Consider the following 71,479-nt stretch of genomic DNA (forward strand, 5'->3'; position numbering starts at 1 on the left):
CGTTGACCATTAAGGAGAATGTCAATGACGATCAATTTTGTCTCTTATTATTTTCGAACTCCAATAGTGATAGCGTTAACTTTTCAAATTTTTCTTATCTTAGAATGCGGTTTAAAAAAGCAGAAATATATGAATCTCTTTTCCTTCTCTATTTCAGCCTAAATTATTCACATGATTGTTACGAGTGTGGCGTTACATTTCTGATATAAATAAAATTCTCATTACTGCCTGTCAAAACTGCCATCAGCGTTCAAATTGACCGAAGAAGTCAAATTCTGATGAGTGGAAAGAAGGAAGAGGTTGTTTGACTGGTTTTCAGGAAGATATCGACCTTTTTCGTCAGGAATCATCTCGCTTATAAATGCCACTATAAAAATCAGCTTGGAATTTAGAAAACGGGCAAATGAGGCTTTTAAAATAGCCGATTAGGATGAAAATGTGGCACAATCGACGACGCTTCCTTTCGAATTCCAAACAGCTGTGTACGAATTTTGGGACTTCGAAGTTCGTCGTTTCTTGTTTATTTGCTGTTTTTGCTGTTCAAATTGTTTCATGTCAGGATGCATGCAGTAGTGGGCCTTGCTATCCGAGTCCTATAGACATTGCTGGAAAGTTTAACGTAACGGCGAACTCAACTTGCGGTGATCCGCCAGAGACATTCTGCGTCAACTTGAATTGCAGTAACGTTTGCAACGCAAATTCTGATGGACTTAAGCATCCACCTAGCTTTGTGAACGATGACATTAAAGCTAATACCTTCTGGAAGTCAAAAAACTACGAATACCCTGTAGTTTTGCAGCTAGATATTGGAAGAACATTCATGCTTTATCAATCTACTGTGACTTTTTACCACGAACTGCCGGCTGCGATGTACTTTTTGAAGTCAAACGACTCTGGTTTAACCTACCGGCCGATAACTTACTTTGCGACTAATTGTACGAAATATTTTAACTTGCCAGAAAGCGCTGAAAATGAAAGAGATGGACTAAAAGTCCAGTGTTTCAAGATCGACACGTCGGAAAACCCTCGGCGTCAGGTAAAGTTTGTAGCTTGCTTAATTTTTATTTGGGAAAATGTGCACATCTTCATATGTATCGCACACATTTAGCTGAGTGACCAAGAATCTTTCTCTGGATTGTTCTACAAGCCTTCATATGCTAGCTTCCCACCTGCTAAACGAGTAGAATGCCTGATGTTTTAGGTTAGTGGTTCTTGCGTTTATCTTGTCCTTGAAAATGTGGTTATGGAGGTTTTTACAACCAGCCGAAATCACGGCTCGTTATGTAAGCTCAATTAAGCCTATCGATCGTTAGGGCTGCAAAATGTTCCCGTGCAAAGTATGAGATTTATTTCTTTGAAATTCCACATCGGGATAGCTGAAAAATTCTTCAAGAGGCAATCCTTTGGCTTGCTTCCTTGTAAACGTAAAATCTTGGAAACGGTGTGTTTACGAAACGTTTCCTCATTTCCAAGGGATCGTATTACCAGTTTATTTTGTGCTCCATTTTTTGCAAATGGCAATGCAATAAATTTCACAATGGTTTAACTTAAGTATGCTTTAGTTGTTAGATACTAAATTTCCCCGGATTTTTGTCAATAGCTTGCGTGTGATGATTTTAATTTGTATCATTTCGCTCTGACCTGTAAAATCGTCCCGTTTTTGTACATGAAGTATCTCACCTTCTACTGTTCTAGACGTGTCACGTTGGGTATCTCTTCAAACATCGTCATTGCTTTGAAATTATCTGTATTGTTGCCAATACATGTAACCGCTTGTGGCCTTGCATTATTTTAGCCTGCTGGGCGATAAAGTACATGTATAAGCTTAATTTTATTTTCAATCATATAAACTTAAACGCGCGGTACTTTGTCAAAGTGTGCCAATTTTTATCCGCTTGAATTCCATCGCGATAACATCACAATAAATTGTTCTGATGTTGTATTGAGGGTATCACAAAGGAATTTTACACTGTCTAACTGTGTTAATTTATATTTTGCTGGCTTATTTATTTGTTATTTTTATCGCACGTTTCTTCACAAATCGCGCAAACCGTGTTGCTTCAAGCCAAAGAAATAACGTCGAGTTTATTAGTCATATCTAAATAGATGCAAAAAAGTACATGTTGATTGCTTTGTTTGTAAACTGGCATTTATTTTCAAGATCCTTAATTGCTAATATTTTTATGAGGCACACATATTATGACAGATCAGAAAAGTTATTAAGGGTTTTTTTGATACAATGACTGTATGAAGCTGTTATCTGAACAGGACTTATCCTAGAAAATTACAGCTACACCAAGTTAATTTAAAAGCAAGCATTATTTATAGGACTGGCAGCGGATGTAAACTGTCATTAGTGTTTTAAATATTGGACCAACTCCAACAGAAATCGCTGAAAAAAGCCTAATGTCCAATTCTTTTTGGTTTCTCAAACAATATTTTCCAGCAAGTGATTCACTCAGTTTAACATTCAATATTGTTGGAATATGCAGAATGGAGGATAATGATCATTTAATTTAATCATTTTTATCAAATTTTCATTTTGTTGATTGTGCAGTGTACTTGTGTAATGAATGTTCGTAATTGGCATTCATAACAAATTACTTTGTGATCAGAATTTTAGCCAGTGCCATGTATGGAAACCAACATGTATGCAAAGAACAGTGCAGTCTTCTTCTGATAAAATAATTTATCCTGTAGTCAGTCATCTACAACTGCAGTTCAAAAATGAATTATTTCATATATACTTCACAGTCAAAATAATGTTGACACCAAATCAACGGTTTATTGATTCAATGTTAAATAAATGAAGCTGACAAAGGTTGATAGCTTTAATGTGCACAATAATATACTTCCTCATTTTACTGTAACCTAGTAACAAGGAAGTGTATTGTATCGTAGGTCTCTTAGTGACATGGACTTAGCTTTTGTGATGCAGACTGAAAAGGGGGTAAATTTTAATAAGTGCGTGTATGATCCCTTTCAGAAAATTGAACTTTTTTTATCATGTTTGATTAAAAGTATAATATTGTTGCAAATGTTCTTGTCAGACACCTTTCTTTAATGTTCATCAGATTATAAATTCTGATATACATGTACATGTATGAACATCGATTTTGGTTGTTGAAGACAGCCTTCGATATGAGAAAATCCACAGTGGACTGTTAAATAAATTGTTTGATATTTGCACTACTTAAAAGCAAATTGCTGTAAAGTTATATTTAGTGTTTTTTTTTCTGATTACAAGACAAGAAGAGCTTATAGGATGGCATCCATAATGTGCAGCAAGATCCAGAATTTGGGTTATTGGGGGTAAATTTTGTATCCTATTTTGAGGGGTTCTAATGTAGTTGACCACCTCCGACAAGTGATAACCAAAGAGTGGCATGTCAGGTGGTCGATTATCCTGAAATATCGACATTGCTAGGTATCCTAACAGTTTCTTGTCCTTTATATGTCAGCTCTACTACAGACCGCTCCTTGATCGAGATGCAGCGGAAAATCTTCTGTCAGATCCTGATAAACAGGCCTTCTTTCTAATGACCAACCTCAGAATGGTGCTAGTGAATTTTATAACAGGAAGTAACTTTGATCCAAGTTCTGTTCCTGATTCCCTTAAGCAGAGTTTTTACTTTGCTGTGTCTGACTGGGATGTGGTGGCTTCATGTTTTTGTAATGGACAAGCATCTCAATGTGATGCAAATGTAAGTGGCCGAGTTGTTACAGACTAATACTTACTGGGACTTGTATTTTCAATACATCCGTGCGTCTTGGAATAAAGTACATGTAAATGTACTTGAAGCAGCAGTAAAAGAAAGAAGCAACAATGACAACGGTAGTGAATTTAATTTTCATCGCAAACATAGGCATGTCTCCTGGCATTGAATTCTAAAGGAAAAGAAATGTACTTAAAAGTGTGGTATACATGTGTAGAGCTAATGTTTTGCTCATCAAACCATTTGTTTTTTAATGTTGTTGTTGTCGTCATTGTTATCATGATTGCTTAAGCTCCCTAATGAGTACCTGATTGCTGTTTGTTTTGCCATCTGTCAGGATACCTCAAGATGTGTATGTCAGAGAAACACTGATGGTCCTAACTGTGAGAAGTGCTTACCTCTTTTCAACAACAGACCTTATCGCACCCGAGAGGCTTGTGAAGGTAATGACTCTTGTTGCTTGTCTTGTTTACATATACTTGTAAATTCATAAATTTGCTAAAAACTGAGTTTACTTACATTGTGCAGTGTACATGTACACGCTTGCAACCAAAAACATCAAATCAGGTGTCCGCTATCTAGAGCAAGTGCACTTTTCAAATACACATGAACTCTGAAGTTCAAAAGCCAACTGATGTTTGCGTTTTTTGCTGCTGTCAATCATGTTAGTGGACCTCTTAGGAAAGAGAACTTTACATAAACAGGTTCAAAAGGTCATGGTTTGTGATCTGTGATTGGTGGATTTCAATCCGTTTTGTAGGTTTCTGTGTTGCAAGATTTGTTGCTTGTGATCATTATTATGATTGCCGGCAGCAAAAAATGCAATCGTGAAGGTGTGGCCTTTGAACTTTAGAGTTTGCGTGTTTGTGAAAAGCGCAGTAAATTGGGCCCATGCTACGGTGCAAGCCTACAGTGTATGACTGTATGTCATAGTGCAGGGTGCGCCAAAACCTATGTCTGATTGTCCGGGACAGGTAGAGATACAGTTCGGACAAGTAAACCTTTGACATAACTTGTCCATGGGACAAGCACATTTTTAATTAGAAAAAATATGGAAACAGATGAAAGTTGACTTCAAATTACAGTAGAATTAAAATTTATCTTATAGTCATTAAAGCAAACCTCATGCTTGTCAAAATAAGGTTAAATATTCCTTTAAAACTTCGTCATTCCACAGCCATTTCAATCATTTGTTTTTTTACGAGCTCCCTTTGGCTTAGGAACCTTGCTTTAGAACTTACCTGCAAAAAGGCTGATTATGTGATAATAAGCGGTAAAATATATGCCTGATTGTTTTTGAATTTTGAGCAAAACTTGTTGGACAAGAACCCTTGGGTTTCGGACAACCAAATTTAATGTAGTACTTGTCCAAAGGACAAGTGGATAAGAAAATTTTTGGCGCACCCTGATAGTGTTTTAATAGGCAATTTTAATTTTCTTCCACAGTGTTCTTATACATGTAGTACTATTATATCCAGTATTTTCATAAATTAAAGTGGAAGCTCTTTACAATAAACATGTTCTTGTAGCATAACTCATGTATGAAAAAAAAGTCAGTGATTAGAATAATACATGTACATATGTAGTCAAAATATATGTACCCTTTTCCTGCTCTGTGTTAGTTTTTGAAAGAACATGTGTGTCGTGGTAGCAAAATATAAATTGTACATTTGCCCAACCAGTCATCCAAACCACAGCAAACAAGACTATAGTACAATTTACAATAAAACATGTTTAATAATGTAATAATAATTATTACTTTGTTGAACTTCTTACATATGTCCATTCTTGAATTCTGTTCTAGGTAAAATATATTTTTCATTTCCTAGCCCTAATCATTCATGGGAGACATTTATGTTTAATTAGCCTGTTATTAGATTTAAAATACAACAGATATTTCTGTTCACGAGGTAATTTTTGCTTTCTGTTCTTTCATAATGTAGCGTGTGAATGTCACAATCATTCTGCTAGCTGCACTTACAACGAGACCAAAGGATATGGAGTTTGTGATAACTGCATGGACAATACCTTTGGGGATTTCTGTGAATTTTGCAAGTCATCATTCTATAGAAACTCTGAAGTGCCACGGAATCATTCTAACACTTGTCTGGGTAAGTAAATGTCAGGGCTGCAGGTGATGTAGCAGAGACATGTAGTAAGGTCTCAAAACATGTGATGTACCTTATTATGGGAAATAAATGCTTCATGAAATTAATGCAACTTATGTTAATGCAAATTTAGTGGAAAATGGCTCTTGAATAAAGGAAATTAGTGCAAAAGAGAAGGTAACATTTCAAAATGAAGGAAATTAATGTGTTGTTTACAAAGAAACAAAACTTGTTGAGATAGTTAAGGAACAAATTCAAACATATAATCTGAAGTAGATACTTTGTTCATGTTACTTTTCCTAAAAGTATGAAGGGAGTCAAGCAAAGAATTCTGGCCACTTTGAGGGTTCTTCACAGTCCCACTAGTGGTGGGTCTCCAGCGTGATGAAATACAGGTACTCTGCTTTCTTAGGAGTCAAGAATGTCAGAGGTGTACCAAAAGACAGTATCATGGAAATTGAGGTCATGTAAATGAACACTCTACTTGATTAACACTGCAGAAATCTGTGTTAATCTTATGGAGTGTTAATTTGTGAAAGCTTGGAAACTGTGCAGCACATGAGGACAAATAATGATAAAGTTACATGTTAAAACCTGTTTTAAAGCACTTTGTCCTGTTAAGTGCCAGGAAGTGCTAAACATGTCCGAGTGATCCTGGTAGATGCTGCTGACTGACATTGTCTAGAATCAGAGATGTAGTTAAGGAAAAGCTAAGCAGTCTTTTTGTTTGTTAAGCTGGCTGTTTTTGCTCAATTGCACCTTCAAAATTACCCCTGCCAAGATGTAGTTTCCCAGATCTATATTTGAGCCGACGGCAAGGTCTTTCACAGCTGGTGAAATTAGCCGGCAGCTGGCTCTTAAAGATGTCCTTGTAGAATAATAATAATTATTAGCCCATGGCCCATAGTCGTGTTGAAAAGTCTTTTGGATTTGGTGACTCTATTAGGTCTTGAAAAGTGCTTGAAATTCAACACCTTGTCTATGCCCGACACAGTTTTCTGTAAAATTAGATTTTTTGCCGAGGAAAAATTGGCTCATCATCGGTGTCAGAACCTGCAAAACTCACCGGTAACATGAGAACATTTTTGTGCATGAGCAATATGTATTTTATTTTAATTTATGCCTTGACTTTATTTCGAGATGCTATTTCTGTACCTCAGATGCACTTGCAAGTCATTTTCCAAAGTGTTGTTGCAGAAAGTATGAAATAACATTATCAACCATGGCTGAAAAAGTAAAAATCATAAATGACTCCAGCCATGCCTGAGGTGTTCAAAAGGGGTAAAGGATGCCGATTTATTGGATAAATCTTAGTCCTTGAAAACTGTAATTTTTCCTTGAAAAACTTAGAAATTTGTTTGTCTAAAGTTGTACGAACCATGTTAGCCAAATTAACGTACAAGTACAAGTACGTGCTGTAAAAAATCCTAGATTGTACATTTTCCTTTTTATCTGGTGATGTCACTCAAGCATACTGCCAATGTTTACATTTATTTATCATTTTTCTACTTATTGTTCTCTTTCAGCCTGTGCCTGTCATGTCCCTGGGGTTAACAACTCTGCTAACAGCTCTCAGTGTGATGGTGTAACTGGACAGTGTGCCTGCAAGAGTCATGTGACAGGAAGGGCATGTGATACATGCCATGATAACTACTGGAATCTGAGCAGAAGCAATGAGGAAGGATGTGAAGGTTAGTTTGCTTAAATGGAGACTTCTATCTGCATATAAGGTGCCTATGCATGCTCATTGTAATCTCTTTCATTCTGGGATCAATTCAATAAAATGTTTACAAGTAGTGTTATTTACAGTTGTACACAGGGCTGTGCTGTAGCAGAGCCTGGTGGCCCCTGGCGCCTAACTTTTGCCCCCGGGCAACTAGAAAATCTCAGACTTTTCATACAAATCATATGCTGGGCACCCTAGATTTTACAGTTTCAGAGCACTGGGCTCCCTTCAATTTTCCTTAGAGCACAGCCTTGGTACAAGTGTGGCCATTGTTTTACAGTCTACAATTATATAATAATAATAATAATAATATTAATCAATTTTATTTTTCGAGGGTGGTACTACACAGTATAAGATACTGTCGCTTAAACTTGAATGAGTTTTATTCAATTGACTCTGTATATTATGGCCTAATGTGAAGCTACAGTCAACCATTGCAAGCTCAAACCACTGCTTTTTGTTTAGATTGCAGATGTAATTTAACTGGAACTGTAAATGCATCAAACGTGTGTGACAAGGTCAGTGGTCAGTGTCCATGCAAGCCACTGCTGACTGGAAGGACCTGCAACAAATGCCAGGTAGGAAATAAATGTTGCTAATTAAAAAATGGACAACTAACTCACAGTGTACGATAGATAGACACCTTTGTTTAAAATATTAAAAATTTAACTTTTACTTAATATAGGGCAGTCCCTTCAGGGAGCTTCCATTTATCCCTGCTATTAACAGGAGTCCTAAGGTCACTGTATACTGTAAACTATAAAATATGCAATGAAATATATACAAAAGTAAAAACATAAAATGAAAAAGTACATACTGTACATTTACAATTATTATAATGATTAACTGTATGGTAATAAACAATCTTCCAAATTTATGTACATGTTGTAGTTAATTTTTTATCTCAGGTAATTTTTCAAAATTTCAAAATTAAAAAATTAAAATTAAAAAAATAATTAAAAACTGTGAAGTTTAGTGATTAGGGTTGGGAAACTGAGTGAATTAAGTTTCAGGTCAGTTTGCCCAATTTAATGACCCTATAAAATGGAACCTGATTCACTCAGTTTCCTAACCCTAATCACAAAACTTCAGAGTCATTTGCTGTTTGGCGTGGGTTTTCCGGATTTGGATTCCGGATTAAGAATGTTACAGTTAAAGTTAAAAAAATTGTGATGTACATCTGCAGTGCATTGTAATGAAATAATTATTCTTGTGTTAAATTAATAGCTATTGTTTATGCTGGTATATTTTTAACTTTCTTTGGTCAGGATGGTTACTTTGGGTTAACATCTCAACACCCAGGCTGTACTGCATGTAGTTGTGACATGGCAGGGTCAGTGAACAAGTCTTGCTCTTCAACTGGGCAATGCTTTTGCCGTCCAAGATTCTCAGGGCTAAAGTGTGACGTAATTGAACAAAATTTTTTTCTGCCAAGTGTTGATTTTATGACATTTCAAGCCGAAGATGCTTTTGCTGTCTCTGTAAGTACTAATGTATATTCAGTATCTTCTTGGTGTAAATGTGTGAACTTCTCTTAAATCTTTGTCTCTTTTCCTAAGGAATTTAGTGTCATCTTCTTAGCATTGATTTCTCTTCATTTTCACATGTCGTCCAGTAAAGTGATGTACTGTGAACATCCTACTAATACTCAACATTATTTTAATATTGATTTCTAACCTGAGACCCAAATACATTTTTATTTTGAGTACATGTTTACACTGTAGTCTTGGTCTACCGTGGTCTCAGCTAACTCCTTTTCTACTCAGAACCTCATGCTTCCCTTGGAAAGCTTTGTTCTCCGAATGCAACATTCTTTCCCAATGATCATTGGATAATAATTGGATAATAACTTAATTACCATGTAATGAAACACAATGACATGATTATGTGATTGGTCAAGTTGATATTCGATTCTACAGTAAACAGTGCACTGAGGTGATGCGCACTATCAACTGAAAGAAAAAAAATGGAATCAAGGCCATTTATAACTCCTCTGTGCTGGAAACAAAAACTTCTAGTCAGTTTCAAGAAAATGCTTGAGTGTTTGCAGGCTCCTTTTTGATGGTGACCTGACACATGCAGGGCTCTTACAAGTACTAAAGGGTGGGCTTTCCCCTGACTACAGCCCTGCAGCCCCACTTTTATGACAGCAATGATTTTTAATATTCTTTCCCTCCTGTATTATTTTTGTTCCTCTGCAGCCTCCAACAAAGAGAATTAACCATACAACAATCATCAATACTGCTGGTCAGAGAGTCCTTGTAGTGGGCGTGGTTCTAGCTGAAGGGACCAGTGGTCCTTCACCAACTGTGCTTCAGTTTACAGTAAACATCCCCAAGACTGGTTTCTTTAATTTCATTCTCAGATACAAGGTAAGATGTCAATTCAGGTTAGTTTGTGTTTTTGCCACAACTGCCCATAAATGCACACTGTCAAGTCAGTGGCGGATCGAGGCCCTCAGATAAGGGGGGGCTTGGTCATCCAGATCGTGACATAAAAGGGGGCGCGGGGGCAGTCTCCAAAAACATTTTTTTTCGGCCCTTTGGGCCTCAGTTTGGTCTAAACATAAGGGGTGGGGGTTGGGCCTCCTGGGCCCCTCCCCTAGATCTGCCACTGCAAGTGATCACATGATTGACTTAACCTTTTACGTACAGTCAAACCTTCCTTGATTAAGCAACCATCCCAAATGGGAAGATTTAATGGTTGCCTGCAAGAATTCATCAACAGGGGGTCTCTGCCTCGAAAATATGTTTTAAATTAAACACATTAATTTTACATTTTGGAAGAGACTCATTGCATGCAATTTCTAATTTACAATATGTGCATTTTCATGTTGTCACTAAGCAATCTTTGCATATTCTGGATAGTGTAGTACATTCAGCGGACAGAGATCAAACCATGGTATCAAATAGTCACTTACAAGAGGGTAAAAACAATGGAAAATTATAAACCATCATCCAAACAAGTGGTTTCTGTTGCTTACAACAGGTGGTCATTTACAAGAGGTTCTAATATTAATTGTAGTATAAATTTGACTGGGAAAATTTTGGCGTTAAGATAGGTGGTTGCTTACAATAGGTGGCTGCACGCTGAGGTTTGACTGTATCAGAATTCTCCAATGACTGTGACCTGGCAACTGGAAAAAGAAAAGAACTGTTTCTCCAAAAATTGAATATTCTCCTCTTGTTTCATAAGTTAAAATGGTGTGATTTGGAAAAAGTAAATTCCTGTAAATCAAAAGTGCGATTTCAGGGCAGTCATTAAGTTTTGAAGGAGCCATAGCAAATGAAGATTCACGCGTAACATCTCAAAAAAATTTATTGTGCTGCCTTCAGCTTTCCGTTTTCATCACCTGTAACATCAAGTGAGCTCAGCCGTAACAGGTGTTACAGGTTACGGTCCTTTTGTTGATAACATAATATGCCACCTCTACATTTTAATCATGTCTTAAATTTATTTCCAGACAAATAGTGACTGGTCCATGATTACTATCAATGCTTTGCTGCGGACAACTTTTATCCCGTTTTCCTGTAACAATGAAACTCAAGTCAACAGCAATGAACCTTACATCCTTCGTGGATCTTTGGCAGCAGCACTCGAAGCTTATGATTTTGGAAAGCAGTGTTTGCTGGCTGGGCAATACACAGTGAATCTGACCATTCCACAACAACAAGTAATCGCTTTAAGAAGGCGGAGGGCAGTAGTGTTGGACTCAGAAATTGTTGTGGACTCTGTAAGAATAACTTTCTTCTCCTTGATAGCACTGCTCTAAGCTGTAACTTTTTTGGTCGCCATGGTATTTAGAAAAAAATTTCTGCAATTGAAGTTGCAGTAACAGTTTGATTCGATGACAATTTTTAAGATGTAAAATATATAGTTCTTATTATTTGCCTTTTAAAACAAAACATGTGGTTTCTTTTATTACCTACAACTTCATCTATTGTCTCATCATTTCCCTGGCAGTGGCATACTGTAGATGATTGTTGTTGACTAAATTAAATAATAATAATCTTGTTTGTTTGTTTGTTTTTTTTATTTTACTTGGCTTGTTTTGGTCTTTATGAATTTTGCATACAAATTGTAGCTATATTTATTTTTTGGAAAACTCTTTTGTTCCCCAGCTTGTGATTATGCCAACTGTATCAGAATATGATGTCTTTAAGTCAGCTTCCCCAGCAGTGCAGGAAAATATGACATATTATTTTAACCAGTCAGCCTCTTTGCGAAGCTGGTCAGCAGTTTCTGTTGAAGGAAGTGCTTCCCTCTCCCCAGTGTTTGGTGAGATCTTTGGAGAAGGACAAGGTAAAAACTTTACTTATTTAACTTACTTGTATATGTTTAAAAAACAATACCCTGCAAGCAGAGGTGTCTTTCTGGCATGGCAACATTTGCAATTGTCATTCGCATGGCTTGTCAATCACTTAGATGGTTTGTTTATATCCCTGACAGAGTTGGGCCTAAAAAATGCTAAAAGCCATGCCAGAAAGAAACCTCTGCTCACAGATGAAATAGAAATAAGTTTTTTTCAAGACAAGACAAAATTTTAAAATAACTAATTGTAAAGACAAAAGTTACATGTTCCATAGAGTATTGTCTCGCAACTATCAAATAATATTTCTGCGGACAATTACAGTCAAACTGACAAAACCGTGAACACTTGAAATATTTCAGAAAATGTTTGTTGAGTTATAACCAGTGACAGAAAAAAAACAGGATCTGCAAGCCAGCCACAAAACCACAAACTGACGTTGTACACGTAGCTTGGGGTTTAGACTCCTCATGCCTGATTGGCTTTTTTGTTGCAAAAGAGTAACATTGATTCTAGAAATATTTTTGGTGTTCATGGTTTTGTTTGATTGACTGTAAATGAAAATCGGAGTTGAATTTTATAATATTGTAATCTCTTTATATGATTGCCATGTATTTGATAAAGATTTTGATGTTTTTTAGTTATTTCTTTTGTCATTTATAATTCATGAATGCTATTTTTTCCTTTGCAGGTTGCAACTGCAGTGAAGTTGGTTCAAATAACCCCCAGCAGTGTGCCAGAAATGGAGGCCAATGTGACTGTAAAACAAATGTGATCGGTCGCACTTGTGATGCGTGCAGGCCTGATTATTTTAACTTCACTTCTGGTTATGGCTGTTCAGGTTAGATATTATCACCATTCAAGGGAGTCTAGCACAGGGCTCAGTGTGCAAAGAAAGTAGTGTCCGATAGCACGGGGCTAGTGGGTTTTGCTCTAGGGCTAGTGAATTTTGTTCTTAACTTGCCCGACAGGCAAGTACTGTTTTGGGGGGAAATTCAAATTACAGAAGGATTGTAATCAATCCTGCTAATCAAAAACGGTTTTGGGGCTATTTTGGGGCTAGTTGAAATGACTTGTGGGCTTGTACATATTAGTTACAGCTTGCCCGAATGACAGGCTGTAAAACTGACTTTCTTTGCACCCTGGGGCTATAAGTAAGATTTCAGGTTGTTGGGTATATGCAGTTTATAGTAAGGAGAGAACCGAACAGCTAGGGATCAACTGTTCTTTTGGCCCTATTTTCCTTTAGTTTTATTATGATAGTACATGTAGCTGGAGGTCTGTCAAATAAAAATGCAGAGGGCATTGCCCAAGGTCTTGATTTGACTGTGTGTGGGTTATCTAAGTTATGGCCGGTGACAAGTTCAATTTTTACGTCTGGTTCAGTTTTAATTTTCTCTTGCTTTTTTGTATTGTGGTGTGAAATAACATGACCAAAAAATATTAAAAGAAAAAATTCACATTTTATAATAATACACTGAGCGACTACATGCAGTGTATACAGCTGGCTGAACTGGGAACACCGATTGTACAATAATATTTTGTGCTGTGAACTTTGAATGTGTTCTAAATAGTTGCTTGACAATGTTTTTCTACAGCTTGTAACTGTGATCTGACTGGGGCAAATGAAACATCTTGCGATGCTGAGACAGGACAGTGTTCGTGCCGGGAAAATGTCACTGGAGGACGCTGCAACAGTTGTCTACGAAATTACTATAACTTCAACAGTGGGGTTGGTTGTTCCCCTTGTAACTGTCATCCAGTGTACTCAAGCAGTCTTCAGTGTGATGATAACAGTGGTGTTTGTAGCTGTAAACCTGGTATTAATGGTGGAAAATGTACAGGATGTGCTGACCAGTTCTATAATTTAACTGGTCAAGGTAAGGCCATGTTGTTTGTGCATAGTTTGGCACTGTAAGTGACTGGTCTTTGGGTGTAGTGCATTGACATATAAAAGAAACATGTGCCAAGCAACGTTTGTGTATGTACTGCGTAGTAGAGAAATACAGCAATAGCATTGTGGCAATTAAACTGTGATTGCTTTTGGTCCTCTTGTATGGAAAGGCTTTTGGGCGTGACGTACAGTGTACATGTAATACAATTGTTCATTCTTTGCGTGGCTAAGTTTGTCAGTGCGTCAAACTCCCAATTTAGTATTTTCAGGTTCACGTCCCTGTTATGACTACTAGCTGGATTTGTTTCTTGGTCTTACCGGATTTAAATCCTCCCCCATGCTTGGTTGCATCCATCTAGTTGCCTCCTGCCAGTTGGGGTTTTTAATTCTATTCTATTCTATTAAATTTACCGGTATTTGTTTCTTATTATTTGAGTAGAAAACTCCAAAACTTAACCTTACAGTCCTACACCAAATTCTTTAACCCTTTATTAAGTTCCAAGAGTGGCCAAGATCAACTCTCCTTAACAACATCAATACATCATCATCATCAATAAAAAAAGCATACGAGAATTATTAACAAAATGGTCACCATTATTTCTCTTATTAAATTTTCCCAGCTATAAATCTTTACATGTAAGGAAATGTAAGGAGATCAGTTTGGAGAATTTGTGTGTGGGAAATATGTGGATATTTGTATGTGAATATTGTGGCTTAAAGTTTCTTGCCAAAGAACAAATTAACTATCATAGTTGAGTCGTGTAAGGGTGTGATCGTTCAGTTTGTCCTCATCCTTATTGTTTAATCCAGAATTGTTAAAATATAACCCACAGGCTGTCGACCATGTGAATGTAACAGTGCTGGAAGTGTCAACCTTATTTGTAACAAGACCCTAGGCCAGTGTCCTTGTAAGACCTTTTCACTTGGACGCCAGTGTGATACATGTCCGTCTGGTTTCTATGGCCTGGCTGCCAATCACTCCGAGGGATGTCTTCAATGCCAGTGTTCAAACAAAACGTCGAATTGTACTCGTGACTCAGGATGGCTCGTATCGGAGATTACAACCAGCCTTTCTGTTCTCTTTGACAACACCAATGTTGATGGATGGACTGCTAATAACAGTGTTGAATTTGTGACAGTACATTTAGACTGGGGAACTCCAGTAGAACCTACCAGCAAGTAAGTGTAGTTCTTGTCATCTGATAGCTTACCTGAGGGGGCGAGATGTCCCCCTTTTGCCCGCCCGTGGGGGATTTCCCGCATTGGTCCGACCAAAATGTTCTTTTTTGGCCTTTTAATAAATCCTTAGTTGATCAAGCTTGTTCGGTTAAGATGGCTGGATACTAGCCTAGTTCTTTTTTTTTTTGCGTTTTAGTGACCACGACTTCGTCTCGGTCCATAAAAATGCAAAAAAAGAACTCTGCCAATGTGCAGCCATCTTGAACTGAGGCTTGGTCAATAATGCATAAAAATGGCCTTGCGATCCAATTGATCCCTTGTGAGGTCGTTCTGAGTTGAATGGAAATGTAGGGACTAACTCTTAGACAGATGATAATTACCTGTATTGTGTCAAGGAGCCTCTGTTACCTAGGGTACTGCATATTAAGCAAACAAGCTTAAAGAGCTCCTTACCCAGCAAGAAAATCTACTTGTCCTAGATGACCAAACGGCAATTCATGTCAAGCCCCCGTAAGCCGCAATTTTTTGCAAGGTTTATGAAGTTGATAGCCTTCAAAGTCACCACACATGTGATAATAACAAATATCGTCAATATGACTTTTTTTCAGAGGATCAATGAGAGTTGAGACCAGTGGATCTGATGAATTCTATTTTATTGCTCCTGATAAGTACCTTGGAGACAAGAGATTTGCGTACACCTTCACACTGTCGTTCAAACTACAGCAGGACAATGCGACTTTTCCTGCAGCTTCTTCGACAGGGGATGTTATTCTTAAAGGCAGGTGGTTTGATCAGCCACTTGTTACAAGCCTTAGCACTCCGCCGTCTACAGGAGAAAGTTTTACCAGTTATGAGGTAAGACTAGATTATAATATCAAGAGGTCAGCAGCATTTATCGTAATTGCTTAAATTTCCACCCTCCCTGTTGACAATAAACGCCCCACTCCCCCCTCCCCACCTTCTTAGCATTAGCCTCCCTTTAAGGCTGGTAATATTTCTTTCCCTCAAGAAAGAAAAACTGCTGTTCCTTAAAGGAGCTGTGTCACGCAACTTATTACGATTCAATCAGTGAGAGTTGCCACCAAATTGGGTAAAACATAACAATAAGGGCTGAAAATATTAAAAGAAGGTATAAATTCTTCAGCAAATACAAAAATAGCACGGATGGACAAATTTGAAGAAGATTAAAGCGGATTGCAATTACCGTTTTTAAAAACTTGTCAGCCGAACAGTTTTTGAAATTTAATTCGTATTGTTGGCCTGCGTGTTTGAAACGTTTGTTATAATCCTCTGGAAGATATATTTGAGTGATAGGAAGTTGTGATTTTGTCTTTTACAAGTAAATGTTTCGCTTATGTCGAGACTTAACTTTGTTATTTTGTTTCTTAGGTCAAATTTGTTGAGAGTGAATGGAGGGTCGGAGATACTTCTGGCCGTCAACCTACAAGCTACGAAATGATTAAAGTATTAAGTGACCTAGTTTCCTTGCGCATCAGGGCCAAATGGACATCGCTTACAACTCAACTAGACAGCCGACTTGGTGACATTGTCATGACTCTAAGCAATAGGTATGCTGTATACATTTAATCCGCTATGTTTCCTTCCATAAGCCTTTTTTAAAAATACCACAATACATGTATTCTTTGTTTTTCCTCCAAACATTGTTTTCAATTTCCCTTCAGACAAATAATAAATCGATACGTCTTGCAGCGTTTTTACTCACATCCAGTTTTCGCTGTATGAGCTGTTCAACTCAACCTAAGCCAGCCACTTAAAAAAAAGTTCAAAGGAAGCGATCCTGTCAGTTGCCGAGATTTTCGTTTTGGGTTTTTATGCCCCGCGATAAATCAACCAGTCAGATGAGTGTTTGTCTGAAATTTCCCGCGCAATGGACCCGCTGCTCGCGGCATGTATCGTGGGAACAAAACTATCGTTTGACCCCTTATACTCTGGCACATAAAATATCATCGGTATGTGTAACCACAACTTTCAAACCGCTCTCGTTTATGTGAAAACCGTTCTGTAGCCATAATTGTTGTTTGCTCTTCTTTATTATCTTCCAGGACTAGTGTTTTAGCCTCACCAGAGAATGCGTTCAATGTAGAGCTTTGTAACTGTCCACCACAGTACAAGGGGAGCTTTTGTGAGCAGTGCGCCGAGGGGTACACACGCAGCACACCGAATGGAGGGCCTTACGTCACATGCGTTCCTTGTCAGTGTTACGGGCACTCGAACAGCTGCGATCCTGAGACTGGCGTATGTCATAACTGTACACACAACACGACAGGTAATATAGGCAGCATTTACAGGGTGAATATAGCCCGCTTTCTTATGGTTTGTTTGCCACACTTGTCTTTGTTTGTCTATTTCCGTTCCGTTCTGATAGTTGCATTAATGTTAAAAGGGAGATGTTCATTCCTTCGCTATAGTTTATTTTATGAGGCAGAACTTTAGTTATTTCTCAGCATTTACGGGAAAAAAAATTAATTTGGGGGCGGGGAAGGGAATTTCTTGCTTCGCCCGTCGTCTTCAGGTTGCACTGCACTGAATATATCATATGAGTACACTTCCATTTACTTCCATTTACGGAACAACGATCTGTATCTTTTTAAGGTTGCACCTCAATTTTTCTGATTCTCTGTTAGGTGATCATTGCCAGAAGTGTTCAGATGGTTGGTATGGTAACGCTAAAAATGGTACCCCGGATGACTGTAGACCCTGTCCATGCCCTGGTGGACCGCTCGCGTCCAATCAGTTCGCCAAGACTTGCTTTGCAAATGAAACTGACGGATTACCGACCTGTAACAACTGTTCACAGGGTACCACTGGACGAAACTGTGAAATGTGCATGGATGGATACTTTGGGCGGCCGTGGGTGAGTAGGCGTAAAAGTGAACCCCAAATTGTTTACTTACAAATAAAGAAGCCTTGACTATGCTTTGTTCTTTTGTAAAGCACACAGGAAGCGGCTAGAGCAGGAAAGAAGTGTAGTCGGGAAACAGACGTAGTCGAGTGTTGCTCCCTACTTCTTTAGTGCTCTAGCTGCTTTCTAAGTTAAATTCCCAATTCATTGGTTTATTTTATCACAGGAGCCAGATGGACAGTGTCGTCGTTGTGAGTGCAATGACAACATAGATCTTGGTGTTAGTGGAAACTGTAACACAACTACAGGACAATGCCTGAAGTGTCTCTACAACACAACTGGATTTAACTGTGAATGGTGTGCTCCTCAATATTATGGAAGTGCCTTGAACAAGAATTGCACACGTATGTACAACTTGAATTATTTTCTCTCCTTTGAAATATCTTTTATAATTTCTTAATGTAGTCAGTAAAAGATTCATTTGTTATTCTCGTGACTCAAATGATGTAAAGGCAAACGTGGATGTAAGAAACCGCGGATTAAGAACCATATATATGTAGCCGATTTTTTGAAATCCAACCCAACGAAGTTCGCGGTCATTTGAATGAAAGGGCGACAGAAGGCAGGTTTCTTAAGCCCGAGATCCTCCAAAATCACAGTAACGAAGGAAAAGGAAAGGAGAAAAGGAAAAAGCGAGGAGAAGAAAAGGAGGAGAAGAAAAAAAACAACAACAATGGCAGCACTCTTAGTATTTATAATGGCTACTTTGGAGATCCGGCTAGATATATAAGAACCATTCTCCACATAACAACGAACAATTTTTGCCTGTTGTGGAAAATCGGAGGATCTTATATGTGAACTATAACTGTATGTCTTTAAGACATAGGGCTAGGACGCCTTATATGGATAATATGATGACGTCTGTGGCATGTTTCTTTCTCTGAGGTATTCAGTATGCCAATGAGTCAAACTTTGTTGGTTTTCTTACAGATTTCTACAATTGAATCGTCTCAGTTACTTGAATTCCTCGGCAACATCTGATTTGCTGTGGGGATGATTTCTCTGAACTATGCTTAGTGTTCCTAGAAAGTTTCTCTTGCGAACAAAACGCAAAGCTGGGTCTAAAGGGACAAACTTTCTCAAAAATGATAACAAGCTTAAGCTTCCGCACAATACGATGTCCTAAAGTTAGTATCCTATAATATTTATAAAATTAATGTTTTATAGCAATGTTGTCGTTTCTTGTTACAGGTTGCAATTGTTCAAGTGTTGGTGCTGTTAACAATGTGTGTAATAATATGACCGGGGATTGTGACTGTGAGCCTTACGTGACCGGCAAGTTATGTGACCGGTGTGAACAGTACGCCTACAATTACACGGAGTTTGGCTGCTTACCCTGTAACTGTAGTTCCTTTGGTTCAACTGACCTTCAGTGTGACTCGGTAAGAACACATTCTGCGTAGAAGCAGTCTTTTCTACTACAGCCATCAGCGCAAAGCAAGAAGCGGAGGGAAAAAGGAAAAAACGAGAACGGAAGAGAGGGAGGGACAACTCTCTTACCCTCTCTCTCTACGGCTCGTGCATTCTCTACCCGCTGTCTGTTGTATTTTCTTAGTACAGGTGCTTTAAACAGTTATCTGAAATGTTATGTTATTTATAACATTTTCCTTCCTTTCCAGATGTATGGCAACTGCAGCTGCAAACCAAACGTAATTGGTCAAAAGTGTGATATGTGTGCTGCTAATTTCTTTGACGTCACACGCAGTTGTTCAGGTATGATCGATATAAAATATAAAGCAATACTACTCTTGAGTGTAAACAACTTTTACCTCGGTGCACTTCAGGCCGGAGGGGGGGGGGGGGGGGGGGTGGGGTTCTTGTTTTACGTTATCCTTTGTCTTTTTATCGCAGAGCTGAATTACATAATTACTTAATTATGTTTTGTGTGTTTATGGTCATTTTGTTTGTCGTTCATTTCTTGTTTAGAGTGTAACTGCACAGCTAACCAGACGATTGCAAACTCAACCTGTGACCAGAGATCTGGTCAATGCCAGTGTCGTGTCAGTGAAGCAGGAGGCCTGTACGGTGGTCGACAATGTGAAGGATGCGCCAAGCCGTACACCGTCGGTGAGTGGTTTTATACCTTAATGCTGATGACGGCGCTTTTTACTGAGCTTTTTGGCCTGTTTATACAGCGACAGCAAACTTTCGCTCGGCGCAAGCGTAACGCTTTGATTACAGAAGTACTGCGAGCAGTGGTTTCTTTTTGTCAGTCGAGTAGTCAGTTTTTCAACGCCCCGAGAGACAAACAAACAAACAAACCGACTACGCGACTGATTAGCCACGCGAACGACTTCGTTAATGCTAAAAGTCATGCCAGAAAGAAATCCTGGGTACACGTACCAGCAGTCTTACTCCCTAATTGGATTCCTGACGATTCATGATAAACCTTAGATTGTTTGTAAGCCACTGACAAAGAGTGCCGGCCCAAGATGTTGCTGTATTTACACCACTACTGACTCCTTTTTTGTACGTGTTTAAAAATACATGTCATACCCGAGACGAAATAGTTGCTTTTCTTTGTCAGAAATAATACGTCGTTGAGTTTACGGTTAATACAGGAAAATGTTAGAGCCTTCTTTTCCCCTGTCAGAGATAGCCTTACCGTAAGGGTGTTGGTTTGGATTGCCACCACGATTGTTGCCTGACCAGTCAAAAGAACAAACAAAGGAAATACTAATAATAGAGCCCTGTGAATAGTCTGCGAATGCGGCCGTCTCTTCTCGCTCTCTGCCGCTAAGAATGTTTTACACCACTACTGACTCCTTTTTTGTACGTGTTTAAAAATACATGTCATACCCGAGACGAAATAGTTGCTTTTCTTTGTCAGAAATAATACGTCGTTGAGTTTACGGTTAACACAGGAAAATGTTAGAGCCTTCTTTTCCCCTGTCAGAGATAGCCTTACCGTAGGGGTGTTGGTTTGGATTGCCACCACGATTGTTGCCTGACCAGTCAAAAGAACAAACAAAGGAAATACTAATAATAGAGCCCTGTGAATAGTCTGCGAATGCGGCCGTCTCTTCTCGCTCTCTGCCGCTAAGAATGTTTCGCTGGGCTGTCTTAGGATGTGAATTCTCTTATAGACTCTTTTTGTATTGAAACGTTAAGATCTAGAAAATCATGGATTGTTGTTTGAACTTCATGGGTCGATTATTCAAACGAAGTCTAACTTAAGCCGCGGTTTAACAAATCTTTGGGCCTCAAGATCTCTTCCTAAGTGGGTTATTTTAAGAAGATAAATACTTTTCTTGTCTACTCTGTATGCGCTCATGAAACTGTTCATAATAAATGGTCTTTAGATAAAACCGTTGGACAAATTGAAAATGGCTTAGAACGCGGTTTTGTCTAACACTGGCTAAACTACGTTTAAATGACTAGCACCATATATTTTTACTGGCATGTCTGTAAAAGAGGGGTGTATCTTGAAGACTAGATAATTATGTGAATCTCGGTTTGATTTTTAGGGAGTCCACCCAGGTGTCATCCATGCACAGAGGCTTGTTATAGGAATTGGGTAGGGCTGATCTCTGATGAGACAGAGAAAGTGAACGAGTTGAAAGGCAATGTGACAGAGCTGCTAGAGTCATTTGGCAGCATGTCTGTGGACGGAATCAATAGTACTTTACGAATGCTAACGGCAAATGTCACTTACGCAAATGGAATTTTCAGCAGCGGGGGAAGGGCTGACTTGTTGAAGAAACGTGAACAGATTAACCGGGTAAGTACAGTGGAATCTCTACATGCGGACACCGCAGAGCTGTAAATTACAGTCAGCTTACAATGACGGTCCCCTTATCGTTCCTAAAGTCGGTGGCGAATTGTCAAATACTAAAGATTATAATTTTATATCTGAACGTTTGCATAGTCAGGGCTGTCACAAAAGATTTCGACTTGCCCGCTATGGTTACATGCAATTAGTAAGCGGCGAATGGAAGATTTTCCCTAAGATTCATACAGTTTGTACCTCTCAGTACTGACACTTCTGTAATGCCGGTGGCTGCCTCTGTCCCTTTGATATCCTTGATTATTAAGGAGGTTCGTTACTTGAGGTAGTATCATAGGCGGCCCAAACTTACGTTGCGAAAAGTAATTTACATGCCATAGGTGACGCGTGGCCTTTGTGCTGGGCGCGCCGGTGTCGCGTTACTGGCGACCGTTGAAAATAAGACTTTGTATAAGTAATAAAATACTAAGATCTGCGAACGGTAAATAGAGTTAAATCTAACTTTTCCTTCAATGAACCAATGACTCCACCCATAAGACGAAGTCAAACGGCATGCATAATGACTGTCTCTCGCTAGCATGCAAGCAAGCTCTCCATGTGGGGGAGTCGCGAGAAGTCACGCTAGAGGAGGAGTTTGTTCGCAGGGTAGTCTCTCGCATTCTGTTTGTTCTTACTGTTTGGGTTTTCTAGACTGTGAGAGACTTGGTGATTTAATGGTTTTTTTGCTTAGTAAGAGCGAATCTTGTCATGTCAATGATATTTTAACCAGACAATCAGAACTAATTTTAAAAATCTTTTACAGATTCAAAACTCCGTCAACTCTTTACAACAGCAATTGAACTCTTCCCAGCATTCAATCGAGGACGCGCAAAAGTACCTGGCAGAACACGTGGTAAACTACAACGGAAGCGTGCGTATTCTTCCAGCCACCCCTCTGTCGTACCCATCTTTCCCTGTGGTGTGCCCCAGTGGGGGTGGGCTTAGTGTGATTGTTGACTGGCAGTGTATTGAAGCCATGGCACAGAGCTACCGCCAAAGAGCTATAAAAGCTAACGCCTCGGGATACGCCAACTACACCAGTATTCGAAATAGCTACAGCATGGTAAGATGTCAAGATACGCTTTTCTTCTTTTTACTTAAACTTGGGTGAAGAGAAGTTTTTTAGATCGCTCAGTCAACGCGATTGTCTCAGTCGTTGCTCAAAGGGCTCGTACAGAGTGTTTAATTCTTAAAATAAAGTCTTGATATTTGTCTAGCACCTTTCCAGACCTAAAGTCTTGAAAAATGGTCAAAAGTCTAGAGTTTTTTTCTTTTGGAAAGCTACAACAATTGCTCTATAAGTAAAAGTTTTTCTGTTTTGGTCAAATCCTATTCAACCTTGCTCGTACGTTTGCAGCGCACCATGAAAAAAAGTTTGTTCCTGCGTTTCTTAAGGTCTCTGTTGATCACCTATTTGATAACCTCGAATCTAAAAAAAGAAATTATTGCTTTGGAAAACAGTGTGGAAAAAGTCTTGAATTTTGGATCCAAAAATCTGTACGAACCCTGCGCTTAGAGTTAGGGGTTTTACTTAAAGAAAAACAAAATGATTATTTGACTCAATTTTGAATTCGCAATTCAGACAGTTGTATTTCGTGTTTTTTTTTTTTTTTGGTGTTGCAAAATTAAAGTTTAAAGAAAACGAGATGATTATTGTTTGACATCTTTTGCTTCTCAAAGTTATTTATTTAACTACAAATTATATTGAGGGAAACATGAAAAAAGTACAACTAGAAACAGGCGGCGCTGTATGTCTCTTTTGGCTATTTAGGCCATTCAGCCTGACCGAGTGGTCAGCGCGTGGGACTCGCCATCTGGCTTGGGTCGAGTCCCGGTCTGGCCACTTGCTGGATTTGTTCTCGGTTGTGCAGATTTCAAATCCTGGGTTGCCTCCTTTCATTTAGGATTTTAATCCTGTTATAATATATTTGTCTTAGTTGTTTCTAATCATTTGAGTGTAGTGCCTGTAAACTAGCCGGATAAGCTACGTGCACCTTACTATAAACAAAGCTGTAATTTTTTTGACATTTGTTCTTTGTCTTTGAAACAGATTCAGGAGGCAAATACCACAGCTTATCTTGCTGCTAATCAGATCAGCGAATCAATCAACAAACTCGGGCTGGTGTCAGTGTTACGAGAGTCAGTCGAGTCACGTCTCGGTGACAGCTTTCAGAGCATGTATCGTAACCATTCACAAAAGCTGGAAGAGATCAGTCAAATCATTTCAGTTGTACAGGAGTTGGTGTCGCTTGCGCAAGACTTGGGAGAGAAAGCGAACATGAATTTGACGCAGGCGATGGAGATTGCTTCAGAAGCGAAGAATGTTTCGGGTCAGCGGAGGCGTGAAGCGCAAAGTGCGCGGGACAGCGCTTCAAATGCTCTCTCTGATGCGATGCGGCTGGAGATGGAAGCAGAGAATGCCTTGAATACAGCTGCAGAGTTTAAGGTCAGTTTACATGCCTCATGATAAATAGGGAGGATCTTGCAAATGCGATGTCGGACCAGAATGTTTGGGTTGTTTTGTGCGCCCCGGCAGAAACCAGCTACGCGACTGACAAGCGACGCGAACGACTTCGTAAACGCTAAAATACATGCAAAAGAGAAACCTCTGCTCGCAGTATAGAGCGAAATGGCCGAATGATGATGGTGAATGATAAATAAATTGGCCCGCTCGAGAAAAATCTGTTGAAAGTAAAAATGAATTTTATCCATAGTCGGAGAAGTTCAATCAAAAGTTAAAAAAAAAAGAATCATTTATCGTGGAAAAACAATCATTGGCGTATAACTCCCATTGGAGATATCGTCGAGAACGCAGAGAAATCCAAAACGAAAAGAAGAAAATTTATGAACTGGCAAAGAAGTTGGAGAAAAATTTGATACTCCAAAGTGAGTGACATTTTTATGATGCTCAGGGAAATGTCAAGGGAAAATGAAGTCGGGAGAATATAATTTTGAATGGACAGTAATAATATAGGTTACACGCTTGTTGCTATTGGTTACATCACCTACTGTGTAGTTTTCGTTTTTCAAAACTCTCGTTCATGTTACTCGAAAGTGATCATTATTTTTTTTTCTGTGTGTTTGTCAGTGCGGTGCTTCTTCGAAAAAAAGGAGGGAAGCGCTCATTTGAGTAAATGAAAGTAATTTGAAATACGTGCTAATCACCACTATAGAAACGATTGGAATACTGGGCCTTGGAAATTCTCGCAAAGACTTCCGGGACTGTTACTAGGGGCAGGGAAAATTGGCCAATAGCTGACCAGTACCTAGTAACGATCCCAGAAACAATTGCGGGACGCGATTTTGTTCCAGTTCCCTCCTCGTTTCTAAGGTGGCGAATAGGACATATCCTAGTCATTCAAAGACTATCGCAGCATATGTCAATTGAACATTCTAATTTCTAGGAGAATGCCACGAAGGTTCTTAATTACACGAAAGAAGCCATTGTTAACGTAACAGAAGACATCAACACAATAGCAAGAGTGAAAAACATGACAACCGAAGCCATGACGATTGCAGATGAAGTTCGAACCATGACCATGCCGGTTACACTTCACCAGATTCAGAACTTAACAGAAGATATACTTAACACTAATGTCAGCCGTGAGATGGTGAATCAGACTTTAGAATCAGCTCAACAGGGGCTCAAGCAAGCCAGACAGGTGGAGGAGTTATCACAGAAGGCCATGTAAGTTGGAGATTTGTTAGATAAAAAGCCAGTTGTCAAGGTTTTGGCTTTTCAGCTTGCTATTTACAGATTTTTTGGTGCTGTGTCGTATAAGTGAGAGTAGACTCATTTGCATCGTACACGCATATCCGTCACATTTGCCTGTTAGATTATTTTTCCCATCTAAGAGACACTGACAACGCGATCGCCACTTGAAGACTAAAAAATAACAGTCCGTTCACAGTTTAGTAATATCCTGTTGAAAGAATGGGAAGTGATTTAAGAAGAGAGGATTAGACACCGGATTCAAAGAAACAGCAAACAATCGATGATTGACTAAAATTTGGTTAATTGTGATCTCATCCCATTTCGACCATCATCTCATTTTTGTTCTTTCCTTTTTGTTTTAAACAGAACCGTGGCACAACAGACACTCGGCCAAGTGCAGGATATAGAGACAACTATTAACTCATCCCAGCATCTCAGACAGCAAGGACTCGCACTACAGCAACAAACTGATACAATGATCAATAGCATCAACAATATCACTCAGACGGTAAGAGAATAGCCTCCCACGCAAACCTTCTTAGGGGTTCGTCACGTATTCCTGCCCGACGATACTGGGGAGGATTGCATGACGAGCCAAAAGAACGTCTGCGTGGGAGGTTAGTAAGAGAATGATCTACTTTTTGCTTCCTCCGTTCCTCATGTCGAGGGTCAGCGTTGCTTGGGCACCGAACAGATATATGTTTCAGGCTCTGTTCACACAATAGAGGATAGGTTTTTGTGTCGACTTGAACTGCCACCCACCTTTCCGATATGTGACTCTCCACTTTAGAGATCGGCTCGGCGCAACTTTTAGGGGCATCCAACGACGGTTTCCTCCTGAACACATTAAAAACACTTTTTAGACTGTTCAGAGTACTTGTAGGTCTCTAGAAATGCATTGTAAGCGGCCCTATAGAATTTTTATCTGTTCGGTCATCCTAGGGAAACTTGAGCTTCGTCGAAATTACAAGGGCTTCAGTATTATTTTTCCGAAATTTTAGATGCAATTTAACGTTTAACGATAGTGAGAATTTTTCTGATTCCTCTCTCCATCACATTTTGTAATCAGAAACTTCTAGGTTTTCTTTTTTCTACCATAAAATAGTGTAACCTAGCCTGCGAGCAAGCTTTCCTATTTGGGCAAGTGAAACGAGTGAAACCAGGGGAGTGAAATGCGAGAAATTAAACTTCAGAATATCGTGGGGAATTTATCAGATAAGTTTCGAAAATTGTACATGAATCGAACTGTCATCTAGAAATTGTTAACCGTCCTCAAGCTATAGAAAATTCTAGGCAATATTTTCTTCTCCGAACAGATATTTTACAGAAAACAGTCGTTGGGTGCCCCTGAGCTATGCCCCGTTGCAAAAATTTCGCCGAAATCACCGTTCTTATGTGTGAACAGAATGCCTTTCCGGTATGGTTTTGTTAAAAAGCTCTTCGGTATGGTATGAACATGACCCTAAACTCCTTACCTTTCTGTAGAGAAATCAGGCCGACATTTTGTTAGGCTAATGCAGTGCCAAGCGTGCAAAACATTGTGTGATGCCGGCAACCAAAAGAATCTGTCGTGCATTGTGTTTTGACGCCGGCGCCCGCCTTAGGCTACACGTGTAATTTGATTTGCATAATTGCCATTATTTCCAGAGCCAGAAAATTCAATTTGTTCTTTTTTCGTTGTCTGTCAGGTTGAAGACCGTTTCTCAGCTTCTTATTCGTCAGGACAAAGTTTACTCACGAAGATCAACAATACTTTGTCTAACATGGATGAAAGCCTGATGTGCCTTGACAAAGCGAAGACTGATTCACAAAACGCGTCGCGAACCGCTCAGCTTGCTTTCAACATCTCCGAGACTGCTAAGCAGGTACGTTCGTTATTCTTTTGACGTTTATTCGACGTTTTTGCTCGCTTATCGCTCTCCTAGTATTACACCGCAAAGAGCACTGATTGACCTCGCAGAACAGTAGTATGTGCGATGCACAAATCTGACTGTTCAACCATCTTCAAAGCAGAGACCTCATGTATTGCTTTTCTTTTATCAGACGTTCGACAACAGTAGTGCATCTCTGCCGCCGGTTGCATCTTTGGTGAACTCGTCTTATGATGCAGCGAATGCGAGTCTTTCAGAGATACAACAAACTCACGACGACTCAGAACAGCTTCTACAAGATGTGGTTGAGGCTGAAGGTAAAATAAGTTCTAAATTTCATGTTCCACGCGCTCCTGCTAGATTCAGTTTTTCTTGTTTGTCCTTCAACGTTTGCCCAGTTATTCTTACCTAATGCTAATGAACAAACAATATATATTGTTCTCGCTCATTATCATTAGGTTTGTCCCATGAATTTAAAAGTTTGACGTTTGACCTTATGCTTACCCTGGTCCCTTCGCGACTTTTTTTTGGCCGCTTTGCGGCTCGCTATCTCCCACCCGGAGAAAAATTTGGGACCAGGTTAACGTTTGGGACCAGGGTATCCTATGCAAAAAACAGGCAAAGAAAACTTTGGCGCGTCAATTTGTTCCGGCGTTACTTCGTCCGGGTCCCCAGAGAAACAGGCTCATTTACGGTGTAATATAATTTGTTACTCACAGCTGACGTAAAATAAAGAAAACAAAACAACTTTATCAATGACCCTTACCCCGACAATAGTCCATAAAACAAAGAAAACGAATAAATTATATTATACCGGGGAAGACCCAAGAAATACCTCATTGTTTTCGAGTGACATTAGTTCATCATAAACCGGGGTGCTTTTACAGATGTATTAGTAAGAGAGATTCTTACGGCCTAAAACTGGCTGTGTACGAGCAGAAATAGGTTTTACAGGACAACTTCACGCCCCCAGTAAGGTTACCATTTTTCATAGAAGCAGTCGTGCGGTGGTGATCTTCCACGCAGTGTCGTGTTTTCCTCATTCCGCTATACGTGTTCTATATTTACGGAATGTGGTTTCTTATCCTTTAGAATTACTAGAGCAGTACATCACGCAACGAGAGGAACTTGAGAGACTGGTTAGAGATCTTCAACAGTTGGATAGTGAGGCTGAGGATTTGTTAGCACAGTTTAGTGTAGCTGCTGACCAATACGGGCAGTGTGCGGGCGCCGCATGATAAAGAGAATAAGTGGTTTTTTATATGTTTTGTAAAATACAACGCGGCATTATATTCTCCTTTACCGAGATCAAAGTCCGGCTTAGGAGGCGGTAGCCTTATGAAGAGGCCAGGGCTAGACAAGCAATATAAGAAAGCCCAAATGAAAGCAACGAGTTGATAGTAATAGGCGAGTTCGTTGAAATTAAGATGATTATTATTATGATGAGTTCTTCAAAATGGCAGCCTATCGTTTAGGTTTTCTATTGTTTTTTTTAGAAAGTTTTTAGCAATAGGTGGCCTGCTTTAAAATGTACATATGAATAGCAGAAAATACTTCTTAACAATTGCGCGTAAATTCAAGTTTTTTCACAATTTTTGATTTTACGTTTATTCTTTTGAAGAGATGTTCGTGTTTTATTTGCTTGCTGTTTTCCAGCACCGTTGTTTCTTTTAATTCCGGAGCTACGAATTATCTGTTTTAGCTTGAAAATTGAGAAGTGAAGGAATAATAGCGAATGATTTTCCTAGCTACTCGAGAATATTTTGGTTTCTTATTTTAAGACGATAAAGCTTCCAAATGAATCAAAGGGATGTGCTTTATGTAATCATATAATCATCTATCTTTGCCGTCCATTCGACATCACATAGACCGGCAACCTTAGAGACTGATTAATATACTTTTAGTGTAAGAATGGCACTAAGCAGAAGGCACTAAAACGGCCTTGAAAAGTCGCTGGTGGCCCAAGAACTTGAGATATCTTTGCAGAAATTTCATGTGATTTTAGATGTGAAGATTGATCTTTAATATTTTGATGAAATTGTAAGTATCTTAGATGATGATTGTTAGTCTTGGCTCTTAGTCGCAGATATATACTCTGCCATTCTGTTAAGAAACAAGCGATCTCTAGAGGCTCCTTTGTGCTCCTTGGTAAATATCTTTGCAGCCTGTGCAGCTGGCTGCGAAGCCTATTTCTCTTTCGTAAAAGGTCGTTGCCAATTTTTAACAGTCGATGCCACCAATGGTAACCAAGCCTTTATGACAGATGTAATATATTCCTGGATTAAGCTGAATTTACGTTAAAAGGGCCAGGGTCACCTGTTATGATCTATCAGTTAAGAAAGACAGTTTGCTAGTTTATGTTATTGTACTTAATTTTTCTCGGAATTTTGGCGGATCGGTGTGGTAGTGTAGTGGTAATGGAGATAGATTATGATAAGAAAGGTCCGAGTTTGACCCTGGATTGCGATCTTCTTTCATGTAAATAGAAATAGTCTCAGCTAGTCTCAATAACAGGCCAAAATTTTTTGGAGTGTCTTAAAAATGGCAGCAACCGTTTACGAAAGGGAAATTTGCGGCGAGTGTGGGGATTAAGCCAAATTGAGTGTTTACTATGCTTGGTTGCCTCGATAACCACTGATTAGTCACTGTTAATGATCCGAGAAACAAAGCGTCGAGCTCTAGAGCTCGCTCTCCTTCGAGACACCCCGCTTTCAGGTTACTGGAAATGAGGTTTATGAACGTTTGGCCGCCGTACAATAATAAACCAGGAATCGCTGATTTAACTGTACGATGGAAATTTGAGACCCTTTTTAACAAATGATTTTAGCTTTTACTGGTAAATGATATATGAGAAATTAATCGTATGAAAAGAAATGAAGTAATATTTTATAGGTATAAAGCTTATAATTATTATTATGATAAGCTGTGTGTTGTACAGTATTTATTTATGGCTTGAAGATCTATAGTGTGCATTTTTGCATTAGATTTTCATAGGAATAAAAACTTTTTATTCATATCCGTTGTTTGAGATTGTTTATTATTGGGCTGCCTGTGGCACCCAGTAATGGAATGGGCTTTCTTCGTCGAAAAAAGACAAAATAGTGGACGGCTCACCCAGAAAGCGTTGCGTTCCAACTCCCTCTTAAATGGGACCGATTTTTGCGGGGAGGGGACGGGTCATTTCAGGTCGTCTTGTTAACAGATTAGGAAGTCGATTTGGAACGAACACAAAATTGTTGCGTGGAGTTATTGGCCCTATATCTACGCCGAATGATTATCTTAATAGACCTTTGACACGCGGCGGCCATTTTGTCTCAGGGGATTTAAAAGGCTTTGTTTATGCACGGCTAGTTTCGTAGAGAGAACGAGGCTAGCCTTGACTCCTTCTGCGTGTGAAAAGTCTGGCCGTACAAGAAAGGAATGTGCTATTTGTAGATCGCCTCGTCAAATAGAAACATGTTCACTTGTCATGGATAGTTAGAAGAGCTTTTAATGCAACATCCGACAGAAATAAAATTGACATTAATTTGCTTTGCGAGTTATAAGGAACAGAGAACAACTGCTATTTAACAGTATTTAAATGCCAAAATGGATCCCCGTCACGTTTGACAACATTTTTTTGAATTTCCGGCTAGATCAAATTACCGTAGTCACCTTATACTCTAATGTTATATTTTTTCTATTTTTTTTTTTTGGTGGGAGGGGGGGGGGGGGAAGAGATTGTGGGAAGGGGCGGGTGCGTTGGTTAGGGTTAGGGTTTAGGCCATATTTTTAACTGGAAATGTTCCAGTTAAAAATATTGCCAATCGGTTTCTCGTTTCAAAAGGCTAGGTATATATATCTCCATCCCTGTTCCTCCAGATAGGACTAGCTATACACTCAAACCGGAAAAAAGTTTAATCATAGCCTATACTTCCCAAAATACTAAACCACTTGCATCGCGCAGTCGTCAGCCCAATGAACCCCCTTTGTGGGGGCCTTCAAATGGAACTGACGAGCAACCGTCAGGGAGGACGGAGGATCATTTGCGATCTATTTTGAGGATCATTTGTGGTCGGGGATCATTTACCGTACTGTACATCTCTCTAGGCTAGTCTAGTAGTCGAGATTGAATTCCTTGGACTACGAAATTCTAAATGCCCGCAGTGCATCATTGGAAATGACAATAGACTGCAAAACAGTCGGTTTTTACCTCAAAATCAGTAAAGAAATCGGTAACGCGTGGCGTAAAAGTCTTATGCGCGCGAACCGCGCGAGCCTAACACGCTCTCTGTTTTCAGTCTCGTTCCACACCTTTTGATTGACTGCTCGCGCGTACTTGAATACGCAAAAATACGGACTGTTTTGCAGTCTAAAATGACAAAGGGTCTTTAATATTTCCAAGATGATGTAGGACTGACGTTGTACTTAATTATAATCCTTGTTATTCACTTCTCAATTTTACACCATTTTAAAACCTGTACAAAAATCTTCTTATCGGCAAATAGAAGGAATTCAAAGAATTTGCTTTACAGAACTACCCATCTCATTATTTCAACAGCGAGGAAGTATTCTACGTGTTTGTCATAAATAAAAATTAATAGATCAACCACGCTACTGTAAGCTAAGCTTAATAAAAAAATCTTTATTTAGCATCTGCCTTAACTTAAAACGAACGAACTGTTGCTGTTCCTTACGCCTCCACTTTGAATTACATCAATTATCCAGTACGTATCTTTCAAAGTCGATTCCTATTACCGTCCTTGTCATGTAAAATATATAGGGAGCTTAAGCAAAAACGACGGCGACGTCAACGAGAACGGCAAAAACAGCAATAGGTTTAGATTAGCAAAACAACAACTTTGCACGTGCATCACGCCTTTTCTACGGTACATTTCTTTGCCGTCACTGCACGACTACTACGTGAAAATTCCTATTTTCATGTTTCGTAGAGGACGTGAATACAAGACAACTTTGTTTTTCTTTTCCTTAAATTTAATACAGTCTTTTAGAATTCAACTCCTGAAACATTTGATGAATTGAACAAGATAGAATAAGCGCGATAAATTTAACAAGATGGAATAAGCGCGATAAAGTTTGAACCAGCGCCTCTCTCTTCCGTAAAGGCTCCCGCTAAGTATCTCTATAAAAATACTGAGCAATAATCGAAAAAATAGAAAGCGCGCGGGGGACGATGGGAAGAGGGAAATGCGGGAGCCTCTCTTCTGTCTATCCCGTTCCCATCGTGCCCCGCGCGCTCTCTTTTCTTTCTCCCCAGTCTCCCCACTGTAACACAAAAAGGCCTCTGCTGAGGAGAGGGAACCAGCGCCATTTAGTGACATTTTCGTAGCCGTAGCCGTAGCCGTCGTCGTTGCAGGAGATGAAGCATTTTTAATCGCTTGGTGTCATTTTATCGTTTTGGAATGTCTAATCTCGGCTTTAAAGCGATGTTATTCTCCATGTGTTCGCCATGCTTTGGCCGATGTCCGTTCTCGTTGTGTCGGGAAAAACGCCTCTTTAAAAATTCACTGAATTCTTTCATCTGAGCAAAGTAAATTATGAAGTTTAACAAAGGGTTCAGATATGCTATACTGCCAGAACCATAACGTATCATATAGTCAGTTGAGAAATCACGTTGTGGCTTAGCAATCTGTGTATAAGCTGTATTGACTATAAAGAGAGAGAAGGGAAAAATATAGGCGAATGTCAGGGCTATAAGAAGAGATATTCCTTTGATTCTTTTGGCTCTTAAATGAGCCTTGAAAACATTGTTCATTCTATAGCAGATTTGCCTTTTACGCTTTATCCATACAGTTCTGATTAAAGATACATTAACGTATATTATAAACAAAGTGGGCAGTACAAATTGTATTGGGAAGAGAATAAGTGTCAGTTTGAACGGATAGAAAAGCTCGACATTTCGGCATATGACAGTGTAATGGGTTTCGTTAAGGTCGACTCTTACTCCGTCGTACGCGGCTGCGGGAAAGAGCATCACATGAATTCCCAATAACCACGCAGTTATAATCATTTTCCGCACTGTCGAGACGCGGAATGTTTGTGGCATGGGTCGAGTTGACAAATACTTCTCTAGACTTATCACTACTAGATTGTTGATCGTGATGGCAGGAAAGACAAAGTTTAGGTATCGAACTATCTTGCAAGCCCACCCGCTTTGGAACACATCCAACGACATCTGCAAACAGACAAGAGGCAAGGATACCGCACAAGAAAGCACGTCTGACAGGCAAAGACTTCTCACATACATGGTTAGATTCTGTGCAAAAGAGTATGCCTGTAGTGGATTTTTTCTTGCCTTTTTCCACAAATAGTAAAAAATGAGACAGCAACCTACAAATCCAATTCCGCCAAAAAAAACCAGGAAGAAGGCGAGGACTTGTTTTGCCACGAAAGGAGCAGGCGTAAAGACGTAGATGGCAGCGGAGTCAGTTGTTCCTGTATCATTGTTAAAAGCAGATGATTTATTCCAAGTCACAGTGGTAAGAAGCCATGATGGTTCGTTATTCATGTCTTCACGTCAGCCTATGAGAGAGGAAACATCAGAGTGAATCATCGCCAATAACGAAGTTGAAATCTGTTCTACATAAGTGAGCGCCGTGCAGTCAATCTCCCTTTTAAAAAATTTGAATTTTCCGGGTTGAAATAACTCTAATTATTACAACAGTAAGCTCGATCCAGTATGACTTTCATCGATAATACATTTCCACTTTGAACACGACATACAATGGAAAAAATTTATGCCGAGTGGTAATCAGTTGACCAGACGTCGATGTCATGGAACGTGCAAGTAATTAAAAAAAGCAAACTCTGGTAATGATATATATTAGGAATTAAACTCCAGGAGAGGTCGCATACATTTGACAAAATAAGAGAGTTTGAATAATCGCCGTCCTCACATCTTTTAAGATTAAAAAAGGTCCTTAACATATATTATTACCACAGTTTGCTTTTTTCACATATACGTTCCATGGACGTCCGGTCAAAACACCACTCGGCATGAATTTTATGCTTGTGCCTGAATTACAACGTCGTCAGAACAACAGTTTAGCGAAACACTAACAAACAGTTTTTTTCCCTTGTTTTTCTTTTTCTTACTTTTCTTTTCTTTCTTTTAGCTTTCTTTTTCTTTGTTTGCATTCCCAGTATTTATTTTAGCTAAGCAAGGTCTCAGGTCATTTACAGATCATTACCCTCGAGGTCCTCTATAGTGGCCGCCTACGAGAACCATTCTCGTAAGCGGCCGACTCCAGTCGATTACGGACACTTTTTTCGCGTTCGGAGGGGGTCCGCTTACGTGGGCTTCCTCTGTATGAATTATAGCCATAAAACAGCGTACTAACACAAAGAAGAACAACGTACTTCTCAATCTGTTTTTCTGCTAAAAGAAGTTTAGGATTTCGGGGAATTTAGTGGCTAGTGGATTCCCGTTTTTTCAGTAAAGAATATTATTTATTTTCTCACAGTAAGAGAAAAGTACTTCTATCAGTCTTTTTTACGAACCCTAGAAGTTACAATTTAGTAGGAGGAACTGAGAAAAAAAATCATAGTTCCTTTTCCTCGAATATTCCAAAAACGGCTACCCACAAGCCTCCTCGATAATTTAAGCATCTTGTGTACAAAATAAACAGCATTTCCACACAAATTTGTCACCAGATAACACAATAAGGCAAAGTTATAATTTTGTCCAGACGTTGAAAATACGCAAAACATTTTGAGGTTATGCGGTTATAAATACGAGCGTCAATAAATAAACCTCGTCCTTCTTGAAAACTATGTAGTTCAAAACACTAAGAAGGAAAAATTATTCCTAATGTAATCGTCACAGGGTGGCTATTTTCTGGCAAATGTTATGATATTGTCCAGAGTATGATGAAACATCTACTCTCTGTCTTTTTTTCATAAGAATGTTGTTTTTCCGGCCCAAGCTCATTCTAGGCTGAAAATATACTTGTATTATTCTTAAATTATATTTTATGACATTTCCGTTTTATCCGGAGAAAACAGCCGACATTTGGCGACGCTACCACTGGTTTTCCCGCCAAATGACGTCTGAGAAACGAGCGCAGAAATTCCATACTGATGACGCGTTACTACCCAGATCTGGGTAGTGCTTCTGATTGGTCGTGCCGCGTGGGAAGTTTATTTCAACCAATCAGAAGCACTACCCAGATCTGGGTTGTGACGCGTCATCAGTACGGAATTTCTACTCACGTTTCTCAGAGGTCATTTGGCGGGGCAACCAGTGGTAGCGTCGCCAAATGTTGGCTGTTTTCTCAGGCTATTTCCGTTTTAGAATACATTTGGGTATCCATTATAGTTAATGCAGAATTTTTGGTTTTGTTGGCTATTGTTGCCGTTTAGAGAAAGGAATAAGTTAAAAACATTTAACTGCGATCATATTTACAGATTTTTAATACAAAAAATTATATCGTTTTCCAAATCTCAACCTGGGGTTTATTCTTAAAATGTTCATGAAATTTCGCCAATTTTATACTCGATATTCTTTAAAAAAAAGAGTGTAATCGCGTTTTTATGAACAATCTTTGACTTACGTTTCATGAAGATAAATGAAGTGGATCTCACCAGTGTTATTCATTTCCTTTTTACTTTGACAGATGCAACAGAAACTGAACAGTGAACACTCCCTTGAAATGTTTAGCTTTACTTTATACATTAAACGTGCTCGAGTTGGAAGATGGGAAACAACCTCGACGTCAAATTGGTTCGAGTTAGCGGGAGTTCGAGTTACCGAGGGTAAAATTACTGTGAATGTATGAGGGAAATCCAGGGGAAATCGATTTTGGTTTGAGTTAGCGCGAGGTTCGAGTTAGCGAGCGTTCGAGTTATCGGGAGTCGACTGTATGAAAAAAAAAATTCTTCATCCAATTTCAGTTTTATAAACGCTAGTTAATAAACATACATGCAGATGTTAAAAGAAGTGACACGGATTTGCGTTTTTAAACCGGCAACAGCTGCATGCTTTGCTTACATGTAAGAAAAATAATAGTAATAATAATAATAATAATAATAATAATAATTTGTAACGCGCAAATATCTAATTGTATAACTATAATCAAATTAATCAAATGCGCGATAAAAATATCTAACTTAATAACTTATAAAATAGGGTAAGTAAAATATACATTAATTATTACCAAAAGAAGATACGTATATGAAATAAATGTAGAAATAAACGAAATTTTAGAAAAGTGGTATGTATGCATTGATAGCATTAAAAAGTATGTATGTAAAGTCCTAGATCCTTATTCTATTCTCACGGTCACTTCTCCGTCAAATTTTGCAAACACACTCACACACAAAAATTAAATTTGCGAGTTAAAATTTGATTCGAAAGAACCCTGACGGAATAAAAATCAAAAAGACCTTGTAAAAATCTTGTGACATGGGATATGATCAGGTGCCATGCATAAGAGCTCATAAGCGGAAGATATTAAAAAAAAAACTGCCATTTTTCATCACTTCTTTGTGATTGAAATAAGACTATTCCGTTTGTCTTTCGCAGTCTGTAAATTTTTCGGCATGAAACAGCCGGGGTAATGGTTAAAAGATAAAATTTCCCATAAAAAAAATTGTCAAAGGCAAATATTGATTCCCAACATGGTACGCTTTTTGATGGCGTTGTTTGGTTTCAATATAGGTACAACATCAATTTTAAAGTTACACCCCCAAAGCGGTATGTTCACGCGCTCTAAAATTATAAAACACTTTGAATGCTAATTGAAAAAATTGTACGCCATCTTCGTTCTACGGCTTTCCCTGTTTTTGTTTTATAAATGAAGCTTTCAAATACATTTTTATCGGCTCGAATTCAATTGGCCTTTCATGTTTTCTGTAAAAATCAGTGTGGCTAATTCAGGCTTAAAAGGTGTTATGTTTGCTGTTGTAAATATGGATGGTTAATACCTTTATTCAATTTCTACTATTGATATCGTATGTTAATATTTTCTGCGGCATCTGACAGTTTTAGTTTCTTCGTGGATCGTTGGGTAAGATCCTGTTTAACAAACTGTCCTCTCTAGTTTCCGTATTTCAATTTATCTGGCTGCAAACTCTTCCCATTTAGCTTATATAGCTAAAGTATCTGACACTTGAATAAAGTTTATTATTCTTTTTACTGCATACGCTATTTGGTATCAATGAGACGTCATTGAATAAACTAAATGTTTTTTAATTAGTCTTTTTCAATAAACGTTGAAAAGTGTATCATGTCATGTGGAATGTTGAACGTTGTTATGAAGCTGGGTTCTTTTCTGCTGTTCAACACAGGTTGCAGACACTTTAGGCTTTCATTGAACAACATTGCTCTATGGGTAAATCGAAGTCGACGATCGCTATTGATGAAACGACGATTTTAGAGATTAAAGCGACGATCGCATTGCCATTCCGATCGAGTTTGACAACTTAAGTCGTGCGATGAAGGCAAAGAAATCTGCCAAATTATATATGGGAAATTTTCCTGTTTCAAAATCGTCTCGTAAACTCAAATTTTCCCTTTAATCATAAACCACCAGAAAGCACAATACTTTGTTGAAAGTTTTATCACTTTTTAGAAGTAGTATGAAAAAAAATCATGATCGATATTTAAATGGGCTGGATCTTTCCTAGCCCCTGTCGTTAACACAGTTTTTCCATCTCTTTGAATATCTCGATTCAAAGTAAATTCCTACAAACTAAACAGCATTTCAACACAAATTTATCGCTCATTTTTTCAAAGGCATTTAATATGTCAATTTTGTCCGGCGATAATAGTCAATTGCATTTTGTGGTTAAGCGAATAAACGCGTTGAAAAAATAAATCGTGTCCTACTTATAAGTAAAAAGCGTGTATTAAAAGTAAGAAAACAAAATTCGCCGCAACATAGCTTTTATTGGGCAGATATTCTAATTTTCTGCGGAGAATCGCGTTTTATGAACCATAGCTTACTTACGTTTTTCTTGGAAGTGGAACCTCACCAGTGGGCCAACTTGGGTAATTGACCAGTTACTTTGACAGGTGCAGCATAAAATGGACAGTGAACAATCCCTTGACATTCTCAGCTTTACTCTGTACATTTAACTTGCGGTGGAATATGGGAAATACTCGCGCCCACTGTTTTTTTTAAGTATTCCAAGTCATAAGGTATGAAGATGGTTCCATCACCAAATGAGGTTTTATAAGATTGAAAAGATATTAAACAGTTTCCACATCACAAAACAACAGTGAACCCAGTGACAATGTGGCAAAATGTAAAGAAACACCTTGCATTAAAGATTTTTTAAAAAAGGTGGATCACATGATCCTAAAATCTTTGACAGGCTTGCTTTGGGTACTGCGGTCTTGTCAATAAAGAGATTAAGCATCATCAAACAGAAACATGACATGCGTATTAGAGCCGGTTTCAAAGCGAGTTTTTCACTCAATGAGAATCTGAGAAACTGAGAACTGCTTTAGATTAGTAATCGTATAGTCAACTCTGCCATTCGCCGTTTGTCATAAACTTCCAGTAGAAAAAAAAAAGATTGCGGGAATAGAATGAATAGGAAAAAAAATGCAGAAAAGATTAGAACATCAGGGGATAAGAAAAAAATAACTTTTAATTTTTTTCTAAGCTTGCCAGCGGGAGGAATCCTCCAAATCCTGCAATCTGATTGTTTCCGAGAGCGGGCGGTTTTTTACGATCTTGCTCGCTAACCCGGGCGGAATCTTTGGCAGCTTCATTCACAAGTTTGTTTATTGTTTGTGAATCAGCAAAACCGGTGATTTTTAACCATTTTTCTTTTAAAACTTGCGCTATTATTAGCGGTAGCTAGGGAAAAGTGAAATTTTGTTATTCAGACAAAACATCTGAAGGGAGAATCAAGCAAGTCAGGCAGGAAAACCGCTAAAGTAAAGCAAAACAGGCGGCTTGTGATGTCGTATCACTAGCTTTTTAACCTAAGCTGTAAGTACTGCAATCTTGCTCTTATGCACCGTTTATTCGACATTTTTCCTCTCTTTGTAGGTTTATTTCCCATTTTTGCCGACTGAATCTAGATTCCGCCGTTTTTCATTGAATTTTGCCTCGCTAGTTTTCTGCTTTTCAGAAAAGGTTGTTGTCAACGATTGCATTTAGCTTTCAATCTTGAATAAACAACACGAACAACTTTTCCAGCAGTCAGTCATTGCCATTTTTATTTCTTTGTATAATTGTTTAGTTACCCACATCGCCTTCTTTTATTCGAATTCACTTCAAAACCCTAAGATTGGTATGTGTAATTAGTTCTTTTTATAAAGCCTTTGTGCAGTTTTTATAATTATCCCGCTCGATTTTGCTGTATTTTCTTTCCTGTGGCTTTTAAGTTCGTCAATTCTTTTATCCTTGTTTGACACTCAGATTATGAATTGTCTGCCACTCACAAAAACCTTTCTTTATTCTAAATAGAGCTTAAGTGTGATAATATAAGTGACAAGTTAAAAAAGAAGGAAAAAAAAAATGTTATTCACCGGTCTAGGTCGGTCTGTATTGGGAGAAATACGGACCAATACAGACCTCCCAGCCGGTCAATAACATATATATACTGGTTGTATTCAGCAAGGCTTCACAGCAATGTAATGTATCCATTTCATCTGTGAAACTTTCTTCAGTCGTTCTTTCACTCTGGTATTTAGCTTTAAAAAACATACACGGAAAAACAGTCAGTGGCCCGCTTGCGGCTAATATATCTATACTTCCCGTTGTTATTCAAATGTAATAAGATCATAACGTCTAAAATTTTAAGGCTCAGACCAAAAAGAAGTAAAAAACAGGGGCGCGAACACAACTGAAACTGAACATGAGAAAGCAAACACGTAAAGCTGTTTCTATCCACTGATAGGTGAATCAAATCGTAACACTGACTCCGACAGGGAACTTGTTTGCTTATAGCTAAAAAAATGACTGGCTGTGATAAGGTTATACATATTCGATTTCTTTATTGACAGAGAAATACTGAATAAATTGCCAAACTTATAAACATTTACAGATGTATGTGACCGCCCACTACTACTTCCAAAATAGGGGCGGCCTCCCCCCCCCGGGCTCCTCCCCGGGATCCGCCACTGGGTCTATTAACTATCCAGACACGGATAGTGAATATACCACTACATTTTCGTTTTCCCTCCTCCTCCTCTTACACATTACCTACACTACATCGACAACACATCGAGCCCAAATCGAACGCACATAGACCCTACATTGACCCCACTGCGACCCGACATCGACCCTACATCGACCCCACACTCTCCCTTTATTTTAAAACAGCTCCGTGAATAGTGAAGCTATATACCACCACCATCGCCACATTTTAATTTTTTTTGCCTCCACCGCCACCACCACCACCACGTTTATGTTGTTTTTTCCCCACCACCACCAACGGCAAAAAACACATTTTTTTTGTTTTTCCTCCACCAACACCACCACCACCACCAAATTTCCATTGTTTTCTCACCACCACCACCACCACCGCCACCGCAATGCACATTTCTATTATTTTTCTGCCAGACAGGTTATTTAGATGGCCCATGAGTCCTTTCCTTCATCTTTTACCTGATATTGGTTATTTTGGCCGTAGTTTGGCCTTCTTGGCCTGGTTTTGGTCCGTCTGGTAGAATAACAAAAATGTGGTGGTGGTGTTGGTGGCGGCGGAGGAGGAAAAAACAATAAAAATGTGATTATGGTGAATAAAAGGACGCATGGGCCATCTAAATAGCCTGTCTGGCAGAAAAACAATGGAAAAACAATGGAAATGTGGCAGTGATGAAAGTAGTGGTGGTGGAGGGAAAACAATGGCAATATAGTGGTGGTGGTGGAGGGAAAACAAAAGTAATGTGGTGTTGGTGGTGGTATATAGCTTCATTATTCACGAAGTTGTGTTGAAATGAAAAGTGAGTGTGGGGTCGATTAGGGTTAGGGTTAGGGCGTTGATGTATCCCTCCGCAAGTTAATGAGAGTTCTCCGCAAAAAAGAGTAGCCAGTGCACCCTATAATACTGCAGGAAGACTTTTCAAGAAGCTGGCGAGGATGTCATCACCAAGGTAAGAACACTTAGCGTGACTGAAACTCGAAATGCTGAAACAGGGGTTGCAACTGAGAAGTTTGAGTGCCAACTATACCCGTCCAAAAACGACCATGACCGATGCAGAAGAACTAGTACTACGATCTATAGTGGCTTATTAGAACGAAACAGACCCAATAAGAGACCGGTTTGTCCCACTGAAGGCGAAATTCTGGTCATGGCAGGCAGTGAGAAGAGGCATCAAAATCTATAAGATAATGCAACATCTATGAAAAACAATAGCATCTAAAAAATGAAAGAATGTAAATACTGATCAAGTTACTGCGCTTTTCACAAATATGCGAACTCTAAAGTTCAAAAGTTCAATCATAATTACGATCACAAGCAACAAAACTTGAAACACAGAAACACACAAAACGGATCGAAATCCATCAATCACAAATCACAAACCATGACCTTTTGAACCCGTTAAACTAAAGTTTTGTTCCCTAAGAGGTCCGTTAAGATGATTGACGGCAGCGAAAAACGCAATCGTCAGTTGGCTTTCGAACTTCAGAATTCGCATGTTTGTGAAAAGCGCAGTAATCAATTGTGAACTGGATTTATGAAAAACAGAAGATAATGCGATCTTTGCAGTATGCTTGCGTTGATTAGGAACATAACAAAACTGATCCACAAATGACCAAGTGAGCGGTAGTCTCAGCGATGAAGAGAGTGGGCTGAAGTGTTATTGTTCAGTCAAAATATTCCTCCGTTTCTGATTGGCTCAAATGCCGCGGCTAATTCCTTCATAACCAGCTAGCGTTGACCAAATTTGGAAGACGTTTACGATATGTGGAAGATGGCGTCAATAGTACAGCATAAATGCCAGGAAAATGGACGGCAACCGAGAAACCCTGGGACGAGGTAGAAAATGGCGGGGCATTTCACAAGTTTTGCAAAGAAAACAAGACGCTACGGAGCGTACACTTCGGCGTCATGGTTGTGGAACTGATTAATTGTAAATGCGGAGGAATAGTAAGAAATGAAATATGGTAAGAGTAAGGTGTTAATTTGTGAAATTATGGGATTTGTCAGGATATTCTGAAAAGAGCAACATCCTAGAGGCCTACTTGCCAAAAACTAGCATTTCGGGACAAATTGTCTCTGAGATATTAAAGCAGTTATGCTCTGATGACTCAGGGGCGGATCCAGGATTTTTTTTAGGAGGGGGTGCACTCGTCTCTTGCTCTACTTCAACACCAATAAACCACATAGTTTTTTTTTGCGGAATACCAGTTGTATTAGAAAACCGCAGGTCATCTTGGGGGGGGGGGGGGGTGCGTACCCCCTGCACCCTCCCCCTAGATCCGCCCCTGTGACTCCATACAAATCCTTCTAAATTTGACTTGGGTCTAAACGTTTAGACCCAAGTCAAATATGAGGTTACTGGCGGTGAATAACAAGTCTAACAAAACAAACAGTGAAAAAAGAATTCTCTATTTTTCTTAGTCACATCAGGCTTCAAAAACAGCATAGCAGTCTCATGTACTGAATAAAGATATGTAAGGCATGGGTAAGGAGTCAATTATGTTGAGCATGGAATTAGCTGTTACGAGTTCGAATGTTTTGAGGATAATTATTCACTGACTATCAGCACGCAGGAATGTCGGATTAACACAAGGAAGTTTAATACCAAAGGAACATAGCCTTTTCAGAGCTTTAAAACACAGCATCCGCCAACACAAACTTGACTTGAACTTTGAGTAAAACTAAACAGCCTCTACCAATAATAACAAACTCTCACTTGAACTTCAGATATCTTACGGCTTCCGCCAACTGGTAAACACAGAACTTGAAAATCGACCTTCGTCACACTTGACTAAACACAGCAGTCCAGCTCGTGGGAAAAAAACTTAGTTCGTCAAAAGACCTCGCTTGGAACTTGTATACCGTTTGACATAAGGTTCTAGAAAATACTAAACGGGCGAATAGTAGTAGTTTTTCGACATATTTTATGATTTCAGTAACTGATGCAAATCTGCTGACTCATGCTCAAATGTAAATATGCCCTAATTAATTATTCATGAATAATCCAAAAAAGTAGAGAATGCTCGAGAAAGTCACGCAACGCATGAAAGCAATTTTACTACATAACACTCAACAAAGACAAAATGTCTTTGTGCAGCATTTTGTAACTTTAAATTCATCATAAAGCAGTTCGAAAGGAGGGCTCACTCGTGAAATGTTTTTCAACACTCGAAGAGAAATTTCGTATCTGTGCGGCCACGTAATATCCTCTATTTATTCCTCGAGTAAATTAAAGACTAAACTCGAAATGATCTCAAGATATGACAAAGTAGTCCGGTTTCTTTTCGTAAAATAGCCGAAACAAGCCGAAAAGTCGCGAACTTGCACGCCCAATCTTGTCCCGAAACTAGTGCATAATTTCATGACTATTTTTCATATCCCGAACTACCTTGGGTTGCAGCAGCGCAATCGGCTAATCCCTCAACTTAGAGTCTCCTCTGATCTGACGGGTCATACAGGTGAGTCGGTTCAAACCCCGGGAAAACCAAAATAATAGAGACCTTTAGCATCAGGTAAACCGCAAACCTCAAACCGCAAACCGCAGTTACGCGTTTGCAGTTTCGCGTTGCCGAGATTTCAAACTTTAGCAAGGCGTTCAGTTCGATTTGTTCAGTTCAGTTCAGTTCACTTTTATTTAGCCAAAATACAATACAATACAAGAATACATATAGGAATTGTAAGGTTGCAAGGGAGCCCAGAAGAAACCAGAAGGCTTTATGAAGCCTGAGCTCCCCAGTCTAAAAGAAATAAGCAAAAAAAAAATGATATTCGCGGAGTGATACGCGGGTACGTTAAAAAAAGGAACCAGAAAGAGACTGGGTTAAGTTATGAATTTAGTAACAAGATAGAAAAAAAAAAATTTAACTCTGGATTGGAAGAGAATACTTTCCATTGTTAGTACGGCAGAAAGGAATATAAAATTGACTTGAACTACGCGTTCATTGTTTATGGCCGCCATGTTGTTTTCATCAAGTCGAAGTGCATAACTTTAATCGCCCAAAAATCAGCAATAATTCATTGATTCGAGATCAAAAATCCAACAAACACATCGCAAACGGATACAAAAAGCTAGTTCATACCTTTAAACGCGAGGCTGTACGATTTTTTGTGGCAAAAAACCTTGCCGTAAATCACTTACCGCTGGAAGCCCTTCCTGCGGTTCAAACGTGAACTGCAAACTGCAAACGTGACCGCAAGGACGTGGTCACGTGACATTTTACGGTTTGCGGTTTGCCGTTTCCCACGAAAAACCTGATGCTAAAGGTCCCTAATAATTCTTTCTTCCTCGAAAAAGTTAAAGAATAAATCAAAGAAATCGAAGTGATCTCGAGATATCTCGAACTAATTCGGCTCTCACTTCGTCAAATAGCCGATAAAACCGAATACCTACAGACTTTGCTTGCCCAATCTTGTCAAAAAATTGTAACTTTGATACATTCCTGAGCATCGCGAATCCTTTACTTCGCGCTCCGCCGAAGTAAAAAACCCCAGCCTTACTTTGACAGGTGCAGCAGAAAATGAACAGCAAACAGGTCGTTGAAGTCAGGTCTGTTTGTTTATTCCATACTTCAAACGTGCGGTTTCAAGTGGGAAACACCCTCGCCCACGATTTATTTCTGTATTCAAAATGGACGCGTATTAAGGATGGCTTGATAACCAAATGACGTTGGTCAGGATTAAAAAGACATTAAACAGTTTCCACAACGGAAACCGACACAAACGTGGCTTCAGCAACAATTCTTTCAATATGTCAACGGCAAACGGAAGAAACTTGGTGTATGTACGTACGCGAGGACGAGCGCTTTTCTTCGCTGGTACTCAGGTTTTTCTCCTCTCCTCAAAAACCATGTTCACGATTTAAAATTTCAATTCGGGGCGCCAAAGTGGACAAAAATGCGTTTTGGAAATTTTTCTCTTCTAGGTTATCAAATTCGAGCTTTTTAGTCCTCGATTTATAAAATTTTATAAAATATTTGTGCTGTTTATTGTCGTGATTTCCACTGTAAACTTTACAGTTGCTGGCTTTCTGTAGGCGCCAGTTTTCCTTGGGTCATAAAAATGTATTGGCAGACGTTTCAGTTTTAAGAAAAACAAGCTGAATTGTTTGCACTGGAAACAGACTGAAATAAAAGCGAAGGAAATCAGTGCATTGAGTGACAGCTGTCCGTTTTTGTGAACCAAAAGCCGCATGTTACATCGAAGAAAAAATATAACAGTGAAACTGATTATTAAGTCACTTATAGGAATCTAAAAAAACATCATGCTATGTACTATTTGGGTGCCTAATTTTCAGTTAACAGTGACATAAATATACAATCCTTGTGGCATTAATGATACTAATTTAACAATAATTTTATTTTATTGTGCAATTTTCATGTCGTAATGATAAGCTGACACAAATACGTCATGTTTCGTATGGATGATTTTAGAAAAGAGGAAATTAATCTGAGAATGAAATTCAATAAAAATTAAGCGGAGAAATCGACTAAACCAAGCTTGCGCATTACATCAATGAATGCGAGTGCAAATGCGTTGACTTTCTTGCTTACTTTGTCAATTTGTTTCAGCTGTGTGCACACCCTCTTTTTTTGTTACGAGGTATCAAATCTAGATTGTATGTTCTTATATCTTTTGAAAAGTAACGGGATAAATTTTTATTTTAGCAACAAGCAGTCCACCGTATGCTTTGGTTAAGTTTTCATTGTGTCCTTCAAAGAAGAACGGCTGCAGAGCCTGTAAAGCCTTTTCCTTTTTACAGCTAAAAAGGACCTAGTGATGTTAAATACATTATGACTATTTCAGTCCTTGTAAGGTTTTTTAGTAGTCAAGAGAGGCTAGGCATCAAGTTTACGGCAAACGGTGAATGACAGGTCTACAGGAGCATATGGTCACTGATGTAGCCGACAATATTAGATAAAAAACATTTCTGATCAGTTTTCCAGGTTTTTCATAAGGTAAAAATACCCATCCAGGCGTTGAAAACGACACATGCACGTCACGTTTCCTCCGTTTGACGCAAACATGGCACTTGATCTCAATACCTACTGATCTGCCAATTTCCTGAACTTTTTTACATTCTTTATGTTTGGAGAATTGTTACCGGGTTAGCTATTTAATTGCTTTTGGTTTGGAAACTGTTTAGTGCCTTTTCAGTCTTGAGTGTACAACATTATTTGTTGTGGGTACTATTCTACTGAAGTACGTTTTTGTTTCGAAAAAAAAAAAAAATCTCATCTGCTACAGCAAGCTAAAATAATGCATAGACTAAAAAGCTAAGCATTTCCAGGAACTGTTCAGTTTTTTCTGCTCCTGTCAAAGTAACGCGCATTTCACTGGTTTTCTTGTGACATCGGCACTTTAAAGACGTAAGTAGTAAGAAATAGTCGTTCATAAAACTTTGCGATAGCGCAATTTTATTTTCTGGACAAACTAAGAAAATTCACTTAGTTATAGCTAGTATCCTTCGATGATTTCATTTTGCAGTGCTGTTTATTTTGTACTTGCCGGCTCGTTCTTACTTTTAAGTAAGACTCCATTTATTGAAGCATTTATTGATAACCGCTAGACCATCCTTGTGTCGTTTTTCCCTATTTTTCCCTGTCTTATGTTGCTGCTTTAAGGACAACTCTGCTTGAAGGAATTTACCCTAGCCCTGGGGCCATTAAAATTGGATTGCGCACTTCATCTCTGATCTGGTGGTTTGTTATCGTTGTCAAGCGAAGAATTTACGTTCAATTTACATTTAATTTACGTGCTATTTATTTTGTACTGAGGACTGTACACCTATCTTTGAGAAGATGGTCGTACTCTTAAAACAGTTCAAATTATAGCCGTTTGGGATATTCAAAAGATACAACTGCTTGGGCCCGGAATATTTTAACTCATTCAAAAGCAAAATCGTGTGTATATCGGTGCCATAAAAAGTAAAATAAATAAATAAATAAATATATTGAAAATAGTATACGGTATACACATATATGTCTGTATCCATTAAAAAGCGAGACATGTGAGAAATTTCATGTAGACCTTTCATTTTTTTCTTCTTAAGAAAGCTATTTCTAAATCTGAGTTATTCGTATCTAATTTTAATTGGCCGGTTTTGTATTTTTTTTAATTGGTAGAAAAACTAACAGAAGTACTTTCGTCTTTCCATGTAGGCAGGTGATTCTTAAAAAAATGGAAGTTCGTTTTTTCATCCAAGTTCCCTCCTTTTAATTCAACTCTTGAAATTCAAACATGCTTTACAGAAAACTGAACTGACAGAGAAGTTGTTTTTTCTTTATGTACAAGTGTTTCTCCATAAACTCAAATCCTTTTGCAAAACGGTTTCTTTTTCAATTCGAGTTCCTTCTAGATAATTCGAAGTAGCAGATCTCTTAATTCTCTCTGTTCAAAAACTGACATTTAACGAACAAGCAGCTGTTTACTGAAAAAGGAAAATCCACATGTTATATTTGTGTATTCCTATTTAGACTTGAAAGGGAAATTGTTTTTACTAACACTTATAAAACTGAAACCGGAGTGTAGTGATTTCTTTGACTTTAAACGGCGATACTTGAAATCTGAAGAAACATTTTGAGACTAAAGAATATTTCGCCTGTATCATGTGTGTGTTAAATTTGAAAAAAAATGTTTATAATTCGCTTCTTTTTAACATTCAAAAGCTGCAACAGAATATTTTCTAAAAAAATCATCCATAAAAAATGATTTAAAATCTGCAGCACAACTCAAGATAACGGAATGTAAAACGAAGGTCTACATCCCTGAAAACTGACGAATAAAATCTGTAGAAGTGACTTTGCTGTGTTGCTTTGGAAGCGTCAACTCTAGAAACGCCATTAAATTTAATCTTCAGTCTAGCTACACCCTCAAACAAGTGTTGAAAGTACCTTGATTGAAAAAAGGGCAAAGCATATTTCTCAGTGTGGTGGTGTTTTCTGTCAAAAAAAGTTTAAAGGTTTAGAAATTGGGTATAGCCCAAGTACAGTTACCTAAAAAATAAACGGTCAAAATAAAATGACCTCACTGTGTACGCCCAGAACAGATGAAATTTCAGATCGAGAATAATTCAATGAAAATGTTTTCTTTTAACAGGTTGACATGAATAACGAAACATCGTGGCTTCTTACCACTGCGACTTGGAATAAATCATCTTTTAACAATGATACAGAAACAACTGGTCCCACCATCTACGTCTTTACGCCTGCTCCATACGCGGCAAAACAAGTCCTCTACTTCCTCCAGGCTTTTCTTGGCGGAACTGGATTTGTAGGTTGCTGTCTCATCTTTTACTTTTTGTGGAAAAAGCCCAAACCAAATCCACTACAGGCACACTCCTTTGCGAAGAATCTAACCATGTATGTAAGAAGTCTTTGCTTGTCAGACCTGCTTTCTTGTGCGGTATCCTTGCCTCTTGTCTGTTTGCAGATGTCGTTCGATGTGTTCCAAAGCGGCTGGGCTTGTAAGATAGTTCGATACCTAAACTTCGTCTTTCCTGTCATCACAATCAACATTCTAGTAGTGATAAGTCTCGAGAAGTATTTGTCAACTCGCCCTATCCCACGAACATTTCGTGTATCGACAGTGCGGAAAATGATTATAGCAGCATGGTTATTAGGAATTCATGTGATGCTGTTTCCCGCAGCCACGTACGATGGAATACGAGTCGACCTTAACGACACTCATTACACTGTCATATGCCGAAATGTTGAGCTTTTCTATCCGTTCAAAATAACCCTTATTCTCTTCCCAATACAATTCCTACTTCCCACTGTATTCATCATATACGTTAATGTATCTTTAATAAGAACTGTATGGATAAAGCGTAAAAGACAACTTTCTTGTAATATGAACAATGCGTTCAAGAATCATTTGAGAGCCACAAGAATCAAAGGAATATCTCTTCTTATAGCCCTGACATTCGCCTTTATTTTTCCCTTCTCTCTCTTTATAGTCAATACAGCTTATACACAGATTGCTAAACCACAACGTGATTTCTCAACTGACTATATGATACGTTATGGTTCTGGCAGTATAGCATTTCTAAACCCTCTGTTAAACTTCATAATTTACTTCGCTCAGATGAAAGACTTTCGTGAACTTTTAAGGAAGCGTTTTTTTCCGAAAAAGGAATAAGATGGAAAATCAGCCAAAGGATTTGACTGGCGAAAATATGGCGAATAACATCGCTTTAATGCCGACAAAGCCAAGCAGTTGAAGACTTCAATAGCATGGCACAAGGAAAAGCCAACACTTTTTATACATTTTTAATGTCATATGCACCGCAAAAAAACCTAAATAAAGCTTTTCTTCATGGCTTTGCTTAGTTTAGTAATTGTCTAGTTTACTAGCTTTTATTTATGACTCAAAACACACATTTCACAGTTAAAATGAAAGTAGCTTTCAAGTGGAAATTACTTCTATTTTGGAATAAATGGTGGAAAACTGCAACTGGAACTGGAACTGAAACTAGAACTTCCCTAGTGGCGATGAGCAAGGAGAGACGGCTGTATTCGCAGGCTAAATTTTGGCTCCAGCGCCCACTCCTCGCTTCTTTTACCATGTGAAGGGGCGTAGCCAGGATTTTTTCAGAGGTACGTACAACTCACCAAATGCCCCTGGTTCCCCCTCCGCCCGTCCCCCAATGTCCCCAAAGGGATTGTCAAGCCTAAACGTTTTTCTGCATATGAAGTGAAGTCTCTAAGTAATATGAAAAAGTTTTTTTGAGTTTACTGACTAAAGCACGTCAATCGCTTTCATAACTCATGGCTACGTTTTCAAACGCACTGAGACGCCTATTGGCGCTTTTCCCGTCGTTTCTCTTAATTTCTCAAACTCATTAATAATTCATAAAGGAAATTTTAAACATTAAAATGTTTAATGAGTGTTTGGAAATCAGATGAAAAACTACTTGTTTTTTCATTGTTAATTTCTCCGCCTAAAGTCATTTTGTTTCAGACGTATTTTAACATCGAGCATTTGACTTAGTGTTTTATCACCAGATGTAACACCTCAAAGTTTGTCAAAAATACTCCTCTGCGCGTCGTATTTCAACTCTCTTCTCAGTGTTTCATGTGGTGATGAAAAACTGCGTCTCATGCTTGATACATATATATGTATATATACGTACATATACGTATATGTATATATGTATGTATATGTATACATCATGTATATATACACTCGTTTTCAAAAAGGTTGACATTTCAGAAATATATATAAATATATATACCTTTTGTTTTTTCTTTTGTTTCGCCCAGAGAAACAAAAAATATATATATTTTTGAAATGTCAACCTTTTTGAAAACGAGTGTATATACATATATGTATAATTATACTCCAAGAGTTAGGTTATTTGAACATTTACTGCAACTCTGAGTTTCATGCTTCTTGCGAAGCAACTTTTTTGGTTACATACATGTACAGGTATATATATGTATACATGTATGTATGTACATATACGGTACCAATGAAGATTCGATCCACCAATGAATCACGTCTTTTCTGGAAGCGGACATTCGTATATAAAAAGAAAAATCAAACAGTCCGTTGTTAAATGAATTGAGCCGAACTGTGCTTTTACAATAACAAACTTTTGTCTATCTTAACCTTTGGTCTTTTTTATCATTATTCACTTTTGTATCTCATTATTTCACTTTTTTTTACCCTCGGTTTTTTCAGGAACGCACGTGCGTACCGTGCGTACAGGTAGCTACGCCCCTAACGTGACCAAGAGAAACGACAGGTTTGGATACGAAAATGGCTGCGTATTAGAGACGAGACCGGGTGCAAGCACCCTTACGTTTCCCTTCACCTTACACTGAACAAAGACCGTACAATTTAATAAGTGTTTCATCACTTTCAGTTTATTTGCTCTAAGATTGTACTCAGGTATATACTTTTTGAGTAAAGTAGTCTATTAAAACTCCACTGATGTAAATTTTCACAACCAAATTCCACAAAAGCTAAGATTAATTGGAGTTAAATAAAACACTAAGTACTATGATTAAACAAGATTTCTACTATGATCTTAAATATCCTTTTTAAAGATTGACTAGTATAATGACCCGATACTGCGCAAATTTCTCTTCAATCCAATTATCTGTTTTTCGCTCGCCTAATGTTCCTAACGGCAGAAGGCGACCAGAGGCAACCAATGTATTCGCAGGCCATGTTTCCATTTGTTCGTTAATTCAGCTAAGGAGAAGCAAGAGAGACTGCCTCGATAATAATTTAAAACTATTAAAAGTTATACATAAAAAAAAAACTGGACAAAAAGTAATTTGTCTAGTTTGCGAGCAGTCCCTTCTTTTTCTACAACGTTGATGACACTAAAATTTTAGAGCACCTTGCTCCAAAGTCGAGCGCATGGCCATTTTTTCTCGAGCGAATTTCGCTTCACGGGCTAAAAAGAACAGCGCCCAGCCTCGTTCCCAGCCGTCTTCAGCGATTTCGGATTTCACGTCGCCTGTCAAGCTTGTCGAGAAAATTTGCTCAGCACTCGGGAAGCGCCAACTGGCCTGGGGACGAGGCTGAACAGGGTCTGTCTACTCGCAGTCGACTACTCGTCGCGATAAGCTGACACAAAAAACTCGACCCGTCATAAATCCTTGTTTCCTTGGTTTCCAAAGGGCTGCCAGACATGACATATAGCTGAGCTTATTTAGGAGGTCAAGAACAAAGAAACGAGCTAATAAGCGGTTAGGAACAATCATGTTGTTTGTTTGTCACGGAGTCGAAGGAAGCCTGTTACCCCTTCAAGTCCCAGTATCCGCATGCAAATTCTCCACACTGATCTTCACACATTTCCTTAAAGAGTTAGTTAGGAGAATTTGGCAAAAGATCAAAGAATTTTTTAGGGGATAACTATATTAATTCACCTTTTCTCTTAACTGCGCAGTAAAACATGGGGAGAAAATTGATTTTGGTCACTCTTGGGACTTAAAAGGGTTAACTATAATAGCAGCCATCACTGCTCATCCCACGGAAGACGAAATTCTGAGGCAGGCAGTGAGATGCAATGAGTGGCATCAAAATCCATCAGATACTGCAAAACCTATGAAAATCAACAAAAAGTTAGCCTGTGTACAGCCCGACGCCCCCTTCCCTCAGGAAAAATCGGAGAACGCCCCTTCTCCAATTTTTCTGAGGGGAGGGGACGGCTGTACACGGGCTAAAAAAAGTAAAATATATCAAGTTAAAAGTAGGTTGAGTTTGATCGTCCGGGTGAACGTAGTCCTGAATAGGACTGTTGTTGTTGACAGTGACTGACGTTTCGACAACCTGTGCGGTAGTCATCTTCAGAGTCAAAGTGAGTTGTATCACGTCAGTTGACTGCATTATACTCTTGTTATTGGTCTGATTGGTCAATTACGTTGCGATGTTATTGGTCGTCTGTCAGTTAAGCCGTGATGTTATTGGCTATGAAGACTCTTAATCAGTAATTGGTGCGTTTCGATCCGTCTATTAGGCTGATTTAGCAACAGGACGGGAACGTCATTTGGCGACGGGAAAGCGCACGAAAAGGGCTAAACACGACTTCCGGTGCCCAATTTGCCGCTCTGCCATTGGTCAAGCCAGTTGTGTGATTTGCGCGCGCCGTTGTCAACTGACGTTTCCGTTCTGTTGCTAAATCAGCCTATTGTCAGTCGTCTTTTGTTAGTCAAATTGTCAGTTCTCCAGTCGTTCTCTCGTAGTTAGTTTTGCTTGATCTCGTCAATAAGTCGTTTGTACGGCGCTGGTAACTGAACTTAGCAATAAAAATTTGTTAGCGTCAGGGCATATATATAGAAGGCCTCACTTCCGGTTGACGTGCATAGCTCAAAAACGTCTTCGCTTAAGCTTCCTATTCACTAGGCTAGACTGTTCGCAATCCGCTATTTTTCTGTAAGATCTTTGAGATCACGCGGTTTTCTGTAACTGGCTGCCACATTGGCTCTAAATAATGACGTAATTTTTTGCAATGAATTGACCTAAAACAGCACTGTCCTCGTGACATAGCTCCCTTAAAATGCTTGAAAAATGCGAACAATGTGTCTTACCAGAAACATCAAAAGATGAGTCCTTTGCTCCAAAGAAAGATCTTGACCTAAGAGGAACAAAAAAATTCACTGGGTTACTAGAACGGAGGAGCTTCTGTAAAAACACTTGCACAAAAACAAAAGAAACCTAGATTAAAATTTAACCCTAGGTTAGCGCTAATCGGCCTTGGAACAACTAGGCCGCAGGTGCCAGGGAGTCTTCATACGCAGTTTCCGGTTTCGGCAACCCTGATCGTGGCTTCGGCCATCGGCAGAAGACGTGTAGGCCCGAAGCATCATGCTTCGGCAACCCTGATCGTAGCTTCGGCCATCGGTCGAAGATGTGTCGACCCGAAGCATCATGCCGCACGCGAAAAAAACGTCTGGTACCCAGGTTAAAATTTGAAACCAATGCAGAGTGACAACTGTTTTGAGAGCTGAAAGGCGCATGTTACTATACGGAAATAAATCAAAGTGGCACTGATTATCGAGTCCCACTTGGTCATTATGAATAGCGAGCGACGAGTTGAAAATCTAATTCTGAATTAGTGCGAAGGCAAATGTTAGAACCTCTCAGTGTTGATGATGCTTTTAGATAATCCAATAGTTATTTTATTTATATCGCGCTCTTTTGAGGACGTAACTACGTGTTGATACATCATGTTTGGCCTAACTAATTTAATAAATAGGAAAGAATGAAAAAGTTAAATAATTAAAGTAATTGACCAACCTAACTGATATACAAAAAAGTGAAAATGGAATTAAAATAATATGGATAAATTTAAACATTTCACATAAAACCTAGCCCAGCATTTTAAAAAAGATATAGGATATTATTTCTAGAAATTGAATGGACGAGGAGAAGAGAAGGACAGATATCTATCTCTCCCTCCCTTTTCTCCCTACTCCCCCTCCCTCGACCCCGAGAGAACTTGCTTCGGCTACCGTAAACTACATGTAGAGGCTTTATAGCGGGCGGGATTTATCGCGCGCTCCTGCGGTTTCTCTCCTCGGGCGTTTTTAGTAGGATTCTTAAGTAAGGATTTTTCTTAAGTGGGGTTTAATTCACCATTTAATGAAAGGAATAAATAAATGAAAAAAAAAATAGAGAAGGATGTTTAGAAGAATTGGTAGTTTTGACCATCTTTGAATCTTTCTCTGACTAATAAGCTTCTTTTTTGTTGACAAATAGCGTCAGGAGTGACACCAGTTTCAGTTTTCAAGCAATTTTTCTAATAACCTTTCGGAAAGTTAAGTAAATTAACAGCGAATTGGGAGTGGATTAAACTTTGTACAGTGAAAAAAAACAACCTTAGACTTGACTGAGGTGAAACTTTGAACCGCAAACTACAGTAGGTTAACAGTAAACGTAACGCACGCGTTCCAGCTTGATCCTAATGTGATTCTTCAGGTTGCGGAAATTGCCGCTTAGGTGTTTTTTGGTGAGGAAATTGTTCAAAGTCTTGTACAATAACTTGATTTGATGAACGCATCATCAGTTGCACGTTGACAATAGGCCACTTCCGGGTTCCAAAAAACTCGCACTTTCAAAAAGAAGCTACGTGCAAAACCTTTGTTTTGAAAGTGAGACAGAGACTAGACAGGATTGGTCTAGATTACAGCTGCGCATTTCATGGAACTGCTCATTTTTCTGCTCCACCTGTCAAGGTATCACGTCCATAACTCTGGTGCTCTTTTGAGCCGCCTTCAAAAACGTAAGTAATACATGGTAGTTCATAACATACAATAGCATATTTTCATTTTCTGGACGAAATTGTACCGTTTACTTGGTAAATTTTCATTCGCAGATTTCAGAATTATTTTTGTAGAAAACCTAACAACGGGCTTTTTGGTACGCGAGCATGCAGGTGATTTTTCAAAAACGGAAATCCATTTGCAAGACGCTTATTTTTATCCTAGTACCTTCTATTTAACTGTAACTCTAAGATTTCAAACATCTTTTACACAAAAACTGACAGAGAGGTAATTTTTTTCTTTATGTGTAAGTATGCAAGTGATCCTTCAAATTGCAAAAACAGTTGTTTTATTCCGAGTTCCTTCTATGTCATAATTTGAACTCATAGATTTCATAACTCTTCCCTAAAAAATGACAACTCACAGAGAATGAGCATGAATGCATTCACTTGAAAACGCCAGTTCCTATGATAGCTTTTTTTGCCGGTCAACTTTAAACTTCAAAAAGGCAAAATGTTTTTCCACTAACGTTTATAAAACTGAAACTTGGATGAAGTGATATCTCTTTTACTCTTAAACAAGACAGCTTAAATCTAAAAACAACAATAACAACAACAACAACAACAACAAACAATCTGAGATCAAACAGTATTTCTACTGCAATTTTAAATTCGAAAACAATTGTTTAAAATCCGTTTCATTGTGACATCCACAAACTTCCAAGAGTATATTTCTGAAGAGTATTTTCTAAAAACAACAACACGGAAACAAACAAATCCTATTCCAACCCTCTCTCCTCCACAGCGGCTCTCACTGAGTATCCCAATAAAAATAGTAATAATCCAAAAATAGCCAACGCGAGGGGGACGATGGGAAGAGGCAAAGGCGTGCCCCGCATTAATGCCCCGCGCGCTTTCTTTTGTCCTTCTCCCCAGCCTCCCCACGACACAAAGAAGCCTCTACAGAGGAGAGAGCAGCCAAGATAATTTATCGAAAAGCTTTACAGAGTTTTTAAGGTGGCATGCTAAATTAATCTCGCACCCGCATTGGCTTTTCGAGGGCAATATAAATAACTTTCCTACATTCAATAGATAAGTACTAGGTTTTTGCTCTCTTAGGCATATTCGAGGGTTCAGCCTTTTAATAAGATAGTCAAGGCCCATGAGATTTTGGCGTCGAAGACGACACTAAGAAGCTTTTCACCTACTGATTTTTTTTAGGTAACTGCAGTTTAACCGTAACGTGCCACTTTACTTGCGCGTGAGACAACCCCGAAGGTATCTTTAAACTTGGGAATCGAAAGAAATCAACTTTGTGTGTTTTCTCTCAAAATAGGTTGACGTGAAGACATGGACAACAACCAGACATCACGGTTTCTTAGCACTGTGACTTGGAACAAATCATCTGCTTTTAACAATGATACAGGAACAAACGATTCCGCTATTTACGTCTTTACGCCTGCTCCATACGCGGCAAAACAAGTCCTCTGCTTCCTCCTGGCTTGTTTTGGGGGAATCGGATTTGTAGGTTGCTGTCTCATCCTCTACTTTTTGCGGAAAAAGCCAAGAAAAAACCCACTACAGTCAAACTCTTTTGCAAAGAATCTGAACACGTATGTGAGAAGTCTTTGCCTGTCAGACCTGCTTTCTTGTGCGGTATCCTTGCCTCTTGTCTGTTTGCAGATGTCGTTAGATGTTTTCCAAAGCGGGTGGGTTTGTAAGATAGTTCGATACCTAAACTTCGTCTTTCCTGTCATCACGATCAACAATCTAGTAGTGATAAGTTTCGAGAAGTATTTGTCAACTCGCCCTATCCCACGAACATTCCGTGCCTCGACAGTGCGGAAAATGATTATAGGAGCGTGGTTATTAGGAATTCTTGTGATGCTGTTTCCCGCAGCCACGTACGATGGAATACGAGTCAACCTCAACGACACTCATTACACTGTCATCTGCCGAAATGTTGAGCTTTTCTATCCATTCAAACTAACACTCATCCTCTTTCCAATACAATTCGTATTTCCCACTGTGTTTATAATATACGTTAATGTATCTTTAATCAGAACTGTATGGGTGAAGCGTAAAAGACAACTTTCCTGTAATATGAACAATGCGTTCAAGGCTCATTTAAGAGCCACAAGAATCAAAGGAATCTCTCTTCTTGTAGCACTGACATTCGCCTTCATTTTTCCCTTCTCTCTCTTTGTAGTCAATATAGCTTATACGCAGATTGCTAAACCACAACGTGATTTCTCAACTGACTATATGATACGTTATGGTTCTGGCAGTATAGGATATCTAAACCCTGTATTGAACGTCATAATTTACTTCGCTCAGATGAAAGACTTTCGGGAATTTTTAAAGAAACGCTTTTCCCGAAAAACTAAAAGGGAATATCAGCCAAAGGACTTAACTGGCGAACATAAAGCGAATCGTATTGCTTTAAAACCAAGACTGGATACCCCGCTAATACAAAACAATAACAATGCTCCATAATACTTCATACGTAAACAGTTCATTCGCCAGTTTAGAAACGGAAAGGGACGTGGAGCCGAAATGTGTCCCCAATTGTTCCTGGGAACGTACCGGTCAGCTATTGACCAATTTTTTCCCCTGTCCGCAGTAACAGTCCTAGACGTCTTTGCGAAAAAATAAGTCGGTTCAATTTGCTTCTCGTTTTTAAAATAGCGAATAGGTTTTCATCGTCAGATGCTCCGAGTCTGAGCAGAACAAAGAGCGACTTACCTAAGGATTACATCAGTACAGTGCGAACTCGATAAAACAAACCTTATAAAGAGCTTCCTTTATGTCGAGGTTCTTTTCAATATGTATTACTATTACTGGGGCGAAGAATGTCGCTCGTTTTACCGAGGACTTCGTTATCAAGAGGTGTGTTATATACATCGAGGTTCCACTGTAATAAATTATCGATTAATTCGTACGAACGACACAGAACACAAACTAAGACGTAAATAAAATAAAACTATTTGTTTGAAAACAATGCTGCTTTGAAAATTCGTCCTATTTTGCGATAAAACGATTGTCGTAGACAATTTATGGTTACTGTAGCAGTATAAATGAAACACAATCAAAATACGATTGTTGCGATTAGTCATTCATGCGCCATACGGTTCATGACCATTCATGACCTTTTTTTATCAGCCGCTGAAAAAACTGCCCGTTGTCGAGAGGTTAAATTGGCAGTTGGAGACATGCTTTAGTGGCCAGAGGTTTAAACACGAGCCAATGTATGGACTGTCCGCCGGGACAAAAAATGTGGCCGTTGTAGAGAGGTGGCCGTTAGGGAAGGTTCCCCAGTATAAAAGTTAGCTCTACATTTTCTTAGGAATGTTAACTCACGAACTATCGGTGACTGGCCGTTTCGCGAACGTCATGGCACCGATTGTTCGAACGCTGGATAGCGCCGGCTATGCACCGGATAAATCACAATCTGGCAGATACGTATTAGGGAGACCAATTGCTTTATCGACTGGATAGAGATTTATCCAATATAGACTCCACCTTTAGAAGAACTAAGCCCTGTTCGCTAGCGTCTTAAAGTCGTTTCGATAACGTGCTAGGTCAGTTCGCTGTTGACCGGTCGTTCCGTCAAACTGACTCGAACTGACTAGAGCGGGCGGGCGTAGAGCGAAAGATAGGCGCGACGGAGAAAGGCACCTTCCTTCCTTTCTTTTCTACGCCTTCCCACGTCGCGCGTATCTCGCACTCCTCGCTCGCTCGCTTGGCGCTTGCCTGTAAAACGCGAAAAACTAACGCCTGTTCTGCAGGCCAACTTCCCTGCTACTCTTGTCCCTGACGGTAAGTTAACAGGTGCCCATGACTTCCAACGCACTGACTTACCTATCATCATGGGGAACTCCCTTCCGTTCACCTCGGTGTAACTTTTGTACATCGATCGACACAAATCGATGTCCACGTTAAGTGTATCCCAAATTGCTCCTGCAAACCGGAGAAAGAATTTTTATTGTGGCAAAACATCGCGGATAAATTAAGAAAATACAAATACAGAATAATACATGACGCGAAAAGAAACCGAATTAACTACTACTTAAACTTTTTCCCTAAACAATTCTCTTGTAGGAAATGTGATTTCTTGCGATCAAGAGACATGGAAACGAATTAGTCAGAAATCAGTTTATATTCTAACGCGGTCAGATCTGTATGTTTTCGGAACATAACCTTATTCGTTATGTAGCTTACGAATTTAGGTATCTGAACCTACATTCTCCTTAAACTAGTCTCATTTGGAGAAGTCTATGTTTCACGGTATTAAGCGTTCTATGTTCTTCCCTTGATATTTTTCTCCGGGGTTCTACGCCATTGCAATATAAGGGGAATACGTTTCCACACATTTTTGGCCAAGGGTGGTTTTTCAGAGGTTTTTTGTATCTGGCGTGGCACCCGTTCTAGTCTTAAACTTGTAATATGTTTTGTGCTTGACATTTGCTTTGCATAATTGATTTTCAAGTTTTCATTTCATCAAAAAACGGAAAAAGAAATGCTAAGAATAAGATAAGAATATTCTACGTCGGCGTCGAACTTTATTTAACACCGCTCTTCAACTGACCAGGACAAGACAACACTATTCATATGATGCAAATTTGTGAAAGGTTTGAGGAGTCATTTCATGAGTAGGTTGAGTATGATCGTCCGGGTGAACGTAGTCCTGAGTAGGACTGTAATTGTTGACAGTGACTGACGGTGGTCATCTTCAGAGTCAGAGTGAAGATGACTGTACATGAATACCGCACAGGTTTTCGAAACGTCAGTCACTGTCCACAGCAACAGTCCTAATCAGGACTACGTTCACCCGGACGATCAAACTCAACCTACTTATGATGTAGATTGTTAGGTTTAAGGGCCTCACAGCGGTAACCATCCCATCCAGTAAATAACGAATATAAGAAGATAACATTTACGGTCTGACTTGATATCAAAAGAAGGTATCAGAAGTTTTCAACGTTACAAAAACGTACTTTTAGTAGCTTGATCTGGGGCGGCAAGGTACTCTTGTAATGTATCTTCACAATCGCTATCAAGTAGATTAGGATATCTAACGAGAACAAAAAAAAAAAGAGAGAGAAAGAGCAAGAGAGAAAGATACCTTTTTAATCAAGTAAGCTCAGGTTAATTAACAATATACATGAGATAAAAATGTTATGGAAAAATGACATTTGTTCCCTATAAACACACACCAAAACTGGACAAGGCTAACGATCGGAAACTGTTGGAATAAAGAGTAGAAAAATAATAGCGACAAAAAAACAAACAAACAAACAAACAAACAAACAAATCAAACCAATCTTAGATCATTACCTGAACTTAAGAAATTTCAACAACAAATCATTGCCACGGTTTGAGCTTATTTCTCCTTCTCTGAAACAAATACGAAGTTCATTTTCAATTCTTGAAGCAAGTGTTCGTTAACAAAGAAATAAACGAGTGAGTGAAGAAATGGAAAAGCTTACTCAGTAGTGATAATCTCATCTCTCATGCGTCTGATTAAAAGCACTGGACCTGGGTAGCTAGAAATACGAATAACGTAACCAGATTAACGGTAATAGTTGACTAAGGAAAATGTCGCTCAAAGGCCATTTAAGAAACTAAGAGGGGACTGGTGCCGAAATGAGTCTAGCAAGTGTTTTTTGGGATCGTTACTGGGGACGCACCGGTCAGCTATTGGCCAATCCCAAGTAACAACCCCAGGAGTCTTTTCCCAATTTAACTTTGGCCCACTTTCTTCATGAGTTTCCTTATCGTTTCTAAAGTGGCGAATGTCAAATGAAGTTTCCAACACGTACAACACGAGACTTGCCTTGAAACGCCATTTTACAGTTGTCTGCTTAGTACCCCGGCCTTTGAATAGAGGCCGGGGGCCGAGGCTGAAGTTTACGTTGTTTTATTACAAACCTTCCTGTTTTTCACTTGTAAATTATCATGTTCACGGGGTTGTTAGAATGAAAATGAAACAATTTGCTCATGAAAAGTGGGAAGGTTTGTAAGAAAAAACAAGCTCACCTCCACGGATGGACAATTCTGAAGACGACAAAAAACTGACTGAGAATGTGGCTTTTGAAAGCTTGTTAGCGTAAGAGATTCTCAACGTTCAATTTTGTTGTTTATAATGTTTGATAATGCTTGGGAAACAAATCGTTTTGACACGAGGCTGTGATTCGATTGTTTTCCAGTATTTTCTTTACTAACTTTCAGACCCATTGCGAGTAAGAACACGCAATTGGCGATACTAAAAAACTAGGAGTAACACAGACAGCCACGACACAGCCTCTTTAAGTTGGTAATGGGGAAACAAAACACTTAACAGTATCAACAGAGCCACTAAAGCCATTAAGTCAGCAACGACAATAAAAAAAAATACCTGCAGAGAAGGCGAGCAATATCCAGATGAAAATATTCTTTTACGACCCTTGTTGTGAAACTACCTGAACAAAATGCAAGAGAGAAGATTCAGACAGCGCAAGGGAAAGAAGCGAGGAAAAGTTTTCTAACGACAACAAACAACAACAAAGATTGTGCGTTGAGTTTTTTTGAGGTTAAAGTCGGGTAGATTTGAGTGCACCGTCCTGTTATAAACGCGAAATGCCCTCACTGTTTTGTTTCTATGCAAGTAGTAATAACAAGAAAGAATTGAACTAGAGACGGGGGTTGTTTACCATTTACAAGGAGAAACCGGTGGGCTTACGGATTAGATAAATGGTAAACAAAATTCAGGACTGGTAAATTTCGCACCATGGGAAATATACATGTACTTTGTTACTGTGATTGCATAGAAACTACTCCTGAAAAAACGTGTATGTGCATGTGTATATGTCTGAAGATGCAACTTATAGTTACTGTAAATCACGGGCCGAGTTGTCTCCTGCGATTTATGGCTGAGGGTGAAGCGAGCTATTCAAATCCTGTATACGCAATTTACCGTACGGACCGACACAGCAAGGTTAATAACATGTTTATTATATGGCTTTCTATCCGTCAAACAAAAGCAGGCCGCTGGTACAGGATTGACAGTACAGCCTTTAAAAAAATATAATTTTGTTATTGAAAAAAGCAGGCAAAAGCGAATTACAATCAAAGTACAGTTTGATGGCTTTTTATTGTTGTTGAGATAGATCTTTCCCGTTTAAGCTTTGGTTAGTTCAGTAAGTAATGGACTGAAAATTGACCAATCACAGAAGTAGAAAAGTCTTAACTATACAATATATAAGAACAGTTATATCAACCTTGGATGGCAAAAGAATAAGACAAGGCAAATGTAAAATTGTTTACAACTCGACTCACTTATGGCTTCAGGCATCTTAGTTTGCGCTAAAGGAACTAGGTCATCAAATGTAGCATCTAATACCTGCAGACAGTAACAACTAAAGGTTAACTAAAGGTTAGTTTTATAGTGCACTGGTCTAATAAAACAGTCACCATTAGAACCTATTATGACAATAAAAAAACCCCGTTAAAATACCCTGTGGCACTTTACTTTTGCGGATCCAAGCGTGAAGGACTCTTAAGCTAACATTTTGCCCTACGTGAGCAGTGTTAACGTTGGCCTAGGAGAGGGGTAGGTGGGCAGTTTCCCAGAAACGTATTATGATCCGCGTGAAGTCATGATGGTTCGATATTGGCCAAGATTTCACTTGCGTTTTTATTGAGTTGAATAGGCCATTTGCATGGCTTCATTTTACTACTACGACCAGGATCCTTCGGGTTTTTGCTTTCTTGTGCAAATTAGCGCTTTTGTTGTTTAAACCTCGCTGGGATTACCAAAATTAAATATGAATAAAGGAAAAACGAAAAGAATTCTGGTCGTAGTGGTAAAATGACGCCATCCTGCAAATGGTCTATTAACAAGCTTGGTAATAAAGGATTTATTATATGGTCAAAAAGAGAACTTTTCCTTGCGGGGCAAACGCGGCAAATCCTGAGCGGCCAGAATGCAGGATTTGCTTCATCTTACCCGCTCGCGGATTCAGCCATTGCGGCAAGTAACTGGACCGGTCAAGTCTGGTTTTCTCTTTCTTAGCAACTGCATTCAAATTCATTGCTTTTATTTGAGTCAAAACACCTGAAAACGAGTACGGTTGTCTTTCAACAACAACAAAGATTTTATTCCACATAGTTCAGATAGAACTCAGTTAATAAATTACAGGTATAAAAAATCGGAAAAAAGTTTCCCACTCCTTTCCCACTCAGCTCCTTTCAAGGTTATTATGATTGTGGAGTTTAGTTTTGGGTAAAATTTTTTGAATTAGAGTAAATTTATTTTTTTGTCATGATCTTAAATTGAAGTTTAAGTAAAATGAGAATCCAATAAATCGCCAAATTTAGAAACGAGAAGGAGACTGGACTGAGTTAACTATGGCAAAGACTTCTGGGACAGGACAAAAATTGACCAATAGCTGACCGACGCGAGCCCAGTAACGATCCCAGAGACAATCGCGGGACACATTTGGGCTTCAATCCCCTTTTCGTATCTTACAGTGTAAGTGGTTTCTAGGGTGTCTATAGTTCCAAACCGTCTGTTGCCCTGGCAATTCAATGTTATCTCTTACCATGCCTGCAATCTGTGGGTAGACTTTTGCTGCCCAGACTGCGGGATAACCACCTAAAATAAAAACAGATCACGGTAAACAAAGCTGCCATACGCATAGCCCCCCACACAGATGTTCGTAGGGCTTTGTCAAGCACTCCTTCTCGTTCGGCTATTATTTTGTAGCTTTGGAGAAAGTTTCAGTCAAACATACTGAGCTGTTTTTCATCTTTGTTGTGTATGTCAATGTAGTCGCTACGTTGCTACAGTGAGCCCTCATATAAAATTGCTGATGTATGGCCTCCAAGACAGACCCTTTTTCGGTTTCTCACTCACAGACACATTTCGTGGATCCCAGCCTCACAATTTTTACTGCTATAATGTCTCTTGTTAAAATGCGCTTTGAGATTGGCAGTAGGCAGCGTGGCCGAGTGGTTACAGCGCTGGGCTTGTAATTCAGAGGCCTCGAGTTCAAGTCACACTCTGACCTGTTGCTGGATTTGTTCTCGGTAGTCCCGAGTTCAAATCCTCATCCACGCTTGTAAAATGGCCAACTGGCTCGTCACATACCAGTTGAGATTCTTAACCCTGTTAATTGGCTTTGTACTGTCGATTCCAACTTTTTGGTTAGATGTACCATTCTAACATTGCCCTTGAACCTTAATTTAATTCTCTGTCCCGACGCCAGTTTTGCGGTCTTGCAGACGCTGCATTAATACATTCGTCTACTCTGCATCAAATAATATTTCCTTCACTCCGGATTAGTGATATAGTAAGCCTTTCACTGTACATAAGACGTGGTTTTTACCTTTTGACTTAATAAAGAGAATTACTATAATATGAATGCTAATGCAGGCTATTTCTCTGATGTAGACGTTTTTATGAATTTCTTTCTTCTCACTATTAATGGACAATAATGAGCATCTGTCAAAACAGAGTGTCGGCAGAAACAGAAATTGTTGATACTGTAAAGTTTGGATGTTTCTATCACTTCGGTGGTTCATGTTTAAATGCTAGACACTAGCAGCCATGAGTAATGAAAATAAGGTGCTGATATCATTCAATAGGCAAGTAAATTAACTGTCTTAAATATTCTGAAGGCCAAAAAGGCTTACCTATTGACCAGGCGTATATGATAATTTTATCGGCAGGAAATCCCAGCTTTTCAATGGCATATTGTATCACAACTTCTACAGCATTTTTCTCAGATTCTGGGCTGGGTAGTCCCTATAACATAAAGAAATAAAGACATAGTTATTATATTTATTTCCAAAACCATGCAAGTGAGAACAGCCTCGCATAACACACATCTAGGAAAAAAAGAGGGAACTAAAAATGGGGAATAAAAGACAAAATAAAAAATAAAATTAAAGGCTGATAATGAAAGCAGTAAATGACACATAACCATTGTTATCATCATCATCATCATCATCATTGTCATCATCATCAGCAGCAGCATTATTAGTTTTATTATCATTATGTTGTCTTTGCCACAAACTATCAGGACTTAGGCGAGGAAAAAAATCCTCTGGAACCCAGGGTAGAATGTACCGTACAGTCTTGGTAGATAACAACAACTGAATGTGCATGGCAAGTTGAGTTAGTTCATTGTGCAAGGTCTTAGAGTAACGTGTGAAGTGCCGAGAATAAAAAGAAAAAAAAAAAAAAAAACGTCTTGGGAGCTTTCTCAATCTGTGTGTACAGGTTATTTCTTTCTAACCATGGACCCCTGGAACCAGGGTATGTATAATATACATCTAGGCACTTTCCACATTTCCATTTGGTCAGTGCCAGCTGGTTAATTAGTGGGGGGATTAAAGCCAATCAGAAACAGGAAAACAATATTTGAAACAAAGAAAAAAATAAACAAACTTACACTGCTACCAGCAAAACCAGGGTGATTCCAGCCTAATACTGAATATCCAGCTAAAAGATAAAGAGGATGCAAAAGACCTTTTGTTACATGTTTTTCTTCTTTCTCCCCAGATAGTGTTATATTACATGTACGCTAACTCATATTTAACTACATTTTAAATATACATGTAGACGCTTAACGCATATGAAACTTAATAAAAAATTTAATCAATGACCCTGAGTCAAAGTTACCAACCTTTTAATGGTGTCATCATTAGTCCAACTTCGTAAAATCCTGCATTGCCTTCACAGGTAATAACCTGTTGATTTGAAACAGAAATTTCCTTATGCGGCACTTATGAGGCAAAACTTGAGTACTAACCATTTATATGGAAGGCCAAAACCTCCAGTTGGAAAATCAAATGGTTGGCAGTATTCCATTTGGGAGCTTCAGAAATATTGGGAGTCATTTGAGGGGATGCAGGTTTTACACTTGTTTCAGTCTGCCCAGCTGATTCAAATAATTTATACGAGTACTTTGCAGCTGGTACTTTTTCCACAAAGTCAAAGTTTTGTGGTTAAATGTCTATCCTCCCTAACAACAGAAAAAGAACTTGCTGTAAAATTATTAAGATAAAACATTACCAGATTCTCCCCATTTCCCCGAATATTTTCACTGGGGGATCTCTTGTCCATGAACATAGTGTCGATCTCATTGCCATCTACCGTCTCTAGCTTAGCTCTTCTACCATTCTGTAATGTGTTAAACAAAAGCTTGAATTATACCAAAGTTAAAATCATAGAAAAATGTCTAAAACATGTCCTTAGTTTGTTGAGCATTGTGCTGTAAAAATAATGCTAAACCACGTCTAGCAAAAAACGAAAAAAAAAAACAAAACAAAACAAAAGAATGATTTGCCTACATGCACCTGTTCTGATTAGATAAGCATACGTCTTTAAGTGTAAAAATTAATGAATAATAAGATTATAATAATCCCTGCAGGTACTATTGTACTCTCGAAAATTAAACTACACGATTGGAATGTTCTGCCCAAAAGGGTATGGTTTTTTAACCAATTTTGGTGTGAACATAGACCCAATGCGAAAATGGCTACTAGATCAACATTATTTTGTTTGAATTTAAATTAGCTTAACTAGCCTCATTCTCCAGTACAAAATTCAAAAGAATACATTATCTCAAGCGAGGCTAGTTAGGCTAATTTTCATTTAAACAAAAGAATATTAATCCTGCAGCCATTTTTGCATGAGGTGAATGGCTCATGGGTATAGATTTTGCCCATTATGGCTCGGAAAGTGGGCAGGGCTCGAAATTGCGACCGATACGGTCGCATTTGCGACTTAATTTTTCTTATTTGCGACTAGAAAAACGAGACTAGTCGCAAATTTGCGACTAGGTTTTGCCTTAACTGATACGAAATAAAAGGACTAGCACTTGAATTTTTGCTGAAATAAATTTAGAAATAAAAAGATTCATTGAAGTAGCGTCTTATAATTTTGTTACAATCTGAAGGTTTACCGTAATTTTCCTGGAATGCATACACGCAACGATATTACTTCAACAGCACGTTATTTTCAGCGGGTTCTGTAAACATGTACATTGCAGGCTCATATTTCGTTTTGATTTGCCGCTGACAGTCCCGCCAGCATGCAGAGGACTTTTCCCGCGTTTATGACCTGCGTTACGGCCCTCACAGTACACATGTGTTCTTCTTTAGTGAGTCAATTATGTCGGATGAAAGCGACTTAAATTGTTTCAAAGGTCACATTTTAAACGAAGATTTACATGTAAAATAAATGGGTTCAAAGTGGGTTGCGAATCTACGTATACATGAAAACGAGGTTTAGCAAACAAAGATGGCGGAATGTCCGCATGGCACGTATCGTCGTATTGAATGATTCAGTCCTTCAGGGTTCTTTGAATAATCACTGTAGTAACACCCCTGATACTTCAGATGTAAAGCTTAATATATAAAAGAATTCGTTACTTGTTTTGTCATCGGTGGAAAACTTGCAAAAGGTAAAACTAAAGGAATTTAGTTACGTAACGTAACCTATAACCTTGCCGGATGTCCGCCCAGTACAGATGTTATTGCTATTTTGCAGAGATTGGAGGCATTTAAGAACTGCAGTTTCCTGCTGTAATATCTGTTCATGATTTGGAAATCTATCTCTTTGACTAAAATAACAGACACTAATTTATGTCCCTTAACGCAGGTTCAACTTGATCGTTTAGATGAACTGGTGTTGTCCGAGACGCTAAACGTTCTGTACTATTAAGTCTCGAAATGACATGAAAGCTGTTGAAAGAATGAGAATTAAAGCGTTAATCATTTAAAAGCCTACTTATTTCTTGATTAAATGGCCTCAATTAATTTCGCGACTAACATTTTCAAAGTTGCGACCAAATTTTCGTAACTAGTCGCAAATTTGCGACCAGACATTTTTTTTAATTTCGAGCCCTGGTGGGTATACTTTTCATGGAATTGTGAGGTCATACAAGTCATTTAGAAGTACACATATGATTGTATTTTCAGCTCTAAAAACAAAAGGTTGTTTTCACTCACACGTTCAAGTAGGTATGTTCTACCTGTTAACAAGGTTTCACCTGCAAATTGGTGAAATATAAAAATGTTAATTAAATATGTACGTTTAGAGCTACAACTGTACCAAGTGTTATCTACGTACAGATAGCGAAAAAACTACATTGTGTATAGAGATAACTTTAGAAATAAAACCAATAGAAATAACATTCAAGATTAATTACCAAATCCACTTTGTAAAAGACCGGTGGATCCAGGGTAGATAAGTGGTCGACCAACTGAGTGAGCTACAAAATACCTGAAATTTACAAGTAGGCAGTTAATTATGTTATATTCAAAATAAATAAATCATCATCTTCTAAGTAATAATTAGCCTGAGAAAATAACCTACATTTGGGACACCACCACTGATTTTCCCACTAAATGAAATCTGAGGAATGATTATAGAAATTCCATATTGATGATGCATCACTAGCCAGATCTGCGTAATGCTTCTGATTGGTTGAGGCAAATTTTCTGGCTAGTGACATATCATCAAAATGGCATTTCTGTGCTCGTTCCTTAAAAAAATAATGGTTAATTCCCAGAAAACTTTCTGGGTTACTCAATAAAGTGTGACATTATTGTACTCTTGAAAAACCGACAGTGTAAATTAACATTGTATGAGTCACCAATATCTGGATATGCATTTGAAGCATACTTGAGAAAAATAATAGTTACCTTAGAAGATCACATGGCCAGGTTCCAAGGAAAGACAAAGGTCCAGTAGGTCTTGTTTGAGATGTGTTACTTTCTGATGCCCTAGACGTGCTACGGCTTTTAAGAAGAGAATTAAAGTTGATGCAGTTATGGAATGGTTTAATAATAACAGGTAAATTATGTAGGGAACTTAGGTGAAACCTTTTAATGGGTAATATCCGAAAAATTTTTTTTAAACTATGTTGTATTCCTAGGTATTTTTTTCACAAGAGGCTACAATCATGTAAATCTCCAGAACAAGTAATATTACAAATGTTTGACTGAAAGAAAGTCCCGCTAATACATCAAGCAATCAATCAATCAATCGAGATCTCTATTAACATATTGGAACTTCTAGCACACCACAAGTGGTGCTCTAATTGAGGACCAGTGGTGAACTAACTTCAAAGTCATAAAGGATTCGGAAATAACCGAAATTGACAGCATGTTTAAAAACAAAATCTTCAGCTCTGTACTGTCAACATACTTAGCTTTAGATTCTTTCCATTTGTAATCAACTGGCCAGGCTCCAAAACTGAAGTCATATAATCCTAGCTTTTTCTGAAAAAAGACAGAAAAGCATACTTAACCCCATATTTCATAAAAAGTATTATATAATGATGTGTTTTGTATATTTTATTTTTCTTCTGGTTATAAGTTTTCAAACCATTTTATCTACATTTTCATTCAATTTATTGTTAAGCCATGGCTATAATCCGGCTGAGACAGTTTGGAAACTGAGAATCTTAAAAACTGGCTTTAAAACTTGCTCAACATAACTTAAGAAAAATAAACCCTTTAATTTAATGGTATACTGATCATTCTAGACTACCAGATGATATTTATTTATTACTGCATTTAGTCAACAAATTCACATGATTCAACTATCATTGACATAATGAATTGCTGAAGTGCTGGATTTGCTACTTAAAGTACAGTGTACGCATTCTTTTGACTTTTGACTAAGAGAATTAACTTGAAAAATAATTATGGTTATTTGCACGGGAGGTACATGTACATGTATACAGCTTAGCGAATAGCAAAAAAACAAACAAACAAACAAAAATATAATTCTTTGACTTCATAAACAAACCTTATTTTCTTCACTATTGTCAATTTTTGTTTCTTCCAAAAGAGCTAAGAATACTCTATAATCTTGATTCTTAAAGCGCCCATACCCTGCAAATAGTACAAAACATATACATAACAAAATCAATACTATTTAAGATGTTGGGATTACCAGTGATATTCAAGCCAGTAAATAGTTTTCTTTTTCTGTTTAGAAGGACAGTTTAACATATTTCATTGGACAAACCCAGAAAGTTGTCAGAAAAACATTACATTGACTTTTACTTACTTTTTTTTATTACTACTAGAGTAATGAAAATGTGAAGCTGCAGACAATAAACTCAAACCCAAGTTTAAGTACCATAACAGCATTATTTACAGTCAGTATGAGAAAATCCCACAGGTAGGGGTTCTCCCTAAGCTGGGAAAAAAATTGAGGGTGGTGTCCTAAACAGGGTATGCATTATTTTTAGGATTTTTTTTGTCCAAACAGGGTCAGGGTTTCAAACCCTCAGCAGCTCACCTACACAAATATTGGTCCAGTAGTCCCCCCTTCCCCACCCTGGGAAGAAAATTTAAAAATGCTAATTATCATGGTGGACTGCAACTACTATATCGCTGTAGATCATACCTCTGATACATAATGCTCCAAATACAATCATTAGTCCTGTTCCAATAAACCTAGACAAGCTGACTAGACCAGCATGGCTTAACAAACCTAAGAGGCAATGTAAATGTAAGTCAAAAAAGAATATTAAGTTTGTGCTTGTGTCCTGTTAAAATGGTTGGCCTAGGTCAAATGGCTTGCCTTCTTATATCTAATTGACTCAAGTGAATGATAATTTAACAAACCTTTTCGCAGAAGGAAGAATCCAAGTGCAGGTGCAGTTAACATTGAAGTTGAATAACAAACAGACCATGCTAATGACAGCTGCAAATAAAATTAATAACATTTATCACTTGTACTCTACTGGAATTTTTATAAATAATTATTTATATAAAAAAAATCCACTGATAATAAAATAAAGCACTCAGGATCATGGGACCTCATCTCTTTAGTCATGATCTACCATGACCATCCATAAGGTCCCCATAAGGGCAGGGGGAGTGGGGTGTATGTATGTCATCTTTTTCTTATGTACATGTATTGAGGAGGAAGTCATGCCCCTGTCATTATTTGACTATTGTACATGTATTTATGTATTATTTTATGTTTCTCATTGTCGCTATCTCAGTTTCAACCCATCTTTGTGTTATTTGTCTCTTCTACTGTCTTATGTTGCTGTTTCAAGGCCATGTGGCTTGTGGGAATTTTATTGTAATAGGGCCTCACGATGGTAGTAAATTTGTGTATCATAATGTGCAGGCCCACATCCCAGCTTTTCCAGACATCTTTGCTTTGAGTCCATATTTTTCTGTTACCTATTATTTTATTGTTTGCAGGGTAGGAAATAAACTTTTCACTAGACTAATGGCCTTTTGTTACTTTAAGGGGACCATCGCTCTAGAGAGGAAAACAAGTATAAGAGTGCAAGCAAAATGATGAGTTTAAAACAATGATAACAATAATGTCATGTGTTTGACAACAAAGAACAAATAAAGTGCAAATACTGGTCATTTCTGAAAGTATCTTCTAGCCACAAATCGTGAATTTTACAGTCGGGACATTTCTTT

At 38.5% G+C, this 71,479-nt stretch overlaps 5 protein-coding genes across 6 annotated transcripts in view; 3 read left to right on the forward strand and 2 right to left on the reverse strand.

Moving 5' to 3' along the window:
• Positions 1-266: 266 nt before the first annotated feature.
• Positions 267-30,223, forward strand: LOC140937521 (uncharacterized). The gene is made up of 29 exons (XM_073387083.1): positions 267-1,036; positions 3,462-3,704; positions 4,054-4,159; positions 5,660-5,827; positions 7,351-7,515; positions 8,016-8,128; positions 8,819-9,031; positions 9,752-9,922; positions 11,014-11,283; positions 11,672-11,852; positions 12,551-12,700; positions 13,458-13,739; positions 14,587-14,932; positions 15,541-15,787; positions 16,322-16,500; positions 16,996-17,219; positions 17,578-17,807; positions 18,022-18,199; positions 19,047-19,237; positions 19,475-19,568; positions 19,782-19,922; positions 21,323-21,576; positions 22,385-22,684; positions 23,672-24,067; positions 25,026-25,309; positions 25,703-25,844; positions 27,025-27,201; positions 27,380-27,524; positions 28,300-30,223. The coding sequence occupies exons 1-29, from the start codon at positions 431-433 to the stop codon at positions 28,443-28,445; spliced, it is 6,342 nt and encodes a 2,113-aa protein (XP_073243184.1). The 5' UTR covers positions 267-430; the 3' UTR covers positions 28,446-30,223.
• A 2,373-nt stretch (positions 30,224-32,596) lies between these two features.
• On the reverse strand, positions 32,597-33,715 carry LOC140938366 (neuropeptide Y receptor type 6-like). The gene has a single exon (XM_073387852.1). The coding sequence runs from the start codon at positions 33,713-33,715 to the stop codon at positions 32,597-32,599; it is 1,119 nt and encodes a 372-aa protein (XP_073243953.1).
• A 14,696-nt stretch (positions 33,716-48,411) lies between these two features.
• Positions 48,412-49,446, forward strand: LOC140938367 (probable G-protein coupled receptor 19). Its single transcript, XM_073387853.1, has one exon. The coding sequence runs from the start codon at positions 48,412-48,414 to the stop codon at positions 49,444-49,446; it is 1,035 nt and encodes a 344-aa protein (XP_073243954.1).
• Positions 49,447-51,148: 1,702 nt separating this feature from the next.
• LOC140937525 (phosphatidylserine lipase ABHD16A-like) overlaps positions 51,149-71,479 on the reverse strand; it is a 21,459-nt gene continuing 1,128 nt past the window's right edge. The window contains exons 3-22 of one of the 2 annotated variants that reach the window (XM_073387086.1): positions 70,658-70,736; positions 70,437-70,523; positions 69,831-69,916; positions 69,225-69,298; positions 68,720-68,815; positions 68,224-68,297; positions 68,024-68,064; positions 66,084-66,191; positions 65,695-65,758; positions 65,461-65,510; positions 64,700-64,811; positions 63,607-63,659; positions 62,342-62,405; positions 61,422-61,485; positions 60,514-60,570; positions 60,362-60,421; positions 60,022-60,098; positions 58,886-58,984; positions 53,352-53,398; positions 51,149-52,366 (exon numbers count right to left, since the gene is read on the reverse strand). In XM_073387086.1, coding sequence (XP_073243187.1) covers positions 52,280-52,366; positions 53,352-53,398; positions 58,886-58,984; positions 60,022-60,098; positions 60,362-60,421; positions 60,514-60,570; positions 61,422-61,485; positions 62,342-62,405; positions 63,607-63,659; positions 64,700-64,811; positions 65,461-65,510; positions 65,695-65,758; positions 66,084-66,191; positions 68,024-68,064; positions 68,224-68,297; positions 68,720-68,815; positions 69,225-69,298; positions 69,831-69,916; positions 70,437-70,523; positions 70,658-70,736 — 1,479 coding nt within the window. In that variant the 3' untranslated portion in view covers positions 51,149-52,279. The remainder of the gene's footprint in view (positions 52,367-53,351; positions 53,399-58,885; positions 58,985-60,021; positions 60,099-60,361; positions 60,422-60,513; positions 60,571-61,421; positions 61,486-62,341; positions 62,406-63,606; positions 63,660-64,699; positions 64,812-65,460; positions 65,511-65,694; positions 65,759-66,083; positions 66,192-68,023; positions 68,065-68,223; positions 68,298-68,719; positions 68,816-69,224; positions 69,299-69,830; positions 69,917-70,436; positions 70,524-70,657; positions 70,737-71,479) is intronic. The other variant, XM_073387087.1, reaches the window with a different exon arrangement.
• LOC140936692 (uncharacterized) lies at positions 56,375-57,520 on the forward strand. Its single transcript, XM_073386179.1, has one exon. The coding sequence runs from the start codon at positions 56,375-56,377 to the stop codon at positions 57,518-57,520; it is 1,146 nt and encodes a 381-aa protein (XP_073242280.1).

Source organism: Porites lutea, chromosome 5 (genome assembly GCF_958299795.1).
Source record: "Porites lutea chromosome 5, jaPorLute2.1, whole genome shotgun sequence".
Taxonomy (NCBI): Eukaryota; Metazoa; Cnidaria; class Anthozoa; order Scleractinia; family Poritidae; genus Porites; species Porites lutea.

What these genes read in the sequence shown, in the direction of transcription:
- LOC140938367 (XM_073387853.1), top strand. Translation starts at nt 48,412, where the DNA reads ATGAATAACGAAACATCGTGGCTTCTTACCACTGCGACTTGGAATAAA.
- LOC140938366 (XM_073387852.1), bottom strand. Translation starts at nt 33,715, where the DNA reads ATGAATAACGAACCATCATGGCTTCTTACCACTGTGACTTGGAATAAA.
- LOC140936692 (XM_073386179.1), top strand. Translation starts at nt 56,375, where the DNA reads ATGGACAACAACCAGACATCACGGTTTCTTAGCACTGTGACTTGGAAC.
- LOC140937521 (XM_073387083.1), top strand. Translation starts at nt 431, where the DNA reads ATGAAAATGTGGCACAATCGACGACGCTTCCTTTCGAATTCCAAACAG. An exon ending in CACCCGAGAGGCTTGTGAAG is followed by an intron (nt 4,160 to 5,659) that starts GTAATGACTCTT and finishes TTCATAATGTAG; the next exon opens with CGTGTGAATGTCACAATCAT. An exon ending in GAGTTATCACAGAAGGCCAT is followed by an intron (nt 25,310 to 25,702) that starts GTAAGTTGGAGA and finishes TGTTTTAAACAG; the next exon opens with AACCGTGGCACAACAGACAC.